This window comes from Erigeron canadensis, chromosome 1, assembly GCF_010389155.1.
Source record: "Erigeron canadensis isolate Cc75 chromosome 1, C_canadensis_v1, whole genome shotgun sequence".
In the NCBI taxonomy this organism is placed as follows: Eukaryota; Viridiplantae; Streptophyta; class Magnoliopsida; order Asterales; family Asteraceae; genus Erigeron; species Erigeron canadensis.
Window position 1 is genome coordinate 56,734,580 of NC_057761.1, and position 72,089 is coordinate 56,806,668.

The 72,089-nt window shown below is 30.7% G+C and overlaps 9 protein-coding genes, 1 long non-coding RNA gene and 1 pseudogene across 10 annotated transcripts in view; 8 read left to right on the plus strand and 3 right to left on the minus strand.

The window, feature by feature from the left end:
• Nucleotides 1-3,856: 3,856 nt before the first annotated feature.
• LOC122585306 lies at nucleotides 3,857-5,605 on the plus strand. The gene is made up of 4 exons (XM_043757434.1): nucleotides 3,857-4,263; nucleotides 4,745-4,855; nucleotides 5,026-5,106; nucleotides 5,249-5,605. Exons 1-4 carry the CDS (start codon nucleotides 4,003-4,005, stop codon nucleotides 5,336-5,338), a joined length of 543 nt encoding a protein of 180 aa, XP_043613369.1. The 5' UTR covers nucleotides 3,857-4,002; the 3' UTR covers nucleotides 5,339-5,605.
• Nucleotides 5,606-6,536: 931 nt separating this feature from the next.
• LOC122585775 (dehydration-responsive element-binding protein 1D-like) lies at nucleotides 6,537-7,175 on the minus strand. The gene has a single exon (XM_043757899.1). It carries the CDS (start codon nucleotides 7,173-7,175, stop codon nucleotides 6,537-6,539), a length of 639 nt encoding a protein of 212 aa, XP_043613834.1.
• Nucleotides 7,176-13,477: 6,302 nt separating this feature from the next.
• On the plus strand, nucleotides 13,478-15,090 carry LOC122584771 (UPF0481 protein At3g47200-like). The gene has a single exon (XM_043756830.1). It carries the CDS (start codon nucleotides 13,561-13,563, stop codon nucleotides 14,854-14,856), a length of 1,296 nt encoding a protein of 431 aa, XP_043612765.1. The 5' UTR covers nucleotides 13,478-13,560; the 3' UTR covers nucleotides 14,857-15,090.
• A 5,984-nt stretch (nucleotides 15,091-21,074) lies between these two features.
• Nucleotides 21,075-22,053, plus strand: LOC122584774 (annotated as a pseudogene).
• Nucleotides 22,054-26,519: 4,466 nt separating this feature from the next.
• LOC122584772 (UPF0481 protein At3g47200-like) lies at nucleotides 26,520-28,168 on the plus strand. Its single transcript, XM_043756831.1, has one exon. It carries the CDS (start codon nucleotides 26,843-26,845, stop codon nucleotides 27,926-27,928), a length of 1,086 nt encoding a protein of 361 aa, XP_043612766.1. The 5' UTR covers nucleotides 26,520-26,842; the 3' UTR covers nucleotides 27,929-28,168.
• Nucleotides 28,169-30,358: 2,190 nt separating this feature from the next.
• Nucleotides 30,359-31,925, plus strand: LOC122584689 (UPF0481 protein At3g47200-like). Its single transcript, XM_043756736.1, has one exon. The coding sequence runs from the start codon at nucleotides 30,477-30,479 to the stop codon at nucleotides 31,770-31,772; it is 1,296 nt and encodes a 431-aa protein (XP_043612671.1). The 5' UTR covers nucleotides 30,359-30,476; the 3' UTR covers nucleotides 31,773-31,925.
• Nucleotides 31,926-34,112: 2,187 nt separating this feature from the next.
• On the minus strand, nucleotides 34,113-34,533 carry LOC122585033. Its single transcript, XR_006321642.1, has 2 exons — nucleotides 34,443-34,533; nucleotides 34,113-34,312 (listed from the first exon to the last, which is right to left on the minus strand). It is a non-coding gene; the product is annotated as an uncharacterized LOC122585033 (long non-coding RNA).
• LOC122585032 lies at nucleotides 34,213-34,641 on the plus strand. Its single transcript, XM_043757132.1, has 2 exons — nucleotides 34,213-34,308; nucleotides 34,431-34,641. The coding sequence occupies exons 1-2, from the start codon at nucleotides 34,213-34,215 to the stop codon at nucleotides 34,545-34,547; spliced, it is 213 nt and encodes a 70-aa protein (XP_043613067.1). The 3' UTR covers nucleotides 34,548-34,641.
• Nucleotides 34,642-41,972: 7,331 nt separating this feature from the next.
• On the minus strand, nucleotides 41,973-42,944 carry LOC122595735. The gene has a single exon (XM_043768167.1). It carries the CDS (start codon nucleotides 42,942-42,944, stop codon nucleotides 41,973-41,975), a length of 972 nt encoding a protein of 323 aa, XP_043624102.1.
• Nucleotides 42,945-63,667: 20,723 nt separating this feature from the next.
• On the plus strand, nucleotides 63,668-65,268 carry LOC122579116 (arogenate dehydratase 3-like). The gene has a single exon (XM_043751226.1). It carries the CDS (start codon nucleotides 63,787-63,789, stop codon nucleotides 65,119-65,121), a length of 1,335 nt encoding a protein of 444 aa, XP_043607161.1. The 5' UTR covers nucleotides 63,668-63,786; the 3' UTR covers nucleotides 65,122-65,268.
• A 6,056-nt stretch (nucleotides 65,269-71,324) lies between these two features.
• Nucleotides 71,325-72,089, plus strand: part of LOC122595745 (putative nuclease HARBI1) — a 1,268-nt gene continuing 503 nt past the window's right edge. The window contains exon 1 of the mRNA XM_043768178.1: nucleotides 71,325-72,051. Within this exon, the coding sequence (XP_043624113.1) occupies nucleotides 71,325-72,051 (727 nt within the window). The remainder of the gene's footprint in view (nucleotides 72,052-72,089) is intronic.

Genomic DNA, 72,089 nt, shown 5'->3' on the forward strand with positions numbered 1-72,089 from the left:
TCTCAATTAACAACCACAAAACAAACAAGTAATTAATCTCAATTAATCACTTAAACACATAATCAAAAAACAAATAAAATAATATATATATATATATATATATTTTTTTTTAAAAATAGATCTTATCTCCCAAGAGTGTCAAGGACAGGATTCCTTGCCTCTTACGGAGGTAGGTCAAGTTTAACACAATTGTTTTGAATGAGAATAAGAATAAGAGAAAAAGAATAAAAAATCTTTTAAACACGCAAAAATAAATAGATAAGGAAGAAGACAAACAGTGCTATCGGCTGAATATGAAGATGGAACCCTACTAATTTATTGATTCACTTAGTCAATAAAAATAGCAGGATTTGAATTAATCTACAGCGGAACAACAAGATTAGGTTTATCTGATTCACTTAGTCAAATAAACCTAATTAAACTCTCAATCGAAAGAAATAGATAGAGTAAATCAAACGGTGATCAAAGGATCATACGCCGCTATGAAACAACCGATCTAAACATAAAAACCCCAAATCTGACAAAACCCTAGATCAATCGCGATCTAAGAAAAAAACAATATCCTTCACAAATTATTATTGAAATAGATTTAGATTTGATTGAACTTGGCTCTGATACCATGAACTAAAAAACAATATCAGACCTATTGATTCTCAAATCAACAAAACAAATCTAATCTCAATTAGATTCAAACTTGAAAAATAACCACCAACGCTAATCGATTGTGATTCACTCAACTTATGTGTTGAATGTACTATTACAATAACAAATTACTCTTAACTAATTATTATTACAGATATTTTGTAAGAAAAAATATGGAAGAGAAATATATGATATAAAAGCTGTAATGATCGATCTGATCACTTATTAGGAAAAAGGCTTCTATATATACTAAATCTTCTTTCTTCATTTGACAGGTTAGCCCTTCTCTCGTAAACCGACTCTAAACTTAGTCCTTCTTTAAGTATTCCAGTGTGACAGTTTTAATCCTTTGCAAAAAATAACTTTAGTCCTTTATTTCTTCAGGATTTCTTTACAAGAAACTACACTTGCACAATATTAATCATATACTAAGAAATCTGGAAACATAAGATTGAGAATAAGATTATATTTTAACAAAACCACTACGAAAGTACCTCATTTAACCGGCCAAAAAACTCGTCCACTAAAAATATAATAGCCTAAACTAAAAAAATCCCATTCGTTTTATACCAAGATAATCTTTTTCTTCAATTCTCAGTTTCTCACATGATACCTCAGAAAACAAAAGCTGTTGAATGGGGACCGGAACACGTACATACATACCCCTCATTTCTTTTTTCCTTTTCCTTTTCTGTCATGTCATTTTTTCGTTTTCCATCTTTCGCACAATCTATTTCTTTGAGAGTTATAGTAGTAGTTCTAAATTTATTAGTTAAATTCATTAATACAACTCCTTAATTATCCAACCATACTTAACATATTCTGAAATTCGGGAAATTTTAAGTACCCTACAACATTATAATAATTTCTGTATCGGTATGCATGCACTACAACAAATATGTTATTTCCTCACACTTGTTTTTTCATACTTTTAAAAAGTGCAAAAATTTTTGTTAATTTAATCACATTTAAAAGTGTGTAGAAATAATTACTTTTAAAAGTATGAAGAAATTTTAAAAATTACAAATTTTACACACTTATACATGTGGAAAAAAAAAGTTCACATTTTCAAGTGTGTAAAAATATATCAATTGTTTACACATAAGAGTGTGAAAGTTAACTTAGAACACCTATTTTCTTCACACATGGAGAGAGTGAATAAATCATGTGTTACGTACAAATTAACTTTCACATTTTTAAGTGTGAAAATATTTGACAATTTTCACACTTTCAAGTGTTAACATTTTGTTTATACATTTATAAATGTGAAAAATTATAACTTTTGAAATTTATTCATATTTTCAAATGTAATTTTTTTTAAACACTTTTATATGTGATTAAATTTATAATTTTTTTTATATATTTTATAATCAAGTGTGAACAAATAAATTTTTTTTAATGATGTCAAGATATAGAAGGCCAAAAGAGTAATTAATTATAAGTGATAAAGAAACTTGACAAATTGCATACTAGCTTTATCTTTTCTCCTAAGGCTCTCATTGCACATATATATTGTTTATTAATTTATATTAGTGTAGGTGAGCCCTTCCTATACACTCTTTAACCAAACTTTCATCCAAAGCACCCCATTTCCAGTAAATAAACAAAGGATTCACCCACACTCTTCTTCTGATGACAGGTCAACCTTTCTCAACCATACATGTATCTTGATATTAGAGGGATACCCGTGCGTTGCAGTGACACTTGTGGAAAAAGAAAGGCTGTTAAATGTGGGGGTATCATGAATAAAAAACAATGGGCTGTATTGAATATAAATACACGTGATGCAGTTAATAATTTTAATCGAATATAGAAATTAAACTTAGATCTTGTCTTTTACATCAACTAACCCTTATCAAACCAGCGTTATAAAGATTAAAATAAAATTGAAAAACAAAATACTTTCGATCTACATGACTATATATACATAGTGAACAACCTGCAAACATCAACATATCACAATATCCATTACTTAAACGCACAAACATCTCTATTCCAAAAAATGAATGATAGATACGTAGATGCATAAGATTTTTCTAAGGGCATTTTAAGAAGTTCAGGAATAAAGTGTTTGAGAAAATATAAATTATAAGGGTAAAATAGGGAATTTAAAGATAGAGTATTTAATTTGGAGAGAGACTAGTTTGTTTATATAAGGAGTATAGATATAAATATCATATATGTTAATTGTCAACAAAAACATGATACTTTGCACATCTAGAATCCTTAGTTTTCAAAAATAAGAAAAATAAGAAATCATATATATTGTGTTTGGGGGGTCATCAGCAATATCATAAGCATATATTGTCACGTTCATGCAAGTTATTACCTTATATATTATATTTCACCCGTTCAATATTAAATGTCTAGATTTGACTTGTTAAGTCTTACTCTTTCAACTTTGATCATATATATCTTTATTTGTATGTATTATATACTTTATCTGTCCCATTAAAAGTGTCCAATTTTATTTTGTCAAATTCTTTCTTTTGTATCTTTAATCATAAATATTTTTTGTTACATTATATAATATTTGATGAAAGTTATACTCAATAAAAACATATCGAAACCTCTATCAACTCATAAAACTTCCATCAAATATTACACATTATAAATAAAAATATTTAAGGTCAAAGTTGCGAGACAAAAACTTTGAAAATTCAAAAGTGGACATTTTCAATGGGACGGAGAAAGTAATAGTTTATGAAAATTATAACTTTAAACTCAATCAGTTCATATATGAAATATTATATGGTACAAATAAAAATTTTTACGAGTCAACATTAAAATTAACATACTTGACAAGTAAAAGTCAAACATTAAATTAAATATATATATATAAAACGGTTTCATATATTTTGTTTACCTTAATGTATTACGAGTCTAGGAATTATAACTAAAATACTTAATATGGAATTCCAAAGTAGTTCAATGATAGCGAGGCAAATCGGAGCTAGCTAGGATTTCTTTAATAATTACATGGAAAAGCCTAAACAAGATTCTTAACTAAGTCTTACATTAAAATACACACATGGGATTGCTTATTCCACCATACCAACTCTCACTCTAAGTTAAAGATTCATATTATTCATAGAGAGAGGAAGTTGGGAGGGTCTTTTAAGGAGTGGGTGTTCACTATTTTCTCATTATGGCAATGTTAAGGGCATTTTAGACTTTGCATTTTATACTAGATTTATTGACAATAAAGCTAGTGGATTTAATGCTTATATTAAAGCCAACTACTTAGATTGAGCATCTTCAACAGAAACAAAAAAAGAGGGACCAAACTACTTCCAACAAAACGCATATAATTAAGGTAACATCCATTAAAGAGTGATCAAGAGTTTTGTACTAGCCAAAATGTCATTGGATCGGCAACAACAAGCGCAAATGATGATGCACATGAAGAACTCGGGATTAATAATTAGTTATAATAATAATAATTCTGGGAGTAGTCCTATGATCGGTGATGAAGAAGATGAATTGTCGAAATCGGCCTTGTTGGCCTTTAGGGTGAAGGAAGAAGAGATCAAGAAGAAGAGAATGGAGGTGAGGCAGAAAGTCCATGCTCATTTAGGCCGTGTTGAAGAAGAAACCAAAAAGTTGGCTGAAATTCGGGAAGTACGTTCACTGATTTTCTTTCTCCTAATTCACATTTAATTGTCCAAATATAACGTGTGTTATAAATTATATGCATGCTTGATTACTTGTTACATACTTGTAGCTATTCATGGTTTTCTTTAATTCAGTTTATATACACATATTTACACATGATTATAAAACACTCATTAATTATTTTTGCTAGTAGAAACTTGGATTTGATATGAAATTCAACTTGTGAATGACTAATGTACCAACACAAATTAAAGCAACATTATTAGAGTACACGAGCATATGACCATGGCACATATATAATTTAGTAATTAAACCCACGTACATAATTTAGCAATAAAACTGATGAACCTAGCTCGGTGTTATATATGGGGCTATAGCGGCTGCCATAATTAATTAACGTCATATACACGTAGCAGATTCTGTTTTAATTATTTGAAGTGAGTGATTTAATTTTGAAAAAAAAAAATGTGAGAAAATGAATATATAGGAGCTTGAAGCACTTGAAGATCCAAGGAGGAAGGAGGTGACATGGGTTCGTAAGAGGATTGATTTGGTCAATAAAGAGCTAAAGCCATTGGGGCAAAGCTGCCATAAGAAGGTGAAACATATATACACTTTTCTTTAATCAATACTTATATATACTTGCTTTAATTTTAATCTTTATTATTAAATATTCACCATCCATGTAATTCCTCAATTTTTGCTAATTTAACTGATCACATTAATTAATTCATCAATCTTCTAATAGTAATTAAATAAACTCACCAGGAGAAAGAGTACAGAGAAGTTTTAGAAGCTTTCAATGAAAAAAACAAGGAGAAAGCCCAACTGGTAGCAAGACTGATGGAGGTAATCCACATATATATATTTCTTTCGAATTAATGCTATAAAGATAATGTTATTAAAGTTTTCAACAGTACCTACCTGGTAATTAATCATTTTTATATCCATACTATTATATATTAATTATATTTGATTATATATTACGCAGTTGGTGACTGAAAGTGAAAGAGTGAGGATGAAGAAACTTGAAGAATTGAACAAGAGCATCGAATACTTGGGACAACATGTTGCAAGATAATCATAATAATAATAATGAAACCAATCGCTCCAATTAAGTGTTTGCTATAACTACTGATTTTATGTTGTGAGTTTCTTTGTGATGATTTTTCGATTTTGGTGATGATTTTTACTTGCATTTTCAGACTTGTTAGTTACATGATAACACTTGTTAAATGAAAGCTTTCAAGCAATAATTAGCTACTGTGTCAAGGGCTGATCTCTTAAAGACCCGAGGGGGGCCGGGTCCCCTCTATTTTTTTGACAAGTAGTGTAATTTTATCCGTAATTCGTTCAAAAAAATATTTTTCTTAGTATTATTTTTGTGTCTATGTGACTTTCAGTCCCCTCTAGTTATTTTTCTTAATCTTATATATGAATCCAAAGACTTTCGGCCCCTTCTACTAAATGGGCCAAGATTAGCCACCGGCTATTGTGACCTCCTAATTGATGCCTATATATCTTTATAGTGAAAAGGTCGTAATATTTACATATTCAAAAAAAAAAATCGCTCCTGTTGATGTTTGTTTAATTTCTAAGAAAATTAGTTTGTCCATATATATGTTAAGTTCCTGCATTGTGATCATGAACCAGCACAGATGAAATGAGAATACAAATTAACTAACAAAAACATATAACTAAAAAGGATTAAACGATACAAACTCATTATTACAAATTACAAAACATTTAAACTATGAAAATATATAGTTATCTAGCTAGCTAACATGGATTTATAGAACAGCGATAGATGATGATAACAATTAATATATACAATTTCTAATATATATTACATAGACGGAGAATAAAAACATTGGTAGGTGTCTAGTGACATGTTTTCACATGACACATGTACAATTAGTTGCCATATCCACCATTACTATAAAAATTTAACCATATTAACTCATAGGTTTTATTTATCTTATTTTGAGCTTTTAATTTATAAAAATGAATAATAAAATTATACTTATGCAAAATATATGAAAAGGTTAATGATTCTTGAAACTTTATCTTACGCTTAAAATTCATTTTAGACAAATGCTAGTTATAGAAAGCTCAACACGAGAAAACCGCAACAAAGACGTGTAAGCTAGTGTGGATCATTTTTAAAAAAATAATTTCTTATGATTAAAGCTCTAGTTTTTTTTAGAAGAAAAAAAAATATAAGAAGCCGAATCTAACAAATTGTTTGTCTCCTTTTTGTTTGGTTGTTCCGGGTATGTTTAATACCTCCATAGTGTCAAATCCATATTATTAGAGTCAAAATCATCACTCCAATCAAACCCTTTTTTCATTCCTGGTGGAGTAATAACCAATCCCTCCGCCATGCTATTATAAAAATTTGGCATATTAAACAACACCTCCTCATCTACAAACGATGTCTCCTCCACCTCCACCACCATATTATCATCACCTCTTTCTTTTCGGAAAGAAGAAGATGGCTCATTGTGATAACCTTTTGGTGCAAAAGCAAGAGCTGCTTCAAGTGCAGCTTCTTGAATATCACGAGCGGAAGTTGACTTAGCCCGTTTAATAAAACGGGCCGAGTCTGGAAAGTTAAGTGGTGAGTTATCACCCCGTAAAGCTAGGCTTGCTGCATCATAAGCCCTAGCTGCCATTTCAGGGGTTGGGAACGTTCCCAACCAGATTCTTGACTTTTTACTTGGCTCGCGAACTTCACAAACCCATTTAGACTTGTTTCTTAACCGAACACCTCTATAGACAGGGTGTCTAGTTTCTTTGAACTTTTTTCTACCAGCCTTTCGTTTTGGGCGGTTAACGGATGATGTTGCAAGTTGTTCCCTAGATTCAGATGATGATGACGAGGTTGAAGAAGAACTATCGTCTTCAATGATTTCCATTTTATAATAGAAAGGAAGAGACCTAAAACATACCAAACTATATATATAGTTAAAGTTCTAATAAATAAAGGACGTACAATGGGGGTATATATATATATATATATATATATGCAAGTGAAATATAGTAAATGAATCAATAAGTTATGCTCCCATAATGTTGGCACGAAGGTGGCATATTATATACTAGTGCTACTATTATATCCACACGTGAATCGTAATACAAACTCATGGGACAATTTTGTCATAAATAACACGTGAAATATTGATGAAAAGGATGTTTATAATAATCATAAACATAGGAAAACAAAAAAGAAAGAAAGTGGAAACAGTCTAAAACCAAAGGACGGTTCCTGGTCCACCACGGGCCCTTTAGATGATTGGGAGAGGGCGACGTGTTGTTTCTTCTAACAATTAAATTGGAGGCTTCAAAACATGGGCATATATTCAATTTACTCGTAAACGAACTTCCTATTATACAAAACGATATGTCTGTCCAATACAGCGACATTGGTGTTAGTGGTGTGGGATTGTGGTGACGGTGACGATAGCGACAAGCTGCAGTGGTGATAAGTGGTGACGATAACAAGTGGTAGTGAATGTAAAAATAATTTATGTTAAACAGATAATGTATTTATTTTAAGTATTAAAATATTTATGTTATAAATTATTTCATTAATGATATAATTATAGGTATATATATTAAATAGCCATATATAAATTAATAAATAAAAAATGAGTAATTTATGTAATTCAATTCCTTAATTATTTAAAATTTTTAGAAATTTATTCTCTTTTTACAAGATATTATAGATGCCTAATTAAACATGATAAAACCTTTAAGAGCATTGGTAATGATCGATAGCTTTATAATGGGATGTTACTGACATGTATATTTAAAATAATTATAATTATATTTTCATCGTAAAATTAAAATATATGCTTTTGATATGGAAAATATATATATATTTTTTTACGCATTGTAACAACCCCGAACATTATAGTTAATACATAGTAACTTCTTATAATAACATTTTATACCCTTCATTTCATAATAATTTGAGATAAATTCCAAATTCTGCCTTACATTACAAATAATGTTGAATTTGTTTACACTTTTAATTAGCGTGAACAAATTAAAAATTTTGTTACGCTTTTATGTTAATGAAAATATATATAACTAAAAGTGTAGAAATTCCTCACACTAAAAAGTGTGTAGAATTAAAAGTTCACACTTTTTAGTGTGAACATTCATAATTATTTTGTAACACCTCATTTGTTCACGCTACCTTTTTAGTTAGCGTGAACAAATGGGGTGTTACAAAATAATTATGAATGTTTACACTAAAAAATGTGAACTTTTAAATCTACACACTTTTTAGTGTGAAGAAATTTCTACATATCCTTAGTTCTACATATTTTTACACACATAAAAACGTGACAAAAGTTTTTTTTTGTTCACGCTAATTAAATGGACAAATGCAACATTATTTGTAGTGTCAAGCATATGTTAAAAGTAGCTAGAGAAATGATTTAAACTAACCATGCATGAACATAACCTGATTAAGTCGCTTCATCAAGTCCGTAACCAATGAACCTTTTTTTTATTAAAAAAAGTAGTACTCGCAACAGATAATAAGCTATTATCTCTTTTGCATCTATAATAAAGAGTAATTAAAGAGTACTTCATATGCATGGATCATGTTTTTTTAGTAATAACCGCATCCTTAAAAGTTAGGGGTTTGCTAAATACAGTCTTTAGGGCTGTGTTTAAGGTGCATAAATTATTTGTACATTTATCATGAAAATCAAGGAGCAGACTTTTAATATGGAAGGTACAAGTTTTTTTATGCACGTTAAATACAACCATTAGTGTTGTATTTAGCATTTTCCTAAAAGTTATAACTTATATATATATAGCATATATAATTACAGCTTTCTGTAAAATATGCTATAAACTTTAATTGAAGTTTAATTATGAGAAAAAAGTTTGTTTTGAAATATCCTAAATAATTTTGTTTTGAAAGTTAAAAAATAAAGAAAAAGGTTTCAAAATATCTATTACATGAAACAAAACACGATATCACCTAAAGGATCGAGATGTTAGTATTATAAAAGTAATTGAATTATTATATATTATTATATGAAAGAGTTGAAAACATGCATGATATATGATATCATCAACATGATATATCAAATGAAAATTTATATTATAAATTCCCATGTTTAATTAATTACGAGATACATAAGTTTAAAATGATTTACATGCAAAATAGTAGCATGCACTACTATACTGTCGTGATTCTCGACATGGATGCTTTTCTAGACCCTTAATTTTCCCATTTTCAGACATCAAAATCTATTTTAGATTCTTCAGTTTTGCACAGGAAAGGGGCAATGCATGTTATTGTTATGCGCATATATATAAAAATCTAGACAAAACCATGGGCGTTTGGTATATTAAGTAGGAAAATTATAATGACAGTCTTAAGGGCTGTCACCAACAATCTATTACATGCTTAAAAACTTGTACATTATATATTAAAAACCGCTCCCTGATTTTTCTAATAGCAAGGTACAAATTTTAATGCACCCAATTAGTTTTTACTGACAACCCTAAGGGCTGTCACTAACAAAACCCTATTAAGTACGACCGGTTAATTTGTTCCACAAGATTATAACCTTTAATTTGGTAGTGGGGGAGCGAGGGGGACCAAAGCAAAAGACTTGAAGGGCATCTTCGACTTCAATTCACATTAACTAACTAGAGTTGTTCATATTTATATAGCATGATTATTTGCATGGAAATTAAGCCCATATATATAGACTGTAATCTTTTAAATAATTGGGCTGCTTTTTTTTTTTTCTTTTTTCTTTTTTTTATCCCCCAAAAAAATAAGGATTACTGCAACACACCATATAGGAATCCGGCGGCCATTTACATTTGTTATTTATTGGATTTGAAGTTACAACCTTATGGGTAGTAATTAAGCCCTTTAAATTACATTATACAAGCACTAGGCTACTAGCTAGCTAGTGAAATTATTATGTTATAGATACATGATGAACTAATTCAATTTGGTTACATAGCAACAAAAAATAAAAAATTTCATACTATAATCATTATATTCTTTTAAATTCTTTTTTTGTACTAAGAGAGTAAATGATGACTAAATGAAGTAGGGCTGTTTTATACTTTTATATTCGAAGCTAGTATAATTATCCGGGTTGGACTTAAATCCCTCAACTGCCAACCTAATCTATACTAATTAGTAACTTTAAAAAAGCGATCGAAATAAAAAGGTGTATACCCTAAAGAAAAAATTCAATATATTATAATACTAATTTTGTGTCATTTACTAATTACCGAGTTTAACTGATAATATCATACGTCGAAATGATGTTGATAATGTGAAGTGGATCCAGTATGATGATCAAGGGCCCACTTGTTGTAGTTATAGTAGAGAAGGCTACAATTGAGTAGAATTATAAGTCAAAAAGAGGAGGAGGCATAAGCAATTTATTAACTACCAAACACCTAAGGGAATATATATATTGCCGTGAATCATGCAAGATTACTTATGCTTTTTGTCACGAATCACAATCAAGACGAATAACTACTCTAGACAAATCGTTACTTTCTCTTCACCCACTTTCAATTCCACGTGTTGATACGTGGCCTTGAATAAAAGCAATTAATAATATAAACAAATTAAGGCCAGTCCTGCATTTGTATTCTTCCATGCAAAACGTGAAAAATCTTACTTATTCCGTCCATGCAGTTCATTATTTAATAAAAAAAATTTATATGTTGATTCGACAACATTTAAAAAATACCTAAAATAAACTCAACGGTAGCAAGCAATGTATAAACCATGGATGATCTTCCCTGTATTAGCCTTCTTCCAAAACAAGGCTTAATAAACCGAGGATCCGATCCAGCATATTGTTGAAATATACGATTTATAAAATGTCCGACATGTACCATGTGTGTCTTGTAGGAAGCCGTTTATGCAGTGTCCTATTAATTGAAAGTAAAATGGACGACCTCAGGTAAGTAAATGAAGAAATTTACGATCTAAGGGTTCATAAATTAATTATTCGTTGAAATTAATTAATGTTCGGTTCATGAACGACCAAAAGGGCGCGTTTCGTTAACATAATGTATTTGAAAGAAATATATATATTATGTTAAAGGAATTGTAACTTGAAGGATTAAAATTCGACAAAATGTATTGGATATGATTTTTTGAACAATATTCAACAGATGGACCGAATGAAATTCCTTCTTCCATCCCCAAGAATACAAATTTTATCAAATAATGGAATGTTTTACATTCCAGCGGAATGAGTTTCAGAGTTTCTTCCATCTTTGAACAACCAAAAACATTAAGAAATGAAATTCAATCCCGATTCCGACAGATTCTATCAAATTATGTGAACCAAACACAACATAAATAAAATTTTGACTTATATTTGACTTCTTAATCTTATACTCCGTATATCAGTAACATCTGGTGTTCATGTTATCTAAAAACATGCATGAATATGCTTTATATGAAATTTAGAGATTAATGTTTAAAGAAGTTCTTATTCGATCGACTTCTGTCTTTTAATGTTTTTTATTTTCCTATATATGAATATATATCTAGATTTTAGATTTTTTTTTGCACGGTGTCGAAACTCACAAACTATATATTAATTGTCTATTGGTAGCTACTAGCTAGCATTAAGTAATTTGATCGGCAGCATGAAATTCTTATAAAATATATATGGTACGTAAATGAGTAAATCTAGTAATTAATATATAAACAAAACTCAGAGTTTTTCATATACCATGAACTTGTTGTATATTTCAACAAATAGAACAAAGCTGAAAATGTAATTTCATGTTATAAATACATTGAATCATAATTAACCATATGATGTTGGATGAATTTTTAATTTTATAACCTAGCTTGAAAAAGATTTGGGGTCCTGGAAGCATGTGTATTATGTTACGGGCTTTGAACAAAAAGTCAATATCGGTTTAAAAAAATAAAAAAGAGTACGAGTAATAATCATGATAATAATAATAATAAAATAATAATAATAAATAAATAGCAAAAAATAAATAAACTTACAAAATTGGAAATGGGAAATCTTTTCTAATGATTTGATGCGAGCTTTTTTAAGGTCAATTTCAGATTTATTGAAATAGAAAAAAGACATTGTTTTCACATGGCTTCATAAAGTCAACGTGTATTGCTCACGAGTCACGAGTCATTATGAGATTGCATTAGCCCATCATTCACAGATATATTGCTTGCAGTTATAGACTTACAGGCTTACAGCTCAACAAGTTTATGGGCTTACTGAAAGATAAAGTCATGAGTCAGATTAGCCCACCACGGCTTTAACAAAGAGTCGTATTCGTATCACGTATATATGTACTCTCTTACATCGTATGAAATTCTAAAAATTCTAAAAAGTTGGAAATATTAGTTGTCGAATAAGCTGTAATCCATAATAATTATAATTGTTAGATTTATATATCATTCCTCATATTTTATTACGGATTGTGATCAATATATCATTACATGTACAAAAAGAGTAATATTAGACGACTAATACAATATGGTTTAGTATTTGAACAGTTGACCATTTTAATCTAAAGTATTACTATTAAATTCATGTGATGATATCTTTGTGAGATCTCTTATGACCATCGATAACCCAAAAAAAAAAAAAAAAAAAAAACACTTATTTTATTATATTACTTTAAATATCCATGATCCATCACATTAAACACATTATTGAATCTGATTTTTAATAATACGAATTACAAATTTATCGTCTTTTCCCATGTTAGGACTTTATACAAATACTATTGTCTTTACAAATCAACTCATGAGCGAACTTGTTGACAAGGTAGCATCTCTATAAAATTTTTGTGACATCGAATGATAATAAACCAAAATGACTTCAAAACGTGTACCGACTACCGAGTTATTATGTATGAAGGCCACTTCCCACGAAAGATTGTTTTTTCATACAAAAGAACAGCTATAAAAAAGATGTTAGGATGACGTAATATATACAGAGTATTTGAGTTTTTGCATTGACTATTTCATAGATGCTCGCTCAAAAATCAAAATAAAAAGAGAAAAAAACTATGTTTATAATGAAGCGGACCCACGCGTAATTCTTGGTGTTTCTTGGTATTTCCTTCCACTTGTTATTAGTAGTTTAGTACTATTAAATATTAGCCGAAGGAAACTACAAGGAAGAAAACATGAAACTTAATTAAAAGACTTTGACTTTTTGTATAATACTTGTTCATATCCTCACCCCTCTTGTGACATCATTCATTTCCAAACTACCAAATCAACATTTCAGAACAACAAAAATGGATCAAAATCATGTTATCACAGTAGACCAAGAAGTTGAGTTAATGAGTACCCAAATGACGCAACCACCAAAGTTACTACTCAAATTAGCTGGCAAGAATTCTTGTTGCATTTTTAGAGTCCCTCAAAGTCTAGTTGAATTCAACCAAGAAGCATATCGACCTCGAATCGTCTCGATTGGCCCATACCATTATGGAAACAAGGATCTTGAAATGATTCAAGAGCATAAATGGAGGTTCCTTAATGATTTGATCACAAGAACAAGTAAGCCACTTAAGTTTTTCATGGATATTATAGTGTCAATGGATGTTCAAATTCGAGAAAGCTATTCGGAGTCTATTGATTGTTTTAGTAAAAATGAGCTTGCGAAAATGATGGTGCTTGATGGTGTTTTCTTAATTGAGTTGTTTCGAAAAGTTGGGAAGTTGGCTCCGGTACATCAAGATGATCCAATTTTTAGAATGGTTTGGGTGTCGCCTTTTCTAATGAGGGATTTATTGAAGATTGAGAACCAAATCCCATTTTTTGTTCTACAAAAGTTGTTTGATGAGTCTAAAACCGATGAACGTACACTTCCTTCTTTAATCCTTGAGTTTTTCAATTACTTGGTTGATAGGCAACCAAAGGTATTACAAGAATATGAGAATCTTGAAGGGAAACATTTACTTGATCTTTTTCGAAAAAGTTTTATAAATACTAACAATGGAGATTCGATTAGGAGGTGTGAAAATGTTCCACTTAAACTCATCCAACCCGCTACGAAACTTGTTCTCAAAGGAGTCAAGTTCAGGGCTAATCATCAAGCCGAAAGCTTCTTGGATATTGAGTTCAAAAACGGGGTCCTTTACATTCCTCAAATTAACATGGATGATTTTTACAGTTCATTCTTTTTGAACTGTGTGGCATTCGAGCAATGTTATTTTCATTGCTCAAAAGACATTACAACATACGTGGTGTTCATGGGATGTCTCGTGAATACCTCGACAGATGCGAGTGTGCTTTCCGGAAGTAAAATTATTGAGAATTATTTTGGTACAGATAAAGAAATTGCAAAATTCTTTAATCAAATAGGAAAAGACGTGGCTTTTGATATCAAGAATAATTACCTTCAAGGATTGTTTAAGGAAGTAAATGATTATTGTAAGAATGGGTGGCATGTGGGTTGGGCTGGGTTTAGGCATACTTATTTTGAGAGCCCATGGGCTTTTATTTCGGCACTTGCAGCTTTTATGTTGCTTTCTCTTGCTGCTCTCCAAACATTTTACACCGTTTTTCCATATTACCACAAAAGTTAGCTGACATAAGTGGCTTGATGCGGTGGCAAGTCGTGGATGCAGAACACTCGGAAGATGGTGTCTTGGTTCTGGAAGATGACGTGTTAATTAGTTTTGATGTTTGTTTTGATTTGCTAAAATTCATTAAAGTATCTTTTCGTACAAGTGTTAATAACATGTTTGTAAATATCAACCGTTGCTACATGTAATTTAGTTTTCTATACTTCTATGGATACAAACAAACTGAATGTCTAACGAACCTATTGTTAACATATCGAAAACGGAAAAACATGAACATGTAAAATTAATTTGTTCGTTAAGTTAAATGAAAAAATATGAACAACAAAGCCCCTGTACGATCATTTAAGCTCATGAAAGTTTGATAAGTTGTTCCTGAAAGTTCGATAGTCTGTTTGTAAATGTTAGTGTTTATGTTTTTACTTGTCCTAATATCCGTACGATGTACGGTAGTTATATGGATTGTATCATAAAGAAATATGAATATGCCTCATACATGATTCGGGAGTGCAAAATAAAGTGTGGTTAAAATAAACTGATGATCGAAACTAAGTTATAATAAACAGTATTGATAAATATAATATATGTTTAGTTAAAGTTTTGGATTTACATAAAATTTTTACAATCACATCAAAATCGGAACTTGTAAGCATAGTGGATGATGACAAATAGTCTTGTAATTTCGGATCGTAAACTTCAAATTTTGAAGTATTTATGCTAATAACTTATTATAAGTAATATAATTGATAGGAGATGAAAAATTAAGAAAGAAAAAGAGACAATTTTATTAATGAGAAAAAGATCAATCAAATATAGTTATAATGTGTTTTGTATCTATATGTCAAGAGTTAGAGGTCAATTTAAGTCTAATAAGAAAATTTAATCTATATACTATTAAAAAAAACTAATTTAATATAAATAAATTAATTAAAAGGACACATATCATCAAGGATTACGTCACGTGTTATTTCAAGATTATCTGAATCATGTTACAGTTTAATAATAAATATATTTAATTATTTAATTTATTGTCAAAATATAAGATTGGTGATGGAAATTTATATTTATGGTAAAAATGAATAAATAGAATTTTTAATATAATATTCATAAATATATTAGGAATCTATATATATATATATATATATATCAGTTAAATAATTAAAAGTTTTAGTTGTATATGGAATCTAAAATCTAAAAAAATATATAAATAAAGATTTAAACTGACGCGTGTCGCTTAAGAAATACGCCACGTGTCGATTAAAAGATTTCTCACTCATCTTTTAATTTATTGATATATATTCATACGAAATTGATATATAATTCTACTAGGTCTTTTACCCGCACGATGTGCGATTATTTAAAAATGTTGTTTTAGTTATATAAATATTTATAATAACTTTTAACAACTATACATTATTTAGGCATATACTACAATGTGATATATAATATTGGTTATATTGTATAGTAAAATTAAGAAATAAATAATTTGAAAACCAAATATTTTCCAATTTTAAAAATAGATTTTAAATTCATACGGTTTCTATTATGATATAGAATGTGATTTTTTACTTTTATTTTTTTAAGATTTTGTTTATATATAGATTTTATTTTTATATAGTTTAATAGTTTTAAATAATATAATTTTGTAGACTTATATATTGTAAAAAAATATAGAGATGCCACATAGGATAGAGACCTATGTGGCAATTTTTAAAAATAGCTTTAAATTGTAGAAGACTTTAAAACGTTATGATAACTACTGTTTTAATATTTATATAGATATATTAAAGTATTTATACTATATTATAAAGCAGATTCACCTGTCTAAATTTTAAGTTTCAACATTTACCTTTCCAAAATGTCCTTCTTATCTATTCTATTTCTATCTAAAATAACTATATTATCATTTATCTCTCCTCAGATATCAACCAATCATATTCTTTCTCTCTCTTCCATAGATAATTTATTCTTCCAATTCATTCAAAATCTTTTATCTCAAAAACCGTACATCGATAAATTATAAAAATTATATGGGTGTTCATAAAATTCCGTGCTCTTTCATTAGAGATGTCATTCGATATACTTTCAACGAATTTTTAAATCTGTGTGCGGAGCCCGTACGGCTAAAACATTTGGCTATGACTCTCTATGACCTATCACCCCACCATCTCACCGCCGCAGCGCGCGGGTAGTTGCTCTCGTATATTATAAAACAAAAAGTCCCTGTCTAAATTTAAGTTTCAACATTTACTTCCCCAAAATGTCACCCTATATATTATATATTTACCTAAATAACTATATTACCCTTTCTCTCTCCTCAAATCTCAACCAATCATTTTTTTCTCTCTCATTCATAAATCATTTATTCCCCCAATTCATTCAAAATATTTTATCTCAAAAACCGTACATCGATAAATCATAAAAATTATATGGGTGCTCTTAAAATTTCGTGCTCTTTCATTATAGATGTCATTCGATATACTTTCGACGAATTTTTAAATCTAAGGGCGGAGCCCATACGGCTAAGGCATTTGGCTATCACACTCTATGACCTATCACCTTCTATAACCTATCACGCTCTATGACCTATCACCCACTATATCACCGCCGCAACGCGCGTGTATTTGCTCTCGTATAATTCTAAAAGTTTGTACATAACGTATGCTATCAAAGGTCACTAGTTTATAGATAAGAGTATGATATTCATATAGGTCGTAAAAATACGTAAATTTATTTTACTTCTTACAAACCATATAAATTGATTTATCAATTAAATATCAGCTTTAGTCTTTAGATTATCTCTAGAATTGAGTATTATATAAGAATATTAATGTGTATTGCACATTTGAGTAATAAATTAAAAGTATGGTTCTTAATATTGTTATCTGCTCATAGATCGAACTATCGAAGGTCCTTACAGTCTTTCATTAATATTACCACGCAAAATGTTTTCTTAAAGAAAAGCCTATTTATCATTTTACAAAAGGAGGAGGTGATAGAGTTATTTTATATTTTGATCCAGAGTTATTTTATATTTTGATCCAATTCTAAATTGTACAATCTTTAAAATAGTATATAAGTCGCTAATACCATTGTTAAAGAGAAGGTAGTAGAGGTGGCAAGTGGCAACCATGCATGTCATTCTCGGGTAGAGGTGATAACCATGTTTTTTTTGGGTTAATGTAGTCGTGAGTTGGCATATTGACGGGTTTATGTACCTTAACCCAAACAGAATTTTTGTACGGATGTGACAAAGATCGAATCAATTGCGTACGTAAGTGGGAACTTCACTTCAAATATTTGCAAAAGTACGAAGTCTGGTGTCTTATACACCAGACTTTGTCACATACATTGAAGTCTAGTGGTGTAGACACTGAACTTATCCGGTTTTTCAATTATGCAGTCGTGTGAAAGGAAAAAATAAATGAAGTCCGGTTATGAAGATACCGAATTACTTCACTTTATTGTACGAGCAGCCCATTTATATATGTATATAATATATATATATATATATATATATATGTATATGTATTACCTTTTCAAACAACCACCTTAAAACAATTATATTGAAGTCCGGTGTTTATATAATTAAACTTCAAAATTCATAGACTAGTCTGGTTTCTCCATGACCGCACATGGTTTTTGAGTGCCACCTAGACCAAGTTTATGTCTACACCACCGGACTTCAAAGTACGTCACAAAGTCCGGTGTCTAAGACACCGGACTTCCTATTTTTGCAAATGTTTGGAGTGAAGTTCCTAATTATACCAATTGATTCGATTTTAGTCTCATCCATAAAAAAAATTTACCCAAACAATGACTTATTTTAAGTTTTACTTTCAAAATAGTAGAACTTTTATATCAGTAACATTTGGTGTTCATGTTATTTAAAAACATGCATGAATATGCTTTATATGAAATTTAGAGATTAATGTTTAAAGTTCTTTTTCGAGTTCTGTCTTTTAATGTTTTTATTTTCCTATATATCTAGATTTTAGAATTTTTTTTGCACGGTGTCGAAACTCACAAACTATATATTAATTGTCTATTGGTAGGTAGCTACTAGCTAGCATTAAGTACTTTGATCGGCAGCATTAGTATTTTATCTTTTAATATACTCCCTACAACAACTGCATTTGAAATTCTTATAAAATATATATGGTACGTAAATGAGTAAATCTAGTAATATATAAACAAAACTCAGAGTTTTTCATATACCATGAACTTGTTGTATATTTCAACAAATAGAACAAAGCTGAAAATGTAATTTCATGTTATAAATACATTGAATCATAACCATATGATATTGGATGAATTTTTAATTTTATAACCTTGAAAAAGATCTGGGGTCCTGGAAGCATGTGTATTATGTTACGGGCTTTGAACAAAAAGTCAATATCGTTTTAAAAAAATAATAAATAGTACGAGTAATAATCATGATAATAATAATAATAAAATAATAATAAATAAAAAGCAAAAAATAAATGAACTTACAAAATTGGAAATGGAAAATCTTTTCTAATGATTTGATGTGAGCTTTTTTAAGTTCAATTTCAGATTATTGAAATAGAAAAAAGACATTGTTTTCACATGGCTTCATAAAGTCAACGTGTATTGCTCAGGAGTCACGACTCACGAGTCATTATGAGATTGCATTAGCCCATCATTCACAGATATATTGCAGTTTTAGACTTACAGGCTTACAGCTCAATGAGTTTATGGGCTTACTGCAAGATAAAGTCATGAGTCAGATACCAATAGCCCATCACGGCTTTAACAAAGAGTCGTATCACATATATATGTAACAGGGGGAAGAAAATATGAGGCTGTTAGGCATTTAAGTTATGTGAAAAACCTCTTCACATACTTTTTTTTAAACCATAAAAATCATGGGGGGCCAAGCATTTATTCAAAATATTAAAATATTGGTATGTGAGGGGTTTTTCACCCAAGTTGGGTGCATAACAGCCCCATACTCACTTTTCTCTATGTAATATATTGTAACACCCCGACAAGGCGGAATTACGAGGGTTATATACTAAGCACAGTACGACATGGAAATTAAGTAGAGACGATTCTAAATGCATTAAGAGGATTGGGAATCCATACAATTCAATCAATTACAATTCCGAGACCACACCAAAAAAAAAATGCATAAGGAGCATGACCATCAAACGTTTACAAAAGAGGATACAAAAGATGACATATGATCCTAAGCATAACCAATAAGCGGGAACTATAAATCACGGATCCATGATAAAGCCCAAGTCCAATCCTAGCATGCAAACAATCAATCATCATCCAACACGTCTTTGATTTACCTGTTCATCTAAAAAGTGTACCTGAAAAGTGTATTTCATTCTTACATCGTATGAAATACTAAAGTTCTCGAACAAGCTGTAATCCACAATAAGTTAATAACTACAATTTTAGTTTTATTTATCATTTTTCCTATTTTATTACGGATTGTGATCAATATATCATACTCGTATATTACATGTTCAAAAAGAGTAATACTCGTATTAGACTAATACAAAATTGTTTAGTATTTGAATAGTTGATTATTTTAATCCAAAGTATTACTATCAATTCATGTGATAATATCTTTGTGGGATCTCTTAAGACCATCGTTAACAGAAAAAAAATACCTTTTTTGATTATATTACTTTAAATATCCATGATCCATCACATTAAACACATTATCGAAACTTTTTGATTTTTAAAAATATTGAATTACAATTTTTCGTCATTTCCCAAGATATTTCTTGTTAGAACTTCATTCAAATACTATTGTTAATCATCATAATTTCACAAATCAACTCACGAGAGAAATTGTTGAGAAGGTACGTAGTATCTTTATAAGATTTTTGTGACATCGAATGAATATAAACAAAATTGACTTTAAACGTGTACCGAGTTATTATGTATGAAGGCCACTTCTCACAAAAGATTGTTTTTTCACACAAAAGAACAGTTATATAAAAGATGTTATGATGATAATTTTTGAGTTTTTGATTTGACTATTTCAAGGATGTTCGAAAAAAAAAAAAACTATGTTTAAAATGAAGCGGACCCACGCGTAATATCTTGGTGTTTTCATTGGTATTTCCTTCCACTTGTTATTAGTACTATTAAATATTGGCCGAAGGAAACTACAAGGAAAAAAACATGAAATTTAAAAGACTTTGACTCTTTTTTTTTTATTTATCAAATTTCTTCATATCCTCACCTATCTTATTTCAAATCATTCATTTCCAAACACCAAATCAACATTCCAGAACAACAAAAACAACAAAAAATGGATCAAAATCATGTTATCACATTAGACCAAGAAGTTGAGTTGATGAGTACCCAAATGACGCAACCACCGAAGTTACTACTCAAGTTAGCTGGCAAGAATTCTAGTTGCATTTTTAGAGTCCCTCAAAGTCTAGTCGAGTTCAACCAAGAAGCATATATATCGACCTCAAATCGTCTCAATTGGCCCATATCATTATGGAGACAAGGATCTTGAAATGATTCAAGAGCATAAATGGAGGTTCCTTAATGATTTGATCACAAGAACAAGTAAGCCACTTAAGTTTTTCATGGATATTATAGTGTCAATGGATGTTCAAATTCGAGAGAGCTATTCGGAATCTATTGATTGTTTTAGTAAAAATGAGCTTGGTAAAATGACGGTGCTTGATGGGGTTTTCTTAATTGAGTTGTTTCGAAAAGTTGGGAAGTTGGCTCCGGTACATCAAGATGATCCAATTTTTAGAATGGTTTGGGTGTCGCCTTTTTTAATGAGAGATTTGTTGAAGATTGAGAACCAAATACCATTTTTTGTTCTACAAAAGCTGTTTGATGAGTCTTAAACCGATCAACGTACACTTCCTTCTTTAATCCTTGAGTTTTTCAATTACTTGGTTGATAGGCAACCAAAGGTATTAAAAGAATATGAGAATCTTGAAGGGAAACATTTACTGGATCTTTTTCGAAAGAGTTTTATAAATGCTAACAATGGAGATTCAATAAGGAGGTGTGAAAACGCTCCACTTATACTCCGTATATCAGTAACATTGGGTGTTCTTGTCATCTAAAAGCATGTATGAGTATGTATTTCAAGTTTTCAACAAATAGAACAAAGCTGAAAATGTAATTTTCTATAAATACATTGAATCATAACCACATGATATTTGATGAATTTTTTATATATATAACCTTTGAATGGGCTATTTGGTAAACCTATAGCATGTGAATCGGCAAGTTACATTGGTAACTTTTGGCAAGTTACATCAGCTAGTTTTGACCGATGCAAGTGAACGTTGGGAGCTTTTTTTACTGTTTTTTTTATTTATTTATGTTTTTAGCGAAAATTAACAAATTGTCAAGCAAACTACACCTTACATTTTGGCAACAAATTGTAATTTGTACACATGGCATATTTTTATTGGAGGAATTGAAACTTGTCAAAACTTGCTAAATAATTAATTCTTTGACACTACATCTTTGTCATTTATAGACTTATAGGCTTACAGCTCAACAAGTTTATGGGCTTGCTAAAAGATAATGTCATGGATCAGATCAGCCCATCACGGCTTAAACAAATGAGTCGCCGAGTCGGTATATGTAATTTTTTAAAATCGTATGAAAATATTAGTTCTCCAATAAGCTGTAATCCATATAATTATAATGTTAGATTTATATATCATTTCTCATATTTTATTACGGATTGCGATCATATATCATTACATGTACAAAAAGTGTAATATCTATCAATATATATATAACAAGGTCATAAATTCATTCCTAAACAAACAAAGACCGTTAGATGAGTTCTAACTTTGATTTAAAACCATTAGATCAAATTTAATTATTTCATTTTTATTAAATGACGATATCAATACTTTCACTTTGTATGATTTGTCAAAATATACCCTTCCTAATTATTATAATATATTATAAATAATATATATATAACAAAATCCTAAATTCATTCCTAATCAAATAGGAACCCTTGGATGAATTACAACTTTAATTTAGAACCATTAGATCAAGTTTAGTTATTTCATCTTTATTAAATGACGATATCAATACTTTCACTTTATATGATTTGTCAAAATATACCGTTCCTAACTATTATAATATATTATAAATAATATAATAATAATAATATATTGATCGATTTCAATGCTGTTGTTAACGTATTCTAATGATTGTAATATAACATACCATAAACAAATATGTTGATGTCAAAAAACAATTTTGTAACTAGATGATGGTGTTTTCTATGTTATTTTTTTTACACTTTTTAAAGACTTATTTAGTTTGTAGTATAATAATTATTATTTTTTATTATACTAAAGCACAGTTGCTCTAATAACTTATCGACCAATTACAACTCTCGATTTCTTAATGTTGACTTTTTTTTTTCAATTTTGACTTTAATTTACACTTTTTTGTTTTCCATCACAAATTTACATTTTTTACCCAATAGTTTTAATATAATAAATAAATAATAATAGCTTATATATATCCGATAAAATAATAGCTATTATATATTCAATAATATGTTCTATCATACATATATATAATTAATTATATAAAAATAAATTAAATTTATTGTAAATATATTAAGATTTGAGTAGTAATTGTACAATTTTAATTTTAATATATATTAAAAGACAGTTGAATTAATGACTTATTAACCAATCATATAATAATAATAATAAAATGTTGAAGACTTTGATTATAGCTTTTAGGAGGGTGTTTGTGATTACGTTTTGAAGTGATTATTTGGTTATTATGTTTATAAAATACAAGTAATCTGATAAAATTGTTTGCATATGATTATATGCTATGAAAATGCAGAAGCATGTCCTTACACGCTTTTCAAAATTTGAAAATGCATAATATTTTTCGAAAATGCAACATTTGTTTTGTAAACGCAATGCTAAACACCCTGTAACATTGTTCACAAATGGTAATTGAGACTTGAGAGCGATAATTAATTTGAGAAATTGAGAGCGATAATTGGTCAATAATTATTATGTCAGATGTTTTTAGTATCATATTAAGATTAAGATTAAGTTCAAAGGTTAAGATTGCTTTAGATTAAAAGCTAACTTGATTAGATTTTTTTATTTTTTTTTGTAATGTGTCTTATATTAATAATTTTAGTTTAATTAGCCTAAAGTTAAAATTACTTATAAAATATCGAGTAGTTAATAAATTTAAATATGAATTAATTTTCAAGACTATATATTATTTTTAAACAGATACCCGTATAATATTGACCATAAAATGTATCGAATCCCTGAAAAAGCATATTCAACCAGCCAAGGTTTCTGGGGTCTCATCGCTAGGCAGCGTTGCAGGGTCGCTAGCTTGAGAGGAAAAATTCCTCTATGAGACTAAGGGGTTCCTAGGCATTTACCCTTTTAAAATGTAAAAGTTATCGTTTTGTTTTTATAAATTATATTAACCTCTATATTTATTACAAAAAGAGTATAGTTAATAAGTAATCTAAATTAAAAGAATGTCAAGTAAGTTTTTGAATCCTGTAGAGGGGGCATGATTTTGTCTCAATTAAATGTCGTGCCTTCGAGCGGTTTAGTTGGGAGTTTCTCCTCCTGCTAGTTATTGAATGTGAAGGGGCTCTAGCGTGGACCTGGTTAAGACAACGTAAGCTAGATCTCCTATTGCGAGCAAATGATCCACATCTTAAAAAAAAAGTAATATTTTTTTAATTTGATAAGACTAAAAAATCAAACTTTATTTTAATAAAACTAAACATTTTAATGGGTTAATAATTAGTTAGGAAAATTGTATTTTGTTATATGTAAAGATAAAAATATTTACTTGGTGGTGGTCATCATAAAAATATCTCAATAATGTACAGTTTTGGGATAGAAATGCAACAAGCTATGACCTTTATTATATTGTATCTATTTTTTTTTTTTTTTTTGAGAATAGAACACGTTGTAGCTATTTTTTTTTCCTTGAACTGTGTAGCAAATCAGCTTGAGGCATTTGACGTAATTTTCTTTTCCCCTTGTGCCTTGTCATAAGATTTATAATATCAAATTCAGTCTTCTCAATAAAATTTATTTAAAATTGATACCCTTGTCATTTTAACATTTCTTATTTATATTTGTCAAAATATTGGTTTATCAAATATTAACATTTTAATAGAATAATCTAGTTAGACTAGTACAATATGGTTTAGTATTTGAATAGTTGATCATTCTAATCTAAAGTATTACTATTAATTCATGTGATGATATCTTTGTGAATTCTCTTATGACCATCGATAACAAAAAAAAAAAAAAAAAAAAAAAAAACACTTATTTTATTATATTACTTTAAATATCCATGATCCGTCACATTAAACACATTATTGAATCTGATTTTTGATAATATTGAATTACAATTTATCGTCTTTTCCCATGTTAGGACTTTCTACAAATACTATTGTCTATATTTATAATTATACAAATCAACTCATGAGCGAACTTGTTGACAAGGTAGTATCTCTATAAGATTTTTGTGACATCGAATGATAATAAACAAAAATGACTTCAAAAACGTGTACCGACTACCGAGTTATTATGTATGACCCAGATCATGTGAGGATTAGAATGAAGATATTTTACAGGCATCATATGACTCATACGGGGTGAGTCGATAGGTATCCAATTGTGATACCGCAGCTAGGCTCTTCCTTTACCGTTTTATAAAAAAGATGTTAGGACGATAATATTTGAGTTTTTGCATTGACTATTTCATAGATGCTCGCTAAAAAAATTGGATAACTACAAAAAATAAAAAGTACCTTTCGACCAATTCATGAAAATAGCATTGACCTTTAAAAGTTTTATTTTTTAGAAATGAACTTTCATTTATTACCCAAAATAGCAACATTTGACATGTGTTCATGGTGACGTGGACATTCTTGATTACGTGACATTTTTTAATGATGTGTCATTCTTTATAACATAGAAAATATAAAGGACCTTTCAACCAATTTATGAAAATAGCAATGACCTTTAAAAGTTTTACTTTTTAGCGATGAATTCTGATTTATTGTCGGATTACTCCAACACCTTGTCAGTGTTGGATGTGGAGATAGGTCTATGTCTCCTTTATGATCTTCATACACAGCTTCTTAATGCTTGAAAATAAAATAGACTCAACCAAAATCAATGAAAAGAAGCTAAAATTAGCTTCAGAATAAAACGATGAGAAGAAATATCTTACTGGAACCGAAACTAAAACGGACTCATATTATTTTTTGGGGAAAATGACATAACTTATAAAAAATAAATAGTAAATAAATAAAGAATAATGTCATGTCATTAAAAAATGTCACGTAATCAAAAGATGTCTATGTCACCATATACACGTGTCAAATGTTGTTATTTTCGGTAATATATGAAAGTTCATCTCTAAAACATAAAACCTTTAAAGATCACTGCTATTTTTATGAATTGATCGAAAGATACTTTTTATTTTATGCGGTTATAAAAATATATATATATATATATATATATATATATGTTTAAAATGAAGCGGACCCACGCGTAATATCTTGGTGATTTCATTGGTCTTTCCTTCCACTTGTTATTAGTACTATTAAATATTGGCCGAAGGAAACTACAAGTAAAAAAATATGAAACTTAAAAGACTTAGACTTTTTGTATAATATTTCTTCATATCCTCACCTCTCTTGTTAGTTGTTACATCATTCCTTTCCAAACACCAAATCAACATTGAGGAATCTACAAAAAGTATGGATCAAAATCATTTTATCACAATAGACCATGAAATTGAGTTAATGAGTACCCAAATGAAACAACCACCAAAGTTACTACTTAAATTAGCTGGCAGGAAATCCTGTTGCATTTTTAGAATCCCTCAAAGTCTAGATAAGCTCCTTTAAGAAGCATATCGACCTCGAATCGTCTCGATTGGCCCATACCATTATGGAAACAAGGATCTTGAAATGATTCAAGAGCATAAATGGAGGTTTCTTAATGACTTTATCACACGAGGAGGTAGGCCACTTAAGCTTTTCATGGATATTGTAGTGTCAATGGACGTTCAAATTCGAGAAAGCTATTCGGAGTCTATTGATGGTTTTAGTAAAAATGAGCTTGCTAAAATGATGGTGCTTGATGGGGTTTTCTTGATTGAGTTGTTTCGAAAAGTTGGGAGATTGTCTCCGGTTCATCAAGATGATCCGATTTTTAAAATGATTTGGGTGTCACCTCTTTTAATGATGGATATATTGAAGATTGAGAACCAAATACCATTTTTTGTTCTGCAAAAGCTGTATGATGAGTCTAGAACTGATGAACGTACACTTCCTTCTTTAATCTTCGAGTTTTACAATTACTTAGTTGATAGGCAACCAAAGATATTGAAAAAATGTGAGAATCTTGAAGGGAAACATTTACTTGATCTTTTTCGTAAGAGTTTTATAAATACTAATAACAATGGAGATTCGATTAGGAGGTGTGAAAACGCTCCACTTAAACTCATCCAACCCGCGACCGCACTTGCTATCAAAGGAGTCAAGTTCAGGGCCAATCACCAAGCCGAAAGCTTCTTGGATATCGAGTTCGAAAATGGGATCCTTTACATTCCTCAAATTAACATGGATGATTTTTACAGTTCATTCTTTTTGAACTGTGTGGCATTCGAGCAATGTTATTTTCATTGCTCAAAAGACATTACAACATACGTGGTGTTCATGGGATGTCTCATGAACACCTCAACAGATGCCAGTGTGCTTTCCGGAAGTAAAATTATTGAGAATTACTTTACAGATTCAGAAACTGCAGAATTCTTCTTTCATATAGGAAAAGACGTGGCTTTTGATATCAAGAATAATTACCTACAAGGTTTGTTTAAGGAAGTAAATGATTATTGTAAGAATGGGTGGCATGTGGGTTGGGCCGGGTTTATCCATAAATTTTATTTCGAGAACTGGCCTGTTCTTTCAGCACTTGCAGCTTTTATGTTGCTTTCTCTTGCTGCTCTCCAAACTTTTTACACCGTTTATCCATACTACCGCAAAGATAAGTGATACTATAATTAGTGGTTTGATGCGGTGGCAAGTCGTGGATGCAGAACACTCGGAAGATGATGTTGGGTTAATCTTGATGGGTATGGATTAAATGACTTCGGGTCAAGATGTCAATGAGTCGGTTTTTAATTATCATGTGTCTAGTGTCTAAGTATGTGTCTTTAGTAAGTTTAAAGTAGTTATTAGGCAAGTTATTTGGTAGTAGGCTTTTGTTTAATGAATGAGTAAGCTTTTCTCCCATATTATTTTTCGTCTCTGCAAATTCACATTTTACATATACATATATATAGTTTGTGAGTGTGATAAAAGGGCCTGAACCTACAGATGATGTGTTAGTTGTGATGTTTGTTTTGTTCTGTTAAATTCGTTAAAGTTTATTCTGTCTTGCAAGTATATTTTCCTATAAGTGTTTATAACATTTTTGTAAATTTGAAATTTCAGTTCGTTGGCTCGTTGCCACATATAATTTAGAGTTAATTTCATTACATTCGGTTGAAGTATACCATAATATTATCAAGCTCTCGATCTCTGTGTTTGTTTTTTTTTTCAATTACATGCACCTATTGTGAATTTTTTTTACCAGCGCTCATCTCTCACCCTAACGTCTGTTAGTGTGGCTCCTTCGAGGCTCTCGTATGTATTGTACATCAGGGTAATTTCATACTTTTAACCAAAACCCAACCCAAATATATAATAACAATAAAATATCAAAATTTTATAATATATTTATACATGTGCATGGAGATGAACAAGACCGAACCAAAAACAAAAACAAAAAAAACGTCAAAACCAAAAAACCGAACTGCTACCATGTCACCATTTCTTACGAGCCACCTAGGTTCGATCTTTGCTAAAGGCAAAACGTTTGGGAGAATTGAAATGGTAGTTAACCTTGATATTATCCTAATATGGGGGTTATGTAGGTATCAATGTGGTATATAAGACCAGAGGATTACCACAATTTTCCCTATAACAATCAACGGTTTTTTGTTTTGATTTACTGAAAACCAAAATATTCTGTTAAATTTCGGTTTCAATACATTCTCAATCTACACACTATATCTACCCAAAAACCCCCAAATTATTTTCCAACCATTCTACTCAAACTAGGGGTGTTGAAAATAACCAAACCCAAATAACCCTACCCAACCCGAATGGGCTTGGGCGAAATGGGTTGGGTTATTCGGTTTACAGGTCGTCATTTGGGTTAACCAGAATAACTCAAAACTTAATCGGTTTAGATTGCGGGTGAAACTTTTTTAATTTGGGTCAACCCAAATATCCCGAATAAGATGTTTGTTTGTTTTATACATACTAATGTAACACATCAAATTTGTTTAAAGTATGTATATTCTTGATTATTAACGATAAAACAACCACCTTTTCATTCAAATATTCAAAAAACGCAGAATTACATGTGTTTTAACCGTTTTGGATATAAAAGTTTGTTAATCTAAATAAATATTACTATTATTTAACTTTTTAAAATTGAAATTACATTGTTGCAATGTTGCTTAACTAATAAATCTATTTAAGTTGCACGTAAGTTTATCAATCACGTTTTATTTGGGTCACCCAAAACCCGACACAAAAAAACTCGAACCTGAACAACCCAACCCCGAATAACCCAAAGCTTATTCGGTTTGGGTTACGGTTTGATTTATAATTGTTCAAAACCTGAATAACCCGACCCATCATCACCCCTAACTGAAACTACTTCTCTCTTTTATTTACCACTTCTAAATAATTCCACTTAATATATACCTGTAACACTCTTAGTGAAATTATTTATAACATACATCTTTTGACCATTAAAATAAACCATTTTTTTCACCAATTACTTTTACATGAATAAACACAACACTACCATCACCACCACCGCCGCTATATTGCGTGGGTACCCTTATCATTTATTAAAAGAATAAAATGATTAATTATCCTAATACATCCTCCTACAAATCATCCAAATGTCTTCACTTTATAATATGTGTAACCCATTAATTTTCTCTCATAATATCATCTTTAATTGTATTTGTACTATGTGATATAATCATATTTTTAGAAGGATATATCCTTTTAAGTTTTGGATTTGATTATTTCATGGATTCGCTAAATAAGTTATTTTATTGGATAATGCTAAAACAACAAAACTTGTATGTTAAACTTAATTATAGGATAGTAACATGTGAAAGAATCAAATGATAGAATAAGAAAAAGAATTACATCCACGTGTCAAATTCTAAAAATTGATTTAAACATACAAGTATTGATTTATTTTCTTATTTTATTTTATGTCTCCGTGAAAAAGCTACATGTAAAATGAAGCGGACCCCACGCGTAATTTATTTTTGTTTTCATTGGTTTTCCCTTCCACTTGTGTTATTAGAAATTGGCCTGGCCGAAGGAAACTACAAAGAAACAAACCATGAAACTTAGAAGACTTTGACTTTCTGTACAAAATTTCTTCCTATCCTCACCTCTCTTGTTTCAAAATCTTTTCATTTCCAAACACCAAATCAACATTCAAGAACAACAAAAACAACAAAAAATGGATCAAAATCATGTTATCACATTAGACCAAGAAGTTGAGTTGATGAGTACCCAAATGACGCAACCACCAAAGTTACTACTCAAGTTAGCTGGCAAGAATTCTTGTTGCATTTTTAGAGTCCCTCAAAGTCTAGTCGAGTTCAACCAAGAAGCATATCGACCTCGAATCGTCTCAATTGGCCCATATCATTATGGAGACAAGGATCTTGAAATGATTCAAGAGCATAAATGGAGGTTCCTTAATGATTTGATCACAAGAACAAGTAAGCCACTTAAGTTTTTCATGGATATTATAGTGTCAATGGATGTTCAAATTCGAGAAAGCTATTCGGAGTCTATTGATTGTTTTAGTAAAAATGAGCTTGCGAAAATGATGGTGCTTGATGGTGTTTTCTTAATTGAGTTGTTTCGAAAAGTTGGGAAGTTGGCTCCGGTACATCAAGATGATCCAATTTTTAAAATGGTTTGGGTGTCACCTTTTCTAATGAGGGATTTATTGAAGATTGAGAACCAAATCCCATTTTTTGTTCTACAAAAGTTGTTTGATGAGTCTAAAACCGATGAACGTACACTTCCTTCTTTAATCCTTGAGTTTTTCAATTACTTGGTTGATAGGCAACCAAAGGTATTACAAGAATATGAGAATCTTGAAGGGAAACATTTACTTGATCTTTTTCGAAAAAGTTTTATAAATACTAACAATGGAGATTCGATTAGGAGGTGTGAAAATGCTCCACTTAAACTCATCCAACCCGCTACCAAGCTTGTTCTCAAAGGAGTCAAGTTCAGGGCTAATCATCAAGCCGAAAGCTTCTTGGATATTGAGTTCAAAAATGGGGTCCTTTACATTCCTCAAATTAACATGGATGATTTTTACAGTTCATTCTTTTTTAACTGTGTCGCATTCGAGCAATGTTATTTTCATTGCTCAAAAGACATTACAACTTACGTCGTGTTCATGGGATGTCTCATGAACACCTCAACAGATGCGAGTGTGCTTTCCGGAAGTAAAATTATTGAGAATTATTTTGGTACAGATAAAGAAATTGCAAAATTCTTTAATCAAATAGGAAAAGACGTGGCTTTGGATATCAAGAATAATTACCTACAAGGATTGTTTAAGGAAGTAAATGATTATTGTAAGAATGGGTGGCATGTGGGTTGGGCCGGGTTTAGGCATACTTATTTTGAGAGCCCATGGGCTTTTATTTCGGCACTTGCAGCTTTTATGTTGCTTTCTCTTGCTGCTCTCCAAACATTTTACACCGTTTTTCCATATTACCACAAAAGTTAGTTGACATAAGTGGCTTGATGCGGTGGCAACTTGTGGGTGCAGAACACTCGGAAGATGATGTCTTAGTTCGGAAGATGACGTGTTAATTAGTTTTGATGTTTGTTTTGATTTGTAAAAATTCATTAAAGTATCTTTTCGTACAAGTGTTAATAACATGTTTGTAAATATCAACCGTTGCTACATATAATTTAGTTTTCTATACTTCTATGGATACAAACAAACTGAATGTCTAACGGAACCTATTGTTAACATATCTAAAACGGAAAAAACATGAACATACAAAATTAATTTGTTCGTTAAGTTAAATGAAAAAACATGAACGACAAAGCACTTGTTCGATCATTTAAGCTCATGAAAGTTTGATAAGTTGTTCCTGAAAGTTCGATAGTCTGTTTGTAAACGTTAGTGTTTATGTTTTTATATTCGTACGAAATTCATATATAATTCTAAAAGTTTGTACATAACATAAGCTATCAAAGGTCACTAGTTTATAGATAAGAGTATCATATTCATATAGGTCGTAAAAATACGTAAATTTATTTTACTTCTTACAAACCATATAAATTGATTTATCAATTAAATATCAGCTTTAGTCTTTTGATTATCTCTAGAATTGAGTATTATATAAGAATATTAATGTGTATTGCACATTTGAGTAATAAATTAAAAGTAGGTTCTTAATATTGCTATCTGCTAATAGATCGAACTATCGAAGGTCCTTACAGTCTTTCATTAATATTACCACGCAAAATGTTTTCTTAAAGAAAAGCCTATTTATCATTTTACAAAAGGAGGAGGTGATAGAGTTATTTTATATTTTGATCCAATTATAAATTGTACAATCTTTAAAATAGTATATAAGTCGCTAATACCATTGTTAAAGAGAAGGTAGTAGAGGTGGCAAGTGGCAACCATGCATGTCATTCTCGGGTAGAGGTGATAACCATGTTTTTTTTGGGTTAATGTAGTCGTGAGTTGGCATATTGACGGGTTTATGTACCTTAACCCAAACAGAATTTTTGTACGGATGTGACTAAGATCGAATCAATTGCGTACGTAAGTGGGAACTTCACTTCAAATATTTGCAAAAGTACGAAGTCTGGTGTCTTATACACCAGACTTTGCCACGTACATTGAAGTCCAATGGTGTAGACACCGAACTTACCCGGTTTTTCAATTATGCAAAAGGAAAAATTTAATGAAGTCCGGTTATGGAGATACCGAACTTCACTTTTTTGTACGAGCAACCCATTTATATATATATGTATATGTATTACCTATTCAAATAACCACCTTCAAACAATTATATTGAAGTCCGGTGTTTATTTAACTGAGCTTCAAAGTTCATAGACAAGTCCGGTTTCTCCATGAAATGCACATGGTTTTTAAGTGCCACCTAGACCAAGTTTAGTGTCTACACCACCGGACTTCAATGTACGTCGCAAAGTCCGGTGTCTAAGACACCGGACTTCCTACTTTTGTAAATGTTTGGAGTGAAGTTCCTAATTATACCAATTGATTCGATTTTAGTCTCATCTGTACAAAAAATTTACCCAAACAATGACTTATTTTAAGTTTTACTTTTAAAATAGTAGAACTTTTATTTGTTCCGAAGTGATTATGTACTTTTACTAGAACATATTAATTATTCATTTGTTTACTTTTAATATCTCTAATTAATTATTATTTTATTTCAAACATGCGTGTAATTTACAAGGCCGGTGTTTAAGGTGGGCAAAATGGGCGACGGGCCGAGGTCTGATTTTTTAAGGGGTCCGATTTTTTATTTTTTATTGTATATATATTAAAATTTATATATATATATATATATATATATAATTAACTAAGCTCATTATAAATTTTAACAGTCATTAAAAGTTAAAACATACAACTTAGTCCATATAAAAAGTCTACTAGATTTATAAAAAAAAAAATTATCAACCAATTTGCTATGAAATATGCTAATAGAACTACTTGAATCCTCTGCTAAGCATTACGATATGTTATTTCAATAGTATAATTTTGCATTTTTAAAAAAAAAAATTTTGAACAATAACTTTTGTTAATTAATTTTATTGATGTAACATCTATTGTCATTATAAAAGATTAGGGTCTATAATACATTTTTTTACGCTTAGTTTACGGGCCTTTTTTTTATTCTCGGTCTGGATCTATAAATCTTTAGAGACGGCCCTGGTAATTTAGAAGCTAAGTAAGATAGCTAGTTGTTCTATAAATTTTTATGAAAAAAACATTTTATTAATTAAAAACTTGTTAGTTACATATTTCAAAATAGTATTAAATTGTTTTTGTTTTTTTTGTTTGTGAAGAGTATAGTAATAGGATAAATAGCTATTAATATTTCAAATGAAAGGATAAGGTGTAAAGTATAAGCACATTGAAGCCACAAAAAAGCATACGTGAAAAAGAATTGTGAAGGATGGACGGATTACAGCAAGTCGCCCTCCCCGTGCTTGGAATTGTAGCCGCAGCTGCTGTTACTTTCTACGTCGTTAGCTTCTCCGAGCTTCGAGAGGTACCTAATTAATTATTAATTCAATCAGCTATACATATAACTTCATTTTGTAAATGTTAGATTAACTTTTTTTTTCTTTTTGTAATAATCAACATTTTCTGTATTTATATATCGAATTATAGAAATCACTTAACAGAGATTGGGATGACGACGAATCCGAAGGATTCAAGACGTCATTGAGCTCAAGAGAAAGAAGAGCTAGAAGAAAAGCACAAAAGCAAAGTAACAATAAACCTTAATTAACTCATGACTGCTTTCATTCTTTCTGTTTTCATTGTTTTAGACATAAAACACAAGCTGCTGTCATTATAAATTATTGTCTTTGCCGTGTAACGATTTTTTATTCTTGGTCCTTTGTTGTTTACAACAGCCAACACGCAAGAGGTCGTAGTGGCAACACGCCGAAATCTTGGCGTGTTGGGCCAAAACCACGTCACAAAAAATACACTTGCGTTACTAATGGTCCTAGGTATTTAAGTCGACTATTATTTCATAAGTGGTTCAAAATATTCCAAAGATTTCATCTTTAATTGGATGACCGATTCAATCTTTTACTGCAAATTTATAAGCCGTTTCTTTCACTTATATAACTATCTGGCGGAATTGCCACATATGAAATTGAGCACAATTTTGTTTTGCTTATGCATATCGGCTCAGGCATAAAAAGCCATAAGCTTGAAATGTTGGCTTTTAAATTGTTGCCAGCTCTTGGATAAAGACATTCGGTCCTTCATAACTGAATGTAAATTTAACAAAGTCAAACATAACACAAGTAGAACATTGACATGTCTAGTTATCTAGATTGCTGTGATGTAAAAAAAGGGCCATCTAAACAAATTTTTGACAAATTTCTAGTGGACTGCGCGCATGTGGGCCAAAAATAAATAAATAACTCTTGTGTATAAAGGCCTGTTCGTTGTATCATTTGGGCTTTCACGGTTTCACCATTACTGATGCGGAATTGCTTTCAAGTTTCAATACTCGTACAATTTACTACAAAATCCAAAAATGTCATGGTCTATCATTAATGACCGGCCCTGCAAAAAGAAACAAGAAAACCGTTCATGTGCATATAATTGTCGAAGATGACGAAGATTACAATCATCATTTATTTCTGTACGTACATATCGATATATATATATATATATTCTTACTTGATTTATTAGTGAATTCATTGTACAAAAGAAATGGATTACCTATCTTTCAAGATGTAAAAAACAATACTGTATGTATAATTAAACTCATCTCCAAGTTGTGCAAAGAGAACAATATTTGTTATTTTAACTTAAAACCTATAAGCTAGTAGATACAGCTTGGAAGTTAACATTAACAACTTTTTTATTCTCTTTCTTTTTCCGGACCAATGAAGAACCCAGGAACATCAATATGACAATTTAGGAAGCGTGAATGTCAAATAAAGCAAAAATACGAAAATCACGTGTAAAAAAATAAATGTGCAGGGCTTAAAAAAATAATTACATGTGTTGGACCTGACACACCTTTAATAAACAATGCCACCAATCAATGCCCACACTAGATAAATACTTTTCAATTTTAACGTCATATACTACATCCATCCAAGTGGATTTATAATTTGAAATCGTGATTACAATAGCGCTATCAAACCGAATACTCGAAATATATACTAGACATTGTTGTTATGTTTAGTTAATGCAAATTAAACATTTGTCGAATATACCAATCAAACATTGGTGAGATCCACCAAACCTCGACCGATATCGGGTTTAATACCCGTGATTATTAGAATTCGATATTATGCAACCGAATGAATAAAATGAAAGAAAGTTACATTTACACACATAATTGGTACGGGACACAATAGGTATTGTAATAACTAATTAAAGATTATAATCTCGCGGGAACTCCTCTAGTTGAATATAATGTATTATTTTCGGTTATCTTAAGAATAAATGTCATTTTAAATTTATTTTTTTCAACCGGTCAATTTTCTTATTTAGTTGGAAAAAAAATTATATTGGGTATAAATAATATTTTATTGGTGGATGATGTAATCATTAAACATCTCTAAAACTAGGTAGATGCATTTTCAAGTAGTTATTAATGGGTCTAGCAACACCATATACCGAAGATGTATAGGTTTAAGTTCTCTTTAATACAATAGAATAGAAAATAAGAATATATAGATATGTCATATGTATATGAAAGATTAAATAATTAAAGAAGCGTGTAAACGACGAAAAGAAAAGCCAAAAATCATCAATGATATACACGCTCCTATGTTTATGCGTGACGGACTTGGGAGAGTAAATCAATGATCATTTTACGTCAAAGGAAAAGCTTTCCATTCTTAGACATTAGCATTTAACAGGAATTGACACTTGAGAGAGATTAGATTAATTTTTATCTCCTCGTATCCTTCTTTCCCTTTGGTCCTTCATCAAACACTTTATGTAACAAATTCATGACGTATATGTAGAAAAGAAGATATTAAATTTTAATAAAATGGACGTGGTCTATACTCTATACTAAACCTCTTTAAATGTTTGTAGGCTAATGTCGTTTTTTTTTTTTTTTTTTTTTTTTTTTTCATATAATGGAATATGGAGTGCTCCATCAATCACTTACGTCATAAACGTTGCTTTATTTTTATTTTTTTAAAGGTAACAACTCATTGATGTTCGATCTAGAAGAGAGAAGCAATAGTTTTACCTCTCACGCAAATACACCCACACCGGTTCGATTCCTGATAAGTCCCTAAATGGTTTGTTTTCTATGTGTTAGATGGGTATAATATTACTAAACCCCCCCACAACATTTACATGTGACAGAATTTGAACCTGAGACTCCAAAAGAAAACTACATTGTTGAAATCTCCTAATCACTTCACTAAAACCCCAATAATAAACTTTGCTTTCTAATAATAACCAAATCTAGATTGGTGTAAACACATGAGATATTTATGATATTTTCATGATTAGGGAGGTTAACTAGCCAATAATTGTATTATAAATAATTTTAACTATAAATGATGAAATGTAAAATGGTGTTAATAAATCAATTATACTGATTTTATAAAAAGTAGATTTTACTCACGTGTTGATTTTTCAATTTTTTCAATCATTTAATATCATATTTATTGAACAAATTATATATCTATGGATTAATATATGAGGATATCATACCTGCTTAAGCAAAAAGACAACTAACTATTTTTCTTTCTAATATGGCACTAGAAGAAAAACAGAAGGTTGTCTATTGGTCGAAACATACATTATTTTGTTGGGTTAATTACTTGAAAAGTCTTTCAACTTGTCATTGAAACCTTCTCTGAGGCTCAAACAAAAAAAAATTCTATTTGAAGTAAAAAAAAAAAAAGAAGCTAAAATGTCTTTATTGGGATCGTGACCTATTTTAGCTGATGTGGACAATAATTAACCGGTTATAGCTTCTTTCTTCAACACACTTGTGCCACCTTGGAGGCCAGATGTCTAAATATCACCATCTATCTTCAATATTTGTATCCATATTTATTTTTCATCTATATCTATAATTTTAAAAATAATCTATATCAATTATTTTAGAAATCTCAATTACCACCACCAACCCCCATAATGATTATGCACCACTCAACTTAGGATTGTTGAAAATAACCAAACCCATTTAACCTGACCCGATCCAAATGGGTTTGGGTTATACGGGTTGGGTTATTCAGGTTTTGGGTTAGTTATTTGGTTAACCATACCCATATAAACTTAATCGGTTTGGGTTGTAGGTGATAAAACTTTATTTTGGGTTAACCCGAATAAAACTATTCTTATATTTTGTAGAATTATTATAGTAATAATTATGGCATGGTTACTAGAATACTAACACAAGTTGACAATTATAACTTTGTTTCTCCATTACATCTTTTAATATATATAAATTTTGTCTAATATTTTGTTATTTGTTATTAAAAAATTAGAAACAAAAACCATTTGTACTTTAAATTTGGAGTGACTGATCACTATAACATGATATATAAGAATTTAGAGTGACTGTTCACTGTAACAAGATATATAAGAACTTGATTCGGAAATACAAGAAGAAATATTCTTTTGGACTATAACACATGTATTCTCTTCTGATGATATACTTCAATACTCATATGTTGGAATTGTTATGTAGCTAAAATACCATATTTTTCATGTAAATCGGCAACTAACCCTATTTTTAATTGGTTAATTTGGGTTTAACCCAAAACCCAACCCGAACTAATTCGAACCATTTAACCCGAAACCCAAAACCCAAATCTTTATTCGGTTCGGTTTATGTGTCACATTTTATATGGCTCAAACCCGAATAACCCGACCCATATAACTCGAAACCCAAGTAACCCGATCCATCAACACCCCTAACTCAACTACAAATCTTCCCTTTATCTATATCTATAGGTTATTATATACATCCCAAAATCTATATTCGGTCAAAGTCAAGTGACACGTCATCAAAACTGATGACGTGGCATCGGTGATGTGGCACTTAACGAGTTTCGTCTTTCAAAAACTAACGATATACCCCTTATTAGGAATTTTTTGAAAATAGGATCCTTTAAATAGATGAAAACAAAATAGGTTACCTTTAATAGGAATTTCGTGTAAATAGGTTACCTTTTTATGGAATAAACCCTATAATAAAAAGGAAAAAACTATAATGATTTTCTCTTATTTATCTTATTGGGTTTTTTTTACTTATTCGTATTGTATTTATGTGTATTTCATATGACTAAATTTATGTGTATTTTATATGACTAAATTTTTGTCATGTTTGGTTTTTTACTTTGTACATATTATTACGTTTGATGAATATATAACATGCTACATTATTATGCGATTTACGTTTGATTTGTTGTAGTGTTAATCTATAAGGTGAATACATTTTTACGCAATTTATGGCTACACAAATGGTGTTGTTGATGATATCAAAATATCTTAGGTTAAATGTTCTTAGAAGGGATGTGTAATCACTATAGTAGGTTAAGTGAATGTGCTATCGACATGTCCGAAAAAACAAAGGGTGACCAGAGTAATACATGAATTAACCATGAACTATAACATAATCAATTTTTACATAATAAACCTATAGAAAAGTTATTTACTAATGTATAAAATAATCTTTTTAGCTAGCCGCGCATCGCGCAGGGTAAAATACCTAGTATATATATATATATATTAGATAAATGGATCTAAACGTGATATATATATATTTAGACGTGGTAATATTTTTTTTTTGTTTTATTAAATATTAAATCAAATAAAAATTAAAAAGTGACCTGCTATTTGTACGGAACCCCAATAAAGGTGTTTTAGCCGTTTTTTCCTTACCTCAAATATAATTTTTTTTTGTTTGAACCCCAAAAAGGTTTCAGTGACAAGTTGAAGAACTTTTCAAGTAATTAGCCCTATTTTATTTAATATATATATATATATGTGTGTGTGTGTGTGTAAGGTTTCTAAATTACAACAAGTATGCTTACACTTTTAAGAGTAAAGTATTATTGAAAATGTTCATATTTTTATGTATGAAGAATTATGACCGTATACACACATTCAAATGTGAAAAGTAAATAAAATATACGGAGTATATGTTTACATTACTAAATATGTAGATTTGACATTATTTTGTAACACTTATTGTTTTCTCACCTAATTCAAATGTGAGCGATTTTTTTACACAATTTTAAATGTAAATATTTGAATAAAAAATAAGTGAATAATTAACCATTTAGTGGTAGTGATTTAAGTTATAGGATTAATCACGGAAAGACCAACGTACTTTTCTATTTGTACATGGTTGCCCATTATACTTTTTTATTGATGGGGTTTACCCACAAGCTTTTTTTTTATACACGGTTAACCCATATTACAGGTAATCATCCTTTTTAATGACGTGACAACCACATGAACATTTAATGAAGCTGACATGGATTCGCAACGACATATTTAATCACAGGATGATTAATGTACCTTTCTTTTTGTACATGGTTGGCCATTGAACTTTTTTTTACTGATGTGTATTACTAACAAACTTTTAAAATTTGTACAACGTTTTCAACTACAACATGTATATAGTTGTTGGAATTGTTTTTAAAAAAATCTTTTGTTTTTATTTTATTAAAATTTATGAGTTTTCTTTTCAGAGAGGGAATCAGTTTTGAAGATTTAAGTATGAGAAAGAAATAGTTTTGAAGATTTGGGTCAACCATGTATAAATTTTAAGAGTTTGTTGGTAAGACACATTAACTAAAAAAGTTCAATGGCCAACTATGTACAAAAGAAAAAGTACATTAGTCATCCAGAGATTAAAACTATCGTTCTGAATCCATGTCGCTTCATTAACCGACTATAACCGGTAAACCGCTCAACTATGGGTCAACCGTGTACAAAAAAAAAGTTTGTGGGTAGACCTTATCAATAAAAAAAAGTATAATGGACAACCGTATACAAATTAGAAAATACATTGGTCTTCTCGTGATTAATCCCTTTAAATTATTAGTTGTTGGTAGAAAAAAACGAAAGTCAGTTGAAAATTCAAAGCCATAGTGGCCAAGCGGGTAAGAAATCAGTAAATGCCTATTTAACTAGCAAGCTAGATTTTTTTTTTAAGAACAAAGTATTAGATATTTAAATCCATGTCATTGGGTCTACATCCCAGTTGCATTAGAGTCTCTTGATGAAGGCTTTGGATCCTGAGAGCTCAGGGTTCAAATCCTGAAAGAGCAAGGTTTACCCCAATTTAAATGTCGTATTTTCGGGCGGTTTAATTGTGGGTTTCCCCCCGTGGTCATTGTGCAACGGTTGTGAGGTGTCATAGCGCACGCTCAGTTAGGACAATGTATGTCTAGACCCTTAGAAATTCGCCTTTCCAAAAAAAAAAAAATTTAAATTCGTTACGAGATCGACTTTCGTCCTTTGTGGATCTTTTCGGAATTTCACCATTATACTCGTAATTGCTTTTAAGTAGTTCTTTTAGTACCATTAACAACCTTCGTGTAAAAACATACAAAGTTTATTCATAAAAAGGTCAAAAGTTTCAGGCCAGAAGTGCCCTCATACGTGCAATGGACTTCAAAAAACGTTTACAAATTCTATGTACAAACTTAATGGAGGTTTGATGTATAAGTTTGTAATTACAAATTAGATTTTAAGGTGTACATATTCAACATCCAACAAGTACTCTCTTAGGATAGTGACCGAATACCAACAATTTCAACCTTTGGTGTAACTAGACATTAACATTAACAATAACATTAACATCAAATACTATAAGAACATACATCAAAGGATATACTCGTATATAATAGCATTATTATATAAAAAAATTGTATCAGTTGTGGTATTAATTGATTTCTATACTAGTACAAAGTACAAACTAACACAGAAATGATTTATGATGCATAAATCATAATCATATGATATGGATATTTATCCCAAGAGGATTTTGTCCAGAGATCAAAACTACAATATAAGATGGCCAAAATAGACTTCTGGCTCTTATCAAACCTTTTGAATTAGTAAAATATCAAAAACATAAAAAAATTTTGTGTGAAGTGTAAACATATGTAACTGTAAACTGGAAAACCATATCAAAAAGAGAAAAAAAAAGTAAGTAAAAAAAATCTACAAGATGTATTTGATGATCACTTAACTCTTGGTTGCATAAATTAACAAAGAGAATTCCTTCTTCTCATCTTTCATCTTCACTTTTTCATCATCTTCCAACCATAACCTACTATCAAACCCACTTCTTGTTCTGAACATAAAAACAGCATGACCCGACCCGGAACTCAGCCCATTACCAGAACCCAATTCCGACCCGGGTTTAAAAAACCAATCATGAACATCCCACATTAGATCCACCGACAACCCATCAACAAAAATTGTTTGGTTCCCTCTAAAATTCCATTGGAGCCTCTTGACCCGAACCACAACCCGTTTATCTATATAGACCAATAAAACCGGATTCGGGTTCGGACCCGGGCACGGTTTCTTTACACCATCCTTTTCTCTGGTACATTGAATCAATATATCATGCCAAGTTCCGTCATCCGAAAATTGAGCCTTGGTTGAGTAAAGGGTATTTCCGTAATAATGCTCTCTTTTAGAAACTAAACAAAATTTACCAATATCATCTTTCCGGGCTTTGACTTTCTTGACCGCAGCTTCATCCGACATATCTCCGACAGACAAGCCCAATTCGGAGTCAACCATGATGACCACATAGTATCCATCGACGGGTTCTGCTCCGGATCCGTACACAGCCGCCGAAAGATCATAGAAAACCTCGAATTTCGAGCCATTTACTTCAAAGGCTTTGTTTCCTTTTTTCTTGCGAAACAATCCTGAATTTGTGTTTAGCCGGAACGCCGTACTGGGATCATCACCGGAGTTTATTTGTAAGCCTTGTGCGGCGGCGTTACGACACCATGTGACGGTGATCATGTGGTGGGCCCCGGTGGAAAGTGTGGTTTTATATAAATTTGTAACGGATGTTTGTATTGATGGGAGTAAATTTGGGGAAATGGATGAATTTGTGGAAACATTTTTGTAATTTTTGCATGATGATTTTTCTGATACTTGAACTGTTAATTCACTATAACATGAAATTAGACCCATCATTTTTTGTTGTTGTGTGTGTTTGTGTGTGTGAATTATTGACAAAGAAAACCGAATGTTTAGGTGGAGTAATGAATATGATTTATTATTATTTGTAAGTTAAGGACTCATTGTTGCATATAATAAGAAAAACAAATGGCAGAATGTGAGTGTATATATTTGGAAAAACTTGCTGGATTGAATGAAGATGATGATTTTATTAGCTTTTCAAGTTTTGATAATCATTTACGTGACAGTTCATCTGATATATTTGGAATAAAATAAGGAAGGTGGAGTTTCAGGTTTAGTTTGCTTTTCTTTTTTCGGTTTCAAGTTAGACAAGGTGTGAATTTGGATAATAATAACAAATAATGATGAATTATAGTAAAGTAATATTATTTTTAGTGCTTATTAGTTTAATATACGAGAAAAGTGAGTATGGGGCTGTTATGTATCTAATTTAGTTGAAAATCCCCTCACATACTAATATTTTAATATTTTGAATAAATGTTTGCCTCATGATTTTTATTGTTTAAAAAAAGGTATGTGAGTTATTTTCACCTAATTTAGATGTCTAACAACATCATATTCCCTTCCCCCGTAATATATATATTGTAAGTTTGTAATTAGAATTTGTCGGTTATTGGGACATTTAATGCCACTGGACATTTAATGCCCCTTATGTCTTTCAGTCAAATATTGGTTACGGGTTCAAAACCTTTGAAAGGCATATTGAGAAATCTTTGTCAATGAGGTGGAGCATGAGGGTTTTCTTTAGCATTAGCTAGTTTCCTCCAGAACAGGTAGTGAGACTTCCACCGCCAGTCATGCCCTCGGATTGACTGTGATGGTGACGTAGTCAATCTCTACCGGACGATGAAGATGTATGACTTTGAGTCCAATCACCATTGTCATTAAAAAAAAATAAAATTGTCGGTTATTACAAAATGTCAATTTAGACGTGTCATAGGTTGTGTTTATAAGATTGTTTGGCAAAAGATTTTTAAGAGCTTAAAAGTTTTGACCTTTTAAAAAAAAAATTTAAAATGATAGTTTTGTTTGAATATAAATTTAAAATAAAATATTACAGCCCTAAAAAACTCTTAAAAAGGCCGGAAGATATTTATAAAAAAAGGCTTCTACAAACTTCACTCTTAGCCTTATTAAGGCCCCGGCTTCGAGTCCTTAGTAACAACTACAACTCTAAACTTTTGTGTTAAATATATTTATAATATTCGAAGTATTTGAATGTATTGTATCTCCCTATCGCGCGACTAAAACAATATTTATTACTTTTAAAACATTACTAAAAACAACTTCAAAAACTTTTATAAACAAGTGACATTTTATTTGAACGATATATGCGTATTTTATATTAAACAACTGACATTTTATCATACTTATCTATTATCATCACAAGTATATTTTTAATACTCGTAACATTTTAAATTTTATAATATATTTTTATCAATACCATGTATACATGATCAAAATTGAACAAAGAAAGTAGCTTAAGGGGAAAAAATGATTTCAAACGCATTTCAAAATAATCAAAAAAAAGTATAAAAATTTATTACAAATGTGTATGTTGTATACCGTACATATGTATAAGGCATACACATGTGTAACGTATTTTGAAAACAATAGAACAAAACGTACCTTATTTGCTTTAATTTTGTCTCTGGATATATAAACTCGTTTACTATTTATATTTGGTAAGTAAGTAATTAACCATTTAATATTATATATTTTAAAAGCTGAAATTTTAGGATCTCGGCTAGAAATTAGTAATGGAAAGTTGGAAACTTGGAAACTATAAAGCTTATTATTCTTTCTCGAATCTTAAACTTTGTTGTGGTTCGATAAAAATTTAAAGAGGAGTGTTTGCTAAACAAAGCTCCAAGGACTTTCGTTAAGGTGCATTAATTAGTTGACATTTACCATAAGATTCAGGAGGATGACATTTAATATGGAAATATACAATTTTTTTATGCACGTTAAGTGAAGCCGACTTCTTTTAACGTTTTCCTTCTTTTTTTTTTTTTTTACCTCTTTTGAAGTGTCCATAATGGTTGTTTCTAACAAAACAACAAATTAATTCTTGTCAAAGTAAGTGTCTTACTATACGTTTCTACTTTATTCTGTTTTGCATATAATTTTTGTAATCGAACTTTTGAATTTCCTACCTTTAGATTATCAAATATATTTTATTTTCAGTTTATTCAAAACTTTACAATATTTCTATACTAAACCGAGTACCAATATAATTATTATTTAATAGAGACATATATGTTTTAGCATTTTAATGATCTAAAAATGACGTTTGAAAGGTATGATACTTTATAAGAGACAGAAGAGAAAAAAGGATTTGATGGTTTAAAAATAATCAATATAAAAATTTACAATGGAGTTTAAGCCATAAACCTTTTATTTAATACGGATAATATCTTAAAGTTTAGACAAATTCCTTTTCTTTCACATTATTAAACATGATGGAGTAGTAATTCCAAAGTAAAATAAAAAGATAAAGAAAAAAAGAACATAGTGGTCTTTGGGTTGTTATTTATTACTTTGTATTCACTGGTAAATGATTGGAGAAGTTTATTAAGTATGAAAGCCAACAACAAGGCTAAAATGAATACATTTTGTTTAATACGTACGCGTCTTCTTATATTAGAGTTTTTCTGTGTATCAACTATCAATTATAACAATTAGTCGACAATTTTAAGAACACCATTTAAAATTTATACAATTCAGCAATTGATGAACTTATTAGCAACCAAACACTTGCAATTTTAATCTTGTTGAAAATGTATGCAGGTTGTGCCTGTTGTATCGGTAATTTGGCATCATATCTGTACATGGCGTAAGGTCAGGTTTATTTATATTTTTTTTGGTTAGAATAAGGCACAACTGAGAGGTTATGTTCTCCAGTGTAATGAAAATAATGTCAAATGATGTCAAATTAATACTTACAAAATGGGGGAAATGTTAAGTAAAACATGTAATATTTATCTTAGGTAAAACATGGGGATTATGTAAAATTTAGGGGAGTTTATGTAAAATTCATGGGTTATTTATGTTTATCAAATTCAAAAGTTTAATATGTAACTTTTTTTATTCTGAGAGTACCTAAGCTTAGGTAAAGTCTGCAGTACGGATCCTTTTCCCTACCAAATGATGTTAAATTTTTTACAACTTACAATAGAGATTATATAAATTGATTTTATTAACTACCAAAAATTTTTCGGCATATGTTTTACAAATTGTTACCTAATTGTTTTTCTTTCTCCTAAAAAAAATAACGTTTATCTATTACTTTATTTATAAGTGGTAGAAAGATTTTTCCTTCTTTTTCTTCTTGCATATTGCCATATTGGTCAGAGTCATGTTCAAAGTATTTCTTTTGACCAGGGAATCAGGAAGGGCAAGGAATTCTGGAAGTAGTGAAAATCGAATTCAAGTGGTTTCCGTATAAACATTGATTAATCACATATATTGAATAGTTTTAATTTTAGTTACATTAGTTTTTAATAATACTTTAGACTAAGTAAACATTGATTTAATATAATTACAACTGAAATCTAAGTAACTAAAATGGCAAGTAAAACATATAGTTATGCAAATTAGTCTAATTGGTATAAATACGTACAAGATTACACTTAAAAAATTATCGAGGTCATAGAATGGTACACCAAAAAGCATCTGTATGAAGGATTGAAGATTTTTTCTTCCAATGATATAGCTTTATCAAGTAAGTCGATCAATCCTATATTGACTAATCACTTATTAACTAATTATAGTCTTAAAGTTAATACTTTTCTCTTATCTAATTTAATTAAATCAAGTAATATCATGTTGTTAAAAAATATTAAAAATTCAAGTAATAGAATTCTAATGATCTAACAAATGTATTATTCTATGATTTTAGAAGGATTTACCAAAAGATTTTAAAGGGAAGATATTACCTACTGTTGATTTCCAATAACTTAATTAATTTATGTTTTCATGTTACTATTATACTCTTAGATAACGAAACAATCTGGGACTATTGGTTTGTGGTCACATCTTAAGAAGTGTGCGCTCGTACCTAATGACAAAATGTTTTTGACATTCCAAACATGTTCCAAAGAGAAGTGTTTTGTTCCCTAAAGGAGGCTTTTGTTGGTTGCAACAACACAATATATATCAGTAGGCCACTTTTATTAGGCTGTAAGCAATATATATGAAAAGTCAACTCTACATATAGATCTAGTGTCATTTTCTTTATTGTTTTAAAGTGTCTAGTCGATCGCCATAACTTCTAGGCACCTTCTTCTTGGACAAGAGGAGGATCAGCTAATTATTTGCTCAAGTAAAGTACCATCCAAAGTTATATCTTTCAATTAAGTTGCAAGTCTACGCTTTCGTAGTTAACTTTTTCATCAAAAGTTTTTTAAGAAGCGTTTTTTTTTTCTTTTTTTTTTTTCTTTTTGAGAGAGAGACATAAAAGTACGTCTTACGTACATCCAAAACACGAAGCCACAAATTAATATATATGATTATTGAAGGGTTTTTTTTTTTTAAGAAGAAACCCTTTCATACTTTGTACGTAATAATAGTTTTATACGATTACTAATCTACTATTTATATAATACACTAGCTAGTTAGCATGTTGTTTGTGAAATGAACATTCGTAATAAAAAAAATACAATAAATACCGACACTTAATTTCTTTGTCCCTTTTTATTTTAGGCTCAACATATATTATATATTACCATGTCATGTGTATCATCAGATTCCCAACTTAAATAGTGTTATCTAATGCAAGTCAACCTGTGCATATGTATATTCTTATTTCTGATATTTAATCTCAAATGAGACAAATGATGATTCAAATATATATACCAAGATAGATATATAGATATGAATAAAGGATATGTTCTGTTTGAGTATAGATATGATAGAGTCAAATTTGATGAACTTAATCATCAAAAAGTTAAACCATACAATAACAATATTTTTAAAAAATATATCGACCCTTTCTTTGAATTATAGTTATATGTCGTTTAATATAGTCAAGAATACTACATTGTTCCTAGCTATAAAATACGAGACATGTGCATTAAATAAATATATAGATTCCAAGAAAGTAAACGGGGTGTAGGAAAAATTGATATACTTTTTAAATTTTTTAAGCACTTTTTACAAATAAAGCTTAGCATTTATCCAGATTATCAAGACTGCAAAACTGTATCATGACAAATGCTTTAACGCTCTGAAGCTCAAACAATATCAGATGAGGAACACGAATAATTGTACACTTGAGTTGAGATATAAAATTAAATTTAAAAAAATAAAAGAATGTTCTTCTAAATTACGGAGTATATATCAGTTTTGACTTTTAATATAGCCATATCGGGCTGTTAGTAGTTGGCAATTATTTTGGTTTCAAGGAGAGTATGGCCCGTATGGGTAGAACCAATCGTGCTTACATGGGTTACCCAAAATATTAGGCTTTTAATGGGTATACCCATATTTTTTAGCCCAGTTCAACTAATGAAACAACCGACTGGTAAACTAGGGCCTAAAAGATCGATGCTATAAATTATAAAACCTGGAAACCTCTCGAGAAAAAAAACCTGGAATAATATATAGTCAAAGTCAACGCGCCATTGAATTAATTTAACACATATACACTAGCTTCACATAGAAGGATGATGCAGTTTCACACGTGCATTCAAATAGCTAAAGAACAATTGATCAATCAAAGACCGAAAATTATTGACAAATTGTCAATTCTCTTATAACTCAATAATATTCAACTGAATTTTACAATAACCAAAATGCTTATTTATACTAATCCTAACACTCTTAAAATAGGAAACAAATCAATTCATACTTATCATTATAAATAAAATATAACTTCTAAAAATAAAATATAACTTATTAAAATAGAAGATAATCTAGATTAACCGCATTGTGGGTTGGGTCGGGTCATGAGTCTCCTGCATCATTCTCTCCCTTTTTGAAAAAATTTGTTCTCGAGTTTTGACTTCAAGCCACGTCCACCCGGATCGAATGGAACATCAATGCGATTCTCATGCAGTATTATCATGATGTCCCGCATGAATATCTTAATTTCCCGAGTCATTTCATCAAGCTCGAAACTTGTACCATCGGGGTTGTACAGAACATCCAGACATGTCTTTCTCTTATTTAAAATTGAAAACTTAATATGACATATAGTAATGTAGATCTTGGTTCCCAACATATAATTTTTATTATCTCCGTAGAAATTCAATATTAATGGAGCACCAAAAGTGGAAAGAGATTGCAATATAAATGCAATTAATTCTTTGAAAACTTGATAGGAAACAAAATCGGTACTCAATATTAGATTTTTAAAGTTTAATCTAAAACTTGACTTTATATTTAAATGCCAATCATGAAACTCTATCCCAAAATTTAAAGCCATATACCACGATTCAATGTAACAAATAATATCTTTCCAGATTAATTCCACCTTACCCCTTCGATCGTTCTTCGTGTTCACATTGAAATCTGAAATTTTATCTTTATTGTGATTGTCTTCCTTCACCGTTTTGTTGAGAAAGTCATCTTTAAAAACCGAACTCGCGGTCATCCAAATATACCAATTTTCATCTTCGTATTCATCAAACACGGGAGGTGCTTGATAGAGGGTGCTACAACTCCCAAGATACTCCTCCTTCCCAAAGTTCTCATCCCGGATGAAAGCCTCCGAGTTGGTTTCTTGAAACTTGTAACCATTGCCGTCTTCAGGATGCTCCTCTTTCCCAATGATCTCATCCTATATGACATCTTTTGGGTTATTTTCCTGGATCATGCGATCTTGTGAATAGAACACGATTTAATTGTTGCCTCGTTCGGCAATTCGGCGAGTAAAAATGTGGTTCTCATCACGCAGAGCCATTTGAATTAACCTGAGCTCTGATTACCAACTGATGCAGTTTCACACGTACATTCAAACGACTAAAGAACAATTGATCAATCAAAGACCGAAAATCATTGACAAATTGCGAATTCTCTTATAACTCAATAATATTCAACTGAATTTTACAATAATCAAAATTCTTATTTATACGAATCCTAACACTCTTAAAATAGTAAACAAATCAATTCATACTTATCATTATAAATAAAAGATAACTTTTAAAAATAAAATATAACTTATTAAAATAGAAGATAATCTAGATTAACTGTATTGTGGGTTGGGTCGGGTCATGAGTCTCTTGCATCAAAAGATATAATATAATAGGGTCAGGATTGTAAGATGGTCACCGACCCGATCTTACGCTTTATTAACAAATATTCTCTAGCATCTCTCAATTCAATAATTAATTAAATTGTCTTTAATTCCAGAAAATAGTTTGATAAATGAGATGAACACCTACGACTCTACGAGATATCTAAATAGGTTTTAAAGTTTTACGTCTTTTTTGTAAAAAGAAGAGAGTACGTATATGATGAAAAGCGAAGCGTCGATCGACCAGCGAACCATTTAAAGACCAAAATCTTGCATTCGATCCATTTTGACTTTAATTAATAATTTGCCCTTTGGAAACTCGATAGTATAACTTATAAGATTCGTACGCTGTGATTTAAGTTTGACTTTGATTTTGGCATCTTCAACAGGCCTGCGGCCATACATGATACACGATTGTGATCATGAAACAGATCGATCTTTTCCAGATTTTATGCTTCATGATCTTTTTGTTCCTAGCTTGTGACGGATAAGATCGAACTATTTAAATAACGTACGTGTGGATGTGCACCCCAAGTTATCCAAATTATGTTGGTCCAATATATGTATACATATACTCCGGATGCCCACGCAATGTGGTGCGCTGGCAATGGCGGGCGGTGGCGCTATAGTTATAACATAAAAGTAATTCTTCTATGTTAAAGAGGATAGTGTAATTATTTTGAGTGTTCAATGATGTATGTTGTAAATAATTTTATTAACGATATTATTGGTAATTTAAATAATGAAAGGGGTTGTTTGATTATTTTAAAGACTGAAAAGTTGAAAATGTATAAGTGTGGTTTGTTTTACAAGAGAACGAGGCTACCTGCGGCGACAAGTGGTGGCGTCGAAGGGTGGCTGCAGTAGCGGTATAGTTATTAATGTAAAGGTAATTGATGTAAAAATAGTAGTATGGTTATTTTAAGGATTGAGAATTGTATGTTGGAAAAAAGTTTAAGTTAGTGAATAAAGAAGAGAAGTAGTTTGGATGAATAGGGGTTGGAAAAATATTTTAGGAGTATATTGGGTAAATCTAGTATGCATGTTAAAGGAAAAATTAAAAGTTAAAAATTCAAGATAATTTATATATATTTTAAAGATGGAAAAGTTGAAAAGGTTAATTTGTTTTAGAAGAAAGTTGATAAAAAAAAAAGATATATTGCTTGTTACACAACTCACAACTCACAAGTGACTGGCATGCAAATGAAGGTTTTTACTTTTTAGAGTCAGTTTGAATCAATTTTGGCCTAAAAATGAAACCCTATCCAATTCGTTCAGTTTTTAAAAAACAAAAACCGTTGGATTCGGTTTTGATTTGGTTTGGTTTCTCGGTTTCGTTTTTTGTAAAAAAAAAAAATTACACTTTTTGTTTATTATCTTATAAAGTTCACTTTTAATTGTTAAAAGAAAATTATATGAACTAGAAACTAAGATATACAAAAAAATTTTATTAACTATTTATATCTTTTAGGTGTTAAAATTGTTATAATATTTTATAAAATGAACTGATTTTGTTGTGTTTTTATATCTAAATCATATAACTTGTATTGATTTGTACATTAAAAAGGCAAAAAGTTAAAAAAATACTAACATATCTACTAAGTATAACTAATAAGTATAAATGTAATATGATATAAATAGAAAATAAATTAAAAGATATTTTGTTCGGTTCGGTTCGGTTTTTGAGCATATAAAACAGAAATCCGAACCGATCCGTTTGGTTTTAAAAAAAAGAAACCAAACAATTAAACCAATCGGTTTCCTTCGGTTTTCGGTTTTGACGGTTCGGTTTTCTCAGTTTTTTGTTTTTTTGGTTCGGTTTTTGCTCACCCTAGTACTAATTGGTATACAAGTAAAAAGTTTGAATCTCTAATCTATTGATCCTTTTCTTTAAGATTGATCAAATACTCGACTGATCGACTCGATGCGTTGGGTTTGACATTCCATATATGTTTAAGCATGGTCCAAATCAAAGTATGGTAACTATTGGTCAAACGGGGATATATAGGAATCAAGAGAATATATTCTCTATCGATGAGATAAAGATGTAAAATGGGGTCGTATGTAGATCGATGAGTATGCAAATGGACTAAGTATATGTTTGGTTGTCCCTATAAATACAGATATCATAAATGTGGATTAGATATAAGACAAGCACATGTATATATATACGAATATATAGAAAGAGATCGAATAGTTACATATGATCAGGAAGAGAGGTTCTTACATGAAGAGAAAGAGCTTCTTGTTTAGTAGCCAAGGATGACTTGCCAGCTCCATTACAATTTACAAGTGATATGATTTCTTTTTGTCTTTAGAAGTTTTCGGTTGGTTTCAGCTGGCAATCATCTAGGCTAACTTGACAAGCTCTTCTCTTTCATGCTAGATCATTTCTTCTTAATTAATTAGTTCCCTTATTGAACTACCATGAATGATGCATGAGCAAGGTCTGAGGCATTAAGTTTAATCTGGCTTATATATATACATATATAAAATTTGAATATAAAAATGCTTTACCTTTTAGGTTCGTCTTCTATGCTTAGCATCATTGATAAATTACAGTACTAACCGTATTTGATTATAAAAGTTGCATTTTCAGAGACAAACTACCCATCGATAAAATTGGAAGGCTTTGAAGAGTAATTACAATGTTAGTGGAATAGTGGATCGAAGCAATATGTACGTATATCTATATACTTGATTCGATTATTAACATATTATAACATATTGCCGGGATTGTCACAATAATGTTGCTTAGGTCCGATATACGTTTCCCTACTTAGGAAGTAGGAACCAGCCACGTTTTGACTTAAAGATGGATTAAGGCCCACTTATATCATAGCTTTTAGGTCTCGTTATACTTATTTAGGTCAGGCCCAACATCGCAATAAAGACCACGTTGGTCCTTACTCTTAACCCACTAGTCACTACTAGAAATTTTTACTTCTGTATATATTTTTAAAACATCAATTTTCATAAACTACACGAATTTCTAAATAAAACCTAAAAAATTCCATTATACCCCAAATATACCTCATTCAGCCCACTCCCACAAAGCACGAAGACTTTTCCCATGAGTCACCAAATCTATTGATTTATTTTCTTTTATATTTTTGTATATTTATTTACCCCAGCAGTCAACTCCATATATTGGACGACTTTGTGAAAATTGAAAAATCATACTTATTACTTTTGAGCAAAAGTGTGAATACAATGATGGACATTCTAAGAATTCCACTCCCATGTTTGCATTCTCCATTAATCTTAGCTTTTCACTCTACACCATATAGCAATCCACCTATTTAACAACTATTTATGTTTGAAAAAATGAATAACAAGTTTGACGCCTCTGAATAAAAAGTTCACAGAAAGTTGTTAACTATTGTGTTAATAAACAGGTTCTCATCAAAATAAAAAGTAATAAAATTAAAACTAATATTTTTTAACAAATTGGGCCATTGGGAGGAGGGGGGAATAACTGAAGACACAAAAAAGATCTGGGCTCCAGTCACAAAGTTTGCCCACCATTTGAGCCCATTCTCTTATGCAAGTTAAACTGCTCCATATATAGATGGATTAGTTACTCAACTCATCCAAAATATATCTTGAATGATATGCTCTCGTGACAGTACTAGTAATATAAGGATGAGAAGGTTTAACATGAGACAGAAGAGCGAATTAAGTTATGCAAGAATGAGCGCCTGATTAACCAAACAAGAAATTAATTAATTTCAAACCTCTTGACTTGTCATTAGGCAACTCATCCTTGGCTACCTAATACGCTCTTCTCTTCATGTATGAACCTCTCTTCATATTCGATGATATATAGTTACTTGTTTCTCCGAATGTATCTATTTATAGACAACAATAATGTTATGTATCATTTTTCTTTCACTTGCCAAGCCTCACTATATATATTCAATTCCACCTTCATGCGAATATATCCAATGCTTAGTAGATTGGCAACGATACTGGCAAGATTCGTAAGCACGTGTTACTTCTACCAATTGTTCCCGGTGCTCCTTGTGAACTTCTGTATCTAGTTGACATATTGAAAGGAAAAAAAAAAGAGAGAGAGAATATAATGGCATGAAGATTAAAGGGATAAATGTTATTCCATTATGTTGACCAAAGATCATCTATAGGTGAAAATTGACTTGGCCTGGTATATGACCTTTGCCCACTTGAAAACTGAAAGTAGACTCAAGAATATATATAATGGGGTCGTTCAATTTGTCATGAATTGATCGTATCAAACCACCATTATGAATCTAACTTATCACAAATTCAAATTGATATTTTTTCTTGAAAGTATGAGACTTATAATTAATATGTTGTATACGAACTAGGGTAATTTGAAATATACAATTTTGGCGATGCAGCAACTTGGTGACATATCTATTTAATTGCTAGCTTTTTCTTCAAGACATTTGACTCTCTTTGATTAAGGTTTCAGATTCCATTTTTTATCCATTATAAAGCTTGGTCTGAAAATGATAGTAGAAGAGGTCGAACATATAGAGAATATATTCTCCAAATAACTAGATGGAGATGTAGAATGGGGTTGTTGATCGATGAACATATAATTAATTACTTAGTCAAGTATGTTTCTTAATTTCCTGCCTATCAATACATCTATGTAAGTCAAACACATAGCTAGCCACAATTAAGAAGGACATCAAGTCCTTTCCTCTTGACTGTTATAATTTACAACTCACGAGTTTATCTTTATCCTCTTGTATTGCGTTAGGAAAACAATCTATATATCTTTGTGTTTTTTTATTTAAAAAAAAAATCGTATAGTATATATCGGTGTCATATTATGCCTTAGATTAACAATGAATATAAGTAATTTTAATAGTCAATGGAATGTTGGTGACCATTTTCATAGGAGTTGTTTGTTTTTTTCCATTGAATATCGAAGAAGGTGACTGTAAATTAGTGGTATGGTTGAATATCATATTGACTTCAAATTAAAGAAATGGTAGTTATCAAGTTATGTGATGTTAGCTTGGTCTATTTGGTTCCTCGATCAGAAGCAAATGCAGCTCAGGGCCTGTATTTTAATGGATCGATCAATTGGTCAAATGGTACCACCAATCAAATTTTTAAGAAAGTATACCATACATCGTTATCATTTGAGTTGGAGCTAAAGTGTCTCCCATGATTACGAAATGACCAAAAGTTTTTTTTTTTTTTTTGGTTTTAGTACTTTAGTAGCTAGCTGTTTAAATCCCAAATAGATTATATATAGGCATATGTTAATCAACCAAGCTTACTACTTCTTTCAGGTTGTTTTCAAAGTTCAAGCTTAGAACCCAGCCCGCTCACATTGGAACGTCAAAAAGACAGCCAACAGGGTGAAAGGGTTCACAGTGGCTTCCCGGTGCATTCGAGACTTTAATCTTTTTTATAGGTATTTTATGTGTATTTTTGTCGTTAAAACTAAAATCGGGGTTCTATAAATCTTTGTGCTTTAAAATCATCGTTTATCAATATATATACATGTGTTTTATAAATCTTTGTACATTAATTTTATGCATCATAATCTAAAGGTCAAAATTTTGAAATATTTTTAATATTTATTGTTTTTAAGAAAAGGCTAAATAAGGTGTATAAAAAAAAAAAAAGTATGGCCTTTAATATCGTCCTACTGTCTTATAGGCTGTATTTAACAAAACTTTTATTTTGATTAGTTACGTGTAGCTTCGAGTTTACAAATCGTCTCATTCGTTGTATACTATTTACATTTTATTAAAAATGTGAAAAAGGAAAGGTAATCGATTGATGAGTACGATACGGCCGTCTACTAAAAATATGTGGAAAACTGGGATGTGTAAGGCCCAAATGAAATTGCACCAACACTGGGACACATAATTCTTTGTTGGACCCTTAACATGACACGACTACGCCCATTTCCAATTTACTATTGACATTTTGACACCTCAACATTTTCCTCAAAACACATATACAAGGTGTCATGACACGTTAATCCTTAATTGATTTATTTATTTTAACAGTCGTTAATCATTAATTAGATAGGGTTTAATCATAATCACCAATGATTTTATATATATATATATATGGTAACCCAGTAAACATTTTTACTAATATATATTTTTCACAAACTTATAAAATTTATACATGTTTCACCAAATTTTAATTTGTTATCCCTAAAAGCTGGTTAAGCGCATGTTTTTTTTTAAAATATTGTGGCGTGGATATTATTAAATTTTGTTTTGTTATCCTTAATAACCGGTTAAGCGCATTTTGTTTTTTAAAAAATTGTAGTGTGGATATTATGTGAAAAACGAAGATGTTTTAGTTTAGGGTTCATTGTCAATTTCGGAGAAAAGAGAACACCCACACCCACCCACCCACCTACCACACCATGGATAGTAGTAGGGGTGTAAATGAGCTCAAACTCGAGCTCGAATTCGTTTTAGAAGCTCGGGCTCGAGCTCAATCGAACTTTATTGTTTATGCTCGAGCTCGGCTCGCAATGTTTTAAAAGAGCTCGAGCCCGGCTCGAGCTCGACTCGTTTGTCAAAAAAATTCTACAAGTTCGAGTTTGGGCTTGAGCTCGGTAAGTTAACTAAGCTCGATTATCAAAAGTTCGTGTAAAAAGCTCGTTAGTCTGATATGCATATATATTATTATATTATATATGAAAGCTCGTTTAGGCTCGCGAGCTTATTCGAGTTATGTATTCGAAGTTTGAGCTCGATTAGTAAATGAGTCAATAGTTAAGCTCGAATTCGACTCGAGCTCGTTTAGGCTAGGCTTGAAACAAGCTTTTTCCGAATCGAATTCGAATAATTCGCGAGCAGGATTGACTCATTTACACCCCTAGATAGTAGATAACGAAGATGTTTTAGTTTAAGGTTCATTATATTGTCAATTTCGGAGAAAAGAGAACACACATTTGACTCTTATATACATTTTTGGCGATCTTGAATCCATATCTTCGTATTATTAATTAGTCCACGTCACTATCAAATAAATGTCACGTCACCTAAAAAGAGGGTAATCGATAATTAAATAAGTCTAGAATCGGTGAACTATGTATAAATTTTACAAGTTTGTTTGGAATATATATCAATAAAAATATGTATAAAAAGAAAAGTTAATTTGTTGGTGATCGAGTGATTAAAATTAAGATTAATCCACTCGGCTAGTCGGCTATGTGTGAATTTAGACGAATGTTTGGTACGAGCATTTTCGTATAATTTTTGGTATTTTTCCGGTGCGGTCTACGAAAGTAGGTATCGGATTTTTGGTACAAGCACTTTTTTTTTTCTTTCTACAATTAATTATATTAGATTACTACATTTTCTTCGTTAATTTTTATAGTGTATGTTCAATGTTCAAATTAACGGTCTCTTGAACAATCTGAGTCGGAAAAAAACTTTATCCATCTACCTATATCTACAAAAAGTATAAACATCAAGAGATTAAAAAAAAACACGTTTTGTATGCCGAAGTTCTTATTGCATAAAGGATAACATTTTCATAATATTTTGCTAGCTAGCAGTGAATCTTAGTTGTTAAAACTAGACACTTCATCAACTATATGATATTCATAGATGAAAAATCAAAACCCGGTTTTGTCCACATTTGCATTATTGTCTTACATCGCAAAATTAATTAGGTGTCGAAAAACATCAAACATGGCTGCTCATTGACCTATAGCGATAATCATGATCGTAACCTCCCCTCTTTTGATCAGTTTATTTTTGGCATAAAATCAATAATTTATTAGATAAAGAATAGTACAATATTGAAGAATCACACGTTTATTCTTTGACTTAGTATATATAAATAGCAAGTTTTGGTATATTTAACTTAAAAAGGGTGTATAATAATCCAAGAGGTGGGAGGAAATATAATAATTAATGATCATTTTTGGCTGTGAAATCAAATATAATAATTTCTTCCAAAATAATATACATAGTACACTAGTATAGCAGTGTAGTTAAACATACGTTAATGGTTTGATTTGGTATAAGCACATGTTTACATAATAAGGTCCATGTTATTACAGCCCCTGCCAGACTGTTTTTTTTTTTTCTTTTACAATCTACAAATACAGAAAACTAGCTATATATTCCAAGCAAATAAAACGTGGCTGTTTGCTTATACGTCTATTTATCTTCTTGAGTTGACGCCGAACAACCATTTCAATTATGAATAAACATATAATCAACTTTGTTTACGATTAATTGGCATAATTATTTAAAGAAAAATGATAAATCCTCCTAACCAAATAGTCTAATAATCCTCCTAATACATTAAGATGATGACATGTGGTATCCACTAATTATCTTTTCTAATCGAAAGATAATCTTGCCCTCTGGTTTTTTTCACATGTCATCATATCATGGTTAGGAGGATTATTAAGCTATTTGGTTAGGAGGATTAATCATTTCCCTTATTCAAAAGTGGAACGAGACAAACATCAAACCACTTAGTCAGAAATCAAATTACATATCATGAAAACTAATCATCCAAATTTTGATTAAAATTAAATATAATTATCTGATAAGCAAGAATATATATGTATCACAATTCACAATCCAAATAATTGCATATAAGGACATTGATAAAGTTTGAAAAGAGGTTTGAAAGGTAAACAATGTGGTTCACGACGGATACCAAATAATTGAATAAGTACAAAAATGAATCTGATATGAGAATCAAGAAGTAACTTACCATGTGATGAAAAGGAGTTACTATAAGAAACAAAGTTGAGGGGCCCTTAATGTCAACTATGTGAAAGCTGAAGGACATTGTGGTCCCTTTAAAAAGAGTAGCCGGCGAGGTGTAACAACCTACATCGCACACATAACCAAACAGCAAACATCACCAACCAGTTCGGTTTTTTAAAGAAAGCAGTCAAGGATGGTGGCGCGTGTTACCCACTCTCTGTATACATTTATTTGCCTTGGTTTATGGAGGTTGCTATATATTACCCTTTACTTTTAATATTTGTTACGAGTACTTTTTATCAAAATAACCTAATAAAGTATGCGTTTTTGTTAACGACAGCTTTATGATTTATTGTTAACATTTATAAGCTAATTGTACCTTGCCATAATATTTGAAGGACAAGTTATATGAAAAAATACAATTCTTTTTACACGTTAACAACAACGTTAAGAATTTTAGGGGAGGCGGAGTGGGAAAAAAACTTTATCAACTCTCCCAAATTCATTCAATAACATTCATCTAACTCATTTTAATCTTTGAACCCTTCTAACCATTTTTACTGGCGTCCAATAAATCTTCAACCCTCTCAAATTTTTCACCAATCACACACTCTCTTTTTCCTATCTCCACACACACTCTCTCTCTCTCTCTTTTAAAGTCTTGGTCCCCACACACTCTCTCTTCTCTCTCCATTTATGCTCCAAGGGTAATAAGCCCTCTATCTAACCCTTTAAGCCATAAATTCACTACCGGCGACGGTGTTACTGAATTTATGAGCCCATAAATTCACCATAGCTCCCACCACTCCGCCTCTCCTTAGTTATCAATTTCCATAAATTAATAGCAATTTAATTATTGGATGTGAAATATTATGATGACACTACTTTTAAAAATAAAACTATCTATATCTATATTATTGTATAAAGTATTGTTTTCTTTCTTGAAGATATACCTAAAATGTATTGCACCTTTATTCACTATTTAAATATTTCCATTTGATATTTTTTAATTTTTATAATAACTTTGATGAAATTAATTTACAAAATTTATAACTTAAGTAATTATATATATGATCAGGTATGTGCTCCACAGTCCACACTATGGTAAATGTAACAAACATAATGTTCATTATAAAGATAAATTACTTATTAAGTTTTACTAAGAACATAGTATGTAACATGTCAATCAACTTCAGGTCTTCAGCTGTAACATAAATAACATTTACTGTCTTCGATATATCTACAACTTTTAAGTTTTACCCCCTATATATTGTGTCTTATCTCCATCTCAATCAACATCAGACTTACCCTTTTTTTTTTATTTAAGTTGTGTAAATGAAGAAAAATAAATTGATGATGCTAGTCATGTTAACTGCAACGACAGTAAGATGTTGTAGAAGAATGGTGTAACAAACAAGCAAACATGTATTTACTTTTATCAAGTACCAGTTTTATTACGTTTAAAATCTAATCAAACATTCACCTACTTTTAAAAATCAAACCGGGTGCTATTACATTTTCTTTTTTAAAAAAATAGAACTAATAACAATATTATCAAATAGATCTTGATCGTGCCCAACTAACAAACACATATTTTTAATTATTTTCAACAACAAAGCATATAAGAACTAGCAAGTCTTACCTAATATATTGTTGATTTATTCATCACCTTTTTAGACTAAATTCGATCGTGAATTGGCTAGTACAAACCCACCAAACATATTCACATCGTCAGCTTAATATATATATATATATATATATATATATAGGGATAAGTATCTTGTAATGTAACAAACATTGAATGAATGTCTATAGTAGGAAATAACTAAAGTTGTGTGTATTGTAGGTAAACAACTCGAAAATAATGTTTATTGTATGTAAAAAAATGTATTAGACCAATTAAAATCAGACAAGTGACACCTCTATGTGGTTGCCACGTATGTTTTCTTACAAACAATGAACATTTTTTAAAATTGTTTACATACAATACACAAAACTTTAGTTATTTCATACCATAGACATTCGTCCAAAATTTGTTACATTCTAGGATACTTACCCACACACACACATATATATATATATAATTTTTAAAACAGTAGGAATCCTAAGGATTCTAGAGGGTCTAACAAATAAAACCTATTTTATAAAAATGTCACCTCGGATTAAAACTTATGTGTCATTCTCATACATTTTCCTCATTATTTCATGATAAAAAAGTGATAAATTTGATTATATATTAAAAAAAGGTTAAAAAAAACAAAAGACAAACAAACCGTCCAAATAGAAAACGGCAAAAAAGTAGTATACCATAGGCGACAAAGTAGTTCAGCATTTTTATACACTGTATCATATTCTTTGGCAATTATTTTCTTTTTCAATGTACCAATAATAATAATAATCATAAATTAAATTAAAATAAAAAAATAGATATAATTCTAATTGCATAGATACATATTCATAGATCTATATCCCGTATATATTCATCACATATATATCCTTTTTTCTCATAATATCTAATCTTTCAAATTATATAAACCCTTATATTATAGGAATTCAAATCTTCATAATTAGGAATATGATATCATTTACGCAAAAAATATATCAATGTTCATCTTATATATATATCGATCAAGAGTTTTTGAAATTATCTTCTCCTTCCGTATCTCTTTTTTGCTCGAAATCTGTAAGTTTTTAATTAATTAATTTATTTTTTTAAACTGTTTTTTACAAGTATATCATGGTTGAATTAGCTGCTGTGTAAGTTCTCATATTGATTTAACAAAAACATGTAATTTAAAATTAATTGACTTATTAATTATTAAATGTTATCATGGTTGAATTAACTGTTGTGTAAGTTCTCAAATTGATTTAACAAAAACATGTAATTTTAATATTAATTGAGTTATTAATTATTAATTGTTCACCAAAGAAGGTTAAGTGGCTGTGATATCGATTGTGATGTCAGAAAAGATAAAAGGTAATCAGAATGTTCCAGGAATTAACCATGAATGCATGAAGTATAACATAATTGATTTCCACAAAATAAACCTGTAGATTAACTATTTACTAATGCATAAAATAACTTTTTTAACTAGTCGCACATCGCGCGGGGTAAAATACCTAGTATATATATGTGTGTGTGTCAATAACATGGTCATCGTAATAATAAAGTTTAAAGAGATACTTACTACTCGTAGTTTGTTTTATATAGGAATGAAATTAATTCCTTATCTTATCTTATGATCTAAGACTCTAAGTTATGTACAATTCAAAAGGCTAGTTACCATTTCTAAAATCTGACCTTGCATTTGAAGAAAACATCAACAACACGGTTTTTTTATGTTCTGTGAATATTTGCATTATTGTTTAGCTTTTTATGTCATTAAGTAGCTAGTGTAAATAGTGTTCGATAAAATGAATTTACTTATGTTAGTTATTAGGTGAGCTTTACAAGTATTTTAAACAACAGACAGTGACCCTGAGCCGTTATAAGTATTTTTATGAAAAAATTTCGAAACTTGTTATCCCTAATACTTTAGATAAAATTGAAGATGCATCTGACAAGCTGGACTAATATTAGGCTATCTCCAATGCTAAGAACGCCCTTAGGCGTCCTTGAGCTGCCACATCATATCCTTACAAATCCTTACACATCCTTATAAATCCTTAAAATCCTATAATTTTATTTACAACCATACAAACATCCTTAGATATCCTTACATATCCTTTAACTTCACTAAAAACAAAAAAAATAAATATAAGTAAGGGCACCTAAGGGCATGCATCAAAAAATCTTTAGTTTTAGACAAGATTCAACCGCAAAGGATATCCAAGGACACTTAAGGACACCCAAGAACACCCAAAAACATCCTCATCGGAGATAGTCTTATGTTCATTAATCTCATTTGGGCAAATAATGTTAAGCCTTACTATCATTGTGAAAACAACTACCGTTTCTCTTTGAATATAAAACGTACGGTGCAAATTTTGTTTATTTACATTTCGAACACAATAATAGAAACAGAATAAATATGTGCCAAATCAAATGTATTTTAAACTCTTATTTTTTTTTAATACATCTTACAATATTTATAAGCTTAACATATAAAAAATAAGGACTCCACCCGGTTAAAAATTATAATCCACAAAAAATAGATATGCAGCTTTAAAAAACGTAAATTAATAAACTTATTATTTTTTTACTTAAATAACAGTTTAATTTATCTTTGAAAATCTATTTAAATTTTCTTTGTATCTATAACTCAAAAAGGTGCGAACCTACCTTTTGTCGCCCGAAGTTTGCCGGTAACACCGGCCCCAAGGGGGCAAACTACATGTTTGGCGAACCCTTAAGGTCGTCCATTTGCTTGTTTCTTGTTGACTTGGCACCGAAAAATAAGAATGTTGGGAGGGGGACCAAGTCGCCTCACTTTACAAAATCTACTCATTTTCACATTTTTACCTCACATATTCTATCATCCTTTCATCATCACTCCTCTCCAGTGTTATTTCCATCCTTATTTTTGGGAAAGTAAATTATAATTTTTGAACGGAAGGAAATAACATATCTCTAATTCTAGAGTTAAAGTTTACATAGAAACAAAATGATTAAGATTAATGACGATATAAATAATTTCCAAAATACGAAAACAACTAAGAATAAAATAATACATTTGTGTGTGAAACGGCAATGAGAGGGGGTAGGTATGAGCTTGACCCTTTCAAGTCACCTCTATGTTTTTCCATAACATTTCCCTCAAATATAAAAACCCACCCATTATCCTCTCTCATTTCTCAGCTTGGCAAATTCCATCAATCCAAGCTTTTCATTCTTCAAAAAACACCCCCAATTCAGTTTCCAAACCGAAATTTGCAACAAACATCCAAAATGCAGTCATTAGCTCCATCTTCATCTGTCAGCATCAAATCCATTATTCGAAAACCGTCACCGCGGTTATCTAACACGCACCGGGTCAGCCACCTCACAATACAGTCATCTGCCAGCCGGTTCGACTCGGCTCAAAACACTACGACCAATAATCCTTCATCAGTTTCAGCAACATCTTTCAATTTACCCAATAACAACAGCTTCACGCCAGGCGGTGTGGGCAAAAACCGCACCGACTGGCAGAGCAGTTGTGCTATTTTAGCTAGTAAAGTCGTTTCTCAGCAACAGAATACCGAAAAAAGCGGAGGTCAAGATAACTTAACCGTGGTTAACGGACATAAGACACTAGATCTGGTATCTGTACCTGTAACCATTGATAACAACTTGCCGAAACCGCTTAGTATTGCTGATCTGTCACCAGCACCGCTTCATGGCAACACCTTGCGCGTGGCTTACCAAGGCGTCCCCGGCGCGTACAGTGAAGCCGCCGCCGGAAAAGCTTATCCGGAATGTGAGGCTATTCCTTGTGATCAATTTGAAGTTGCATTTCAAGCTGTGGAACTATGGATTGCAGATCGTGCTGTTTTGCCGGTGGAGAATTCTCTTGGCGGAAGTATTCACCGGAACTATGATTTGCTTCTCCGGCACCGGCTTCATATTGTCGGTGAAGTTCAACTACCTGTTCATCATTGTTTGTTAGCGTTGCCTGGTGTTCGGAAAGAATTCATAAACCGTGTTATTAGTCATCCGCAAGCGTTAGCTCAGTGCGAGCAAACGCTTACGAAGAAGCTTGGTCCAACCGTCACGCGTGAGGCGGTAGATGATACCGCTGGCGCGGCGGAATTTATCGCGGAGAATAATCTCCGCGATACAGCAGCGATTGCGTCTGCACGCGCTGCTGAGTTATACAATTTAAATATCTTGGCTGACGGTATCCAAGACGATTTAAGTAATATCACTCGGTTTGTAATGCTTGCACGTGAGCCGATTATTCCACGAACGGATAGACCTTTTAAAACTAGCATAGTATTCGCACACGATAAAGGAACGTCGGTTTTGTTTAAAGTGTTGTCTGCGTTCGCTTTTAGAAACATCAGTTTGACTAAAATCGAAAGCAGACCACACCGAAACAGGCCGATTAGGCTTGTGGATGATGCAAATGTGGGAACCGCTAAGCATTTTGAGTATATGTTTTATGTGGATTTTGAAGCATCAATGGCTGATGTTAGGGCCCAAAATGCATTGGCTGAGGTTCAAGAATTTACATCTTTTTTGAGGGTGTTGGGTAGCTACCCTATGGATATGACTCCTTGGTCTCCTTCTAGAGAAGAATGATTTTATGATGTCATTAATTTATGTATATTTATCACTTCAAAAGTTAAATCCCTCATTTTATTATTATAAGTTTCTATTTTGTTCAAGTTATGGTTCATTATTTACTTGTAACAATGTGAATACAAAATTTACCTGGATATTTCATTATTCACTTGCCATTAATTTAGTGTATTTCCTACTTTAAAGGTTAAACTCTTTTGTGACATATTAGTATCATTTTGAGACTGATGAATTGGTCTCCTATTTTTTTTTTTTTTAAACTTAAATTGGTCTCCTATTATTTCGGATTATGATTTATCTGGATATTTGTTTAGTTAATTTAATGTATTATTGATCATGGTTATTGTTTTCTGATGGTTTGAATTTTTTAATTTTATGTCTCCAAAAATTAAAGATTATGCATATAATATACAGTGATTTATATGTAAATACAATCTTTAATGGTATTTATTAGTTATTTAGTTATATTATATTGTCTGTATATCTAGACGTGGCTAAAAACCGGTAGATTATACTACGAGTTATATATATGTTTGTCAAGAAAATTACCTTTCTTTACCAACCGTGTAATAGTGATCTGTGATGATGAAATATGGATTCTAAATTAAAATAGCATATTTTTTTCAAAAGATCATTTCTTCTTACCAACCCCAAAATAGTGATTTGTGATCATGAAATATAGATTCTACTGTAATTATTCCAGATCATTTACTGGGTGTTAATGTGTTATAGGCATTGGGACTATGATGCGAGTAGTGGTTTCTTGATAAAAGAATCATATGTTGTGTTCATGTGATTCCTAAATCTAATGATTATTTGGTTATTTATGTAGCGTTAATGATCTCGCGACTAAAAGATAGTTGAAAAGTGTGTTTGTGACGGAAGGTGACAAGTAATTTAAGTGGTCAAAATGGTGGCTTTTTCCTTGCACTTTCTATAGCGCTACTTTAGTTTCACCTAATACAATGGCTTTGGCCTATTGGCCTTCACCTACCTCAATACGACTAAAACGTGTCAACATCCATAAATCTTAATGATATTCAAGTTATTTTATACTATAATAATAAATATTGCAAGAATCCACTCGATGGTGATCAGGCCCGTCTAACACAAATACAATTTCATTTTACACGTAAACCACTATAAACTAGAAAAAAGGTAAGATACAAACAACATATAGATTCACCACCTACCGTCATTCTCATCACCACTACCATTATCACTACGTATCATTACCATCATCACCACTACCTATCATTACCATCATCACACCGTCACATCACGTGGATATGCATTTAGTTTGATACATGCCTACTTTATTAGTTTATTTTTTAAGTCGAAAATTGATATTATCGTCTAAATCAGTCAACAAACCCTCTTAACTTAAGGAAAATGATTAATCTTCCTAAACATTAGCCTAAAATCCTTCTAAAACTATATAAATGTAACATGTGAACTCCACTAATTCTCTTTCTTAATCTCACCCTTTGATTTTTCACATATCATCATCCTATTGATTAAGAGATTTTTTAGGCTAATAACTTAGGAGAATTGATTATTACCCTAAAATTAAAGTCTATTGTTTTTTATTTCAATATTCAATTTTATACCATGATATGTGATCAAGTTGTCAACTACCACTTGCGATAATAGACTAATGATTGACATGATGTTGAGTATATATTGCATCTTACATTGTGTGTTGAAGGCTAAGTGTGTATTTCTTCTTGAAAATGCATGTTTCAAGTGCTAGTCATGTGATAAATGCATTTTGATATTTAGATTTATAAACGGACACACGGCTTTGCGTACACAACTAGTTTAATTGTTGCTCAAATATCTCAACTGATGAGATCATGTGTCCTTAAACGGAAAATGATCACGTAGAAGAAAGTAACATTTTTGTCACTAAATGAGCTCTTATTAACATTTGTTATATAACAAAAATGAAAAAATAAACCTACCTTTGAAAAGAAGGACTTTTGTACTCTAGTTATTTCAAATAAACTGTGTACCAAAAAGTATATAATATTGTACTATTTTATTAAGATTTATTCATAGATAGACACTTAATGGTAACTACATTAGAATATGGAAAAAAAGGGAAAACTAATAAGAAAGTTTATTTTGATCATTCACTACAACAAAAATGTTATTTATTTACACCTATTTAAAACAAGTATGAAGAAATTGTTTAATTTGTTCACATTTAAAAAAGTTTAGAAAGTATTCACTTTTAAAAGTGTGAAGAAATTTGAAAAATTATAATTTTTTCACACTTATATATGTGGAAAGAAAAAGTTCACACCAACAAGTGTGAACAAATGTTAAACATATTCATATTTTAAAGTTTAAAAGTCAAATTATAACAACAACAACGGTACTCAATCCGGCACAGCAGCCGGGTTTGAGGGGGGGGGGGTAAGATGTAGACAGCCTTACCTCTACACAAAGGTAGGGAGGCTGGTTCCGAAGGACCTCCGGCCTAGTGTTTTACCCCTTGTAAAAGTTCTCGACGGCAAGACGGAGCCAAGCCGAAGAGGAAGTAGTCTCAATATCAGATCTACCCTTATAAAAGTTAATTTGTAACACTTAAATTCTTCACACCTCTCTTGTGGGAAGAAATTTAGTGTTACAAACTAATCCTCACATTTCGAAGTGTGAACAATTAATATACTTTTACACACTTAAAAATGTAAAAAAAAAATTTCCACATATATAAGTGAATAAAATTAAAACTTTTTAAATTTATTCACACTTGTTTTAAGTAGGTGTAAATAAATGACTTTAATTTTGTTTTTAGTGATTTGATTGTGGTAAAACATAGTAGTGATAGTACAATTTGTTGACTATGTTCATTGTCTTGTTTACAAAAAGATAAATAAAGAACTCATAGCCGATACGTGTCTTATATATTATATAGGTTTTGGATAAAATAAAACAAGTATTAAAGTAAAACAAATAAAACAATAGATCTCACTGAAAATTACAGTGCATCATGAAAATAATTGTGTATCAATTTTTTCGTGAATCTTCGTGCATCAATTTAACCATGATCTAACGGTCAAGATCTTGTCTTATTTGTTTTACTTTAATACTTGTTTTACAATACCTAACTTCATATTATATATATAATATAATTGAGTCTTGTTTTGGAAAAAAAAACATTTATGTATTCAAATGTCCACATTTAACATGTTTATAAAGGGAAATGAATATGGGTTGTCTCCTGTTTAAGCTTAGATGAGAACCGTCACATTTTTATTTTTTTATAAAAATTATGGGGCCTAAAATATTTAATTATTTTTTAACAAATTATTAAATATTTGTATGTGAATGGTTTCTTATTCTTTTCCCTTATATTAAACTAATCGACATAATACAAAGAACAAAATGGAGTGAATATTACGTCTTTTATTGATGTACGTGATTAATTTTTTTAATCCATTTCGATTGCAATGATGATGATTTTTAGATATACATATAGTGAAAGGATCAAGTGAGAACCAAAATATATAGTAAAAACCGTAAGAACCACTAAAAAACTATCTCTAAGGACTTTGCCTTAGAGTTAAGGGTTATGCCCGTACCGTATCCAACCGCCATCATCTTTTGGATCGCCGACAGGGACGGAAGGGGGCAAATTTAAAGCATGATATAAGTAAAAAATATTACATATAACGTTCTAATTCCGATAAATTCATATACCGGCAAAATAACAACCATCCAATTACAACCAAAATGCAACCCCAAAAGACGACATAACGATACAACTACAAATTCGTCGTATAACCAAAAGCACTAACTATTCACTAAATTTAGACGAACCATATCAACATTATTTACCCATGATGCTATCTGTAACGCACAAAATAAAATAGTGAGACATAAATTTCAATAGCATTTGATATACTTTCAATATAACTTAGCAAAAGATAAATAATTACCTATTTATCTTTTCGGCAATTAACCACGACGTGGACCCATAGTTTGAAACTTTTGAACTATTAGCTCGTTGTCAATACCTTGAAAAACATCTTTCTCGATGTATGTAACCAAGCAATCATTCAACCAGTCATCACCCATTTTGTTATGAAGTCGAGTTTTAACAAGCTTCATCGCTAAAAACGACCTTTCAACTGAAGTTGTTGACACAGGTAATACTAACACCAACTTGATTAACCTGTAAACCAATTGATAAACCTCATGTTTCTTTGTCTCCACTAGTTTTGCAGCAAGACATCCAATTCCCTTCAAATCTTGAAATTCTATACTAGATTTCATGTCCCACAAGAATGTTTCAAATTGGTCATTAGGAACATCACAATCCGTGGGTGAAAAATCTGAAGGATAAAACTCAACTAAACAAACTAATTTATCCTTATTAAAAGACGAAAATGAATCATCAGGACTCAAGCAAGCCATGCAAGATAACAATTCAGTGGTCGTCTCGCTAAATCTATTGTTAAGTTCTTGAAGCATCCAATCAATGACGGCTTTGAATATTTCAATCTCGTAATGATGTCGAATTGTTACTTTATGAGCTACACGACGAGGTCGACCTAGGAAAAGCTCTACATATTAGAAAATATATATTATCATTACACAAATAAAAAGAGCTTATAGTTATTTATCATACCTGGAAGTTCATATGCATCATTCATGTTTGGAATCTTAATGTTGTACTTGTGACAGAACATAGATACTTCATTCTCCAAATGTTCCTAGCCATCATTTCTCATAGTTTCTAGTCTTCCTTTTACAATTTGAACCAGCTTCATTGCATTTACTATATCTACATCTTTTCTCTGCAATGTTAGACACTACTCATTTGTTGAGAAAAGATGTAGATATAGTAAAGGAATCAATGATATGATGTGGCATAAAGGGATTTGATCAAGAGTAAGGGGTGAATTGTGATATGGTGTGGGATGACAACAGAAATATAGACTTACACTACATTCTTGAGTTTTTTATTTAAAGGATTGGAAAAGAAAAGATAAGAGAAATTGTCTTTTTTCATTCTTGAGTTTTTTGTTTTAAAAGAAAGGAAAAGGAAAGAATGGAAAAGTTAAGGCATTTTTCATCCAAAAGTTTCTGACCATAATTGGCCAAATTGTGAAGGATAATTTTATAACTTACAGGAAAATTACAAATTTATCCTCTCTACAGCCATGTTATTACATCCTTCCATTAACTCTTCCATTACCTAACACCCGCCATATACTTGCATCAGACTCCCGCCATATTTCTGCCTCTTCCATTACCCACTATTATTTATCCTTATTCCAATACCCAATACACAAATCCAATCATATTTCTCACACACATCTCTCTCCTTCTACAAACTACCCACAGTGAGGTAAATTTTATTTTTATTTTTATAATTAGAAGTCAAATTAATTTTGTTTATTGAAATTGCAAATATTTTTGTTCTTGATTTCTTGGAATTCTTAAATATTCAAGAAATCTTTAAATTTTTGGTTGCAGGGGTTTGGGACACAAGTGGATTTGAGAAAATCGGGTTGACACTTTCATTGTTAAGGTACAATTTTTTAGGGTAATCCATATTATATATAATTATATATTAATTATTCTTGTATAGGAGTTTATAAATTGAAGTTTGATTGCTGTTCGTATTATGTTGGTGTTACCATTTACACTTTGTGCTATCAAAAGAGTAATATTTTAATGTAAGACTCTGATAGTTCATAATATCTTTGAATTTGTGGCTGAAAATTTAAGTTTATAGCTTTTGAAAATCAGAATCCAAAACAAGAGATTGAACTAGCTTATACACTGATTTTATCTTTAACAACAATAGCTATGATGATGACTAAAATATGGATTGATTTTTACCTCTTAAAAAGCTAAAGTACAAGGGAGTTTATTAGCTATTAAATGGAAATTACATTAACTTCTTGAACCATGTGATACTCTTTCGTTCATTAAGCTCAAATGAACTAAAATATATTGATTGCTATTGGTCTAACCAAGTGTAAGAATTATATTTTGTTTGTCCATTTACCAATTTAAATGTACTACAATTCATGGCCTTTTAAATGTACTTGAGTTAGTTAATCGCTTGATATGTTGCTTTTAGAAAAGTGAATGGCTTAGTATGTTGAAGCTCAGACTAGTTAATCTATGTAACATATTGTAAACTGAAACTAAAATCATTTGGATACGTAGATAGACTTGCAATGGATGACGAAATATATCTTGGGACTCAACATTTAGCTGCAATTAATCTGGTTTGTTTAGTGGTTGCTCTTATTATACATCGTAGGAGATGTAATAGAAAATGTTTAATTGACCCGGAGATGATGTTACATAATAAAAAAGTACGACAGGAGATTTTGCACAATCTCACCACAAGTGGAAAATGTCGTAAACTTATCCGAATGAGTGAGAATGCTTTCATGATATTGTGTCAAAAGTTGAAGAGCGAATGTGGTCTTCAAGCAACTCAACGTATGTGTGTAGAGGAACAAGTTGTTACATTTTTACATATAGTAGGCCATGATTTGAGAACTAGCCATGTCTCTTGGTTATATCGTCGATCAGAATCAGCTACAAATACACATTTTCATAGAGTTTTGAATGCAATATTATCACTAGAAGATCAGTATATTCAACAACCTACTGGTGATATAGTTCCAAAAGAGATTCAAGAAAAAAAGAGATTTTATCCATTTTCCAAGGATTGTATTGGGGCAATTGATGGTACACATATTCGTGTGAAAGTGGCCAATAAAGATGCGGCTAGATATCGTGGTCGTAAGGGATATCCGACGATTAATGTGTTGTGCACGTGTACGTTTGATTTAAAGTTCACATATGTTTTAAGTGGTTGGGAAGGGACAGCTTCTGACTCGAGAATAATTAAGGATGCACTTACTAGAGATGATAAGTTAGTTATTCCTAACGGTATTTTTTTAAACCAAACTTCGTTGGATTAACATTTT

What these genes read in the sequence shown, in the direction of transcription:
- LOC122585306 (XM_043757434.1), top strand. Translation starts at nt 4,003, where the DNA reads ATGTCATTGGATCGGCAACAACAAGCGCAAATGATGATGCACATGAAG. An exon ending in AGTTGGCTGAAATTCGGGAA is followed by an intron (nt 4,264 to 4,744) that starts GTACGTTCACTG and finishes ATGAATATATAG; the next exon opens with GAGCTTGAAGCACTTGAAGA. An exon ending in TGGTAGCAAGACTGATGGAG is followed by an intron (nt 5,107 to 5,248) that starts GTAATCCACATA and finishes TATATTACGCAG; the next exon opens with TTGGTGACTGAAAGTGAAAG.
- LOC122585775 (XM_043757899.1), bottom strand. Translation starts at nt 7,175, where the DNA reads ATGGAAATCATTGAAGACGATAGTTCTTCTTCAACCTCGTCATCATCA.
- LOC122584771 (XM_043756830.1), top strand. Translation starts at nt 13,561, where the DNA reads ATGGATCAAAATCATGTTATCACAGTAGACCAAGAAGTTGAGTTAATG.
- LOC122584772 (XM_043756831.1), top strand. Translation starts at nt 26,843, where the DNA reads ATGATTCAAGAGCATAAATGGAGGTTTCTTAATGACTTTATCACACGA.
- LOC122584689 (XM_043756736.1), top strand. Translation starts at nt 30,477, where the DNA reads ATGGATCAAAATCATGTTATCACATTAGACCAAGAAGTTGAGTTGATG.
- LOC122585032 (XM_043757132.1), top strand. Translation starts at nt 34,213, where the DNA reads ATGGACGGATTACAGCAAGTCGCCCTCCCCGTGCTTGGAATTGTAGCC. An exon ending in GCTTCTCCGAGCTTCGAGAG is followed by an intron (nt 34,309 to 34,430) that starts GTACCTAATTAA and finishes ATCGAATTATAG; the next exon opens with AAATCACTTAACAGAGATTG.
- LOC122595735 (XM_043768167.1), bottom strand. Translation starts at nt 42,944, where the DNA reads ATGGGTCTAATTTCATGTTATAGTGAATTAACAGTTCAAGTATCAGAA.
- LOC122579116 (XM_043751226.1), top strand. Translation starts at nt 63,787, where the DNA reads ATGCAGTCATTAGCTCCATCTTCATCTGTCAGCATCAAATCCATTATT.